Here is a 72,089-nt window from a genome sequence, read left to right on the forward strand (position 1 = left end):
TGATTATTGTTTGGTTTATTTCTCTGTAAACTGTTTCTCTTATACCTTTTATTATTAATACTCTTGTTGTTACTGATTGTTTTCTTATCTCATTGCTCTTTTCAGAAAATTGTTCTTATCTCAACCCATGATATTTTCCTTTTGTGCTTCCAATTATAATGGGAGAGGAAGTTAGTGGTGATGTGGTTTTAGCAGGAGTATTAAATTGGAGAATACCATTCCTAAGCCATGACACCAGGAAAGGGAGTTATATCACTCAGACAATTCCTTTTAGAGTATTTCTTAATTAAAATATTAGAGTGAAAAAATCTCTCATTTTAACCTTTTATATATCATCTTGTACATTATGCTGAAATAAAAGCTCTTTAGCACCGTGCAACTTACATCTAGGTTACTAAATTAGTCACCTAATTTAGATGTTTCTGTGTCTACAAAATATGTTCATTGATTGTATAGGCAGCACATAGTGTTAGGGACTTCTGATGGCCTCCTGAGGACAATCTGGAATGTGAGGCTTTTTGCAGTCATTGAATAGGAAAACGAGACATTTCAGTGGAAAGTTTAATTGCTTGTACACATTTAGTGAGAAACCTAATAAAAATGGCCTGAGGGAATATCTGACTGTGTGTATGTTCTATGAGTCACATCTGATTATACAGTCAGCTAGGGTTTTAGATTTCAGAGCATTTGCAAATAAGGTCTAATACATTTTTTTTCTCCTGCTTGTCAAAACAGTTCCTGGACATATAAGATTTGGACTATAAGTTCCCTTCTACCAGAGGGTGTATTAATTAATTGCTCTTTATTTTACAACAGTTCTTCAAATATTAGACTATGTTATACCTTAGGACAACAATCTTCAGCCTTAAATTCAATCTAAGCTACAAAAGAGAGAGTGTAAATTCAGAGTTTCAGAACTCAAGTAAGCTATGTAGAATGTAGTTGTGTCTAAACAGTAATATTAATCTAGAACTTAGGTGGAAAAAGAAAGTGTATGCACTTTGCAAGCAGTGACAGGCAACATTGGAGGACTGTAGAGATGCTGCTGATGACTGCAGGGAGAAAATTTGTTCAGCCCAACGGTGGCTCTTTAAAATATGCTTCTTATTTGACAGGAGAAGGTTATTTCATTTTTTTATTACCAATTAGGTGGTTTAGTACTATACTTTATGGCTTTATTTATATAAATATTTACTGTCCTTAAGATGAATCGGCATAGTTCAACTTGCAAACTAGGTTAGATAGTTTAGACAGCTAACCTTTTTTCACGAAAAATTGAGTACCCAAGAACTATTTGTAAGAATAATCATTCACAGAGGACACAGTAATTCCTGAGAAGTTTTTTGTAGTTAGTTAGAATTTATGACCTCATGCCAGTGGTTGTACCTAGCTGTAACCTTGCTAAATTTATTTACAATCCATGTGTTCTATCTAGTCTATTTCATCTAACCATTGCTATACTTGAATCTAACATTTTCCTTTAGGAAAGGCTTTAGACTTCAGGGGTGCAATTTTGGTTAATCTGCTTGTGTCTTCTTTGCTATCCTGTTACTCTCTAATACTGTTAATTTTTTCTCTCATCTGCAGCACATTTTAAAGCATGTTTCAAAAATGAAAATTTAAATTAACTACCTCAACTTGAAGATGTTAAAGGTATAAGGATTTAAAGAATGCACTTGCATATCTCAAAACACTGTCAAGGCCACAGAAGGAACTTGCATAAGCTAAATCACTGAAGTGGAAACCTGAGGTAAGCACAAAATGAAGAACTTTGCAACAGAAGGGTGCTACTTCCAGGCCTGGCAAGACAGACCTGGATATCCTCCTAGTTAATGCAGCCAAATAAATATTCCCACTGTGGAACTCTGTGGGAAAGGAAACAACTGCTTATACACATGCCATCACAGGTTGTGGCAATGGCATCTATACTCTGTGGGCACCCAAAACTTGGGCTGTATAAAGGTGATATCTCCAGAAAAAACACTCCAGGACCGTCGCCACTGAGAAGAGCAGGGAGAAGAAGAATCTGCAGGACACTGCAGGATACATGTGGTGGTGGTATCTAGACCCTTCTATCCATACCAGACTATCTTCTGTTTAATCTTTCTCTCTCTGTCTCTCTCTCTCTCTGTCCCGCCCCCCCACCCCCACCCCTGCCTCTTTCCTATTTCTCTCTCTTCTCTCATTACTGTTAAACAAAATCTGCATTATTCACCTCAGCATATGATCTCACCTTATTTTGGGCAGATGCATTTCTTAATAATCATAAGGAAATGCTGAAAAGATTTAAGCTATTGTTTTTCTAGTACATATTAAAGAAATTAAGAAAAGTGATAGAGACCTTTTCTTCAGAAAAAATACAAAAAAATGGAAGGGTGATGTATAACTTTGAGAATAATACTACAATCAGACTTCTACTGGAGAAATAAGCTCCACAAACTTCTTCACAGCTTCACAGCAGTAGGTTCATCCTACTTTCTTTGCACTTTTTATCAAATAGTAATCATAAAGATAGTAAGGAAAAGAGAAATCTCAATGAATATCAAGTAAAGTGCAAAAGCATAAATTTATATACATTAATTTTATGTGTTTATAATTAAAAAAACCTTGACATACTTATCTATTTCATAGAAAAGTTATTTGTTTTGATTCTTTGTTGCGTAATATTTTTAAATAAGATAATATCCTCAAGAACTAGAAAACAACCCCTTATAATGAATAATATTTAAAAAGGAGCACCAGAAAATCCTCACAACCCCATAATAATTTATGCATTATATAAGCTTAGTTATGTAATGTGTCAAGTAAAATTATTGCATTGTGAAATTTGCAGATGCTTTCTTTGACTTCAGATTTTTAAAAAGTGACTTAAAAAAATTTATTCTTTAAGCAGTGATGTGGAGTAAAACTGTATTTTGATGCAATGAAGATTATAAAACAATGTACATGTTGATCAGTGGAGCATCTGACCTGATTTTAACTTGTAATTCTCAATTGCTGTCTTAATTGCTAATTACTCATATACTAAAAGTTAAACATTTATTTTCTATTATTTAGTATTAAAAACAAGATGGATGTTTGAAAATATTCTTGTCTACGTGGAATTATAGGTATTATCTTTACATAATCAGTTAAAATAATTTTTAAAATATTAGAACTCTTCTCATTGAGAATATTAAGGCATTTATCACTATTATGTGACAGTTGTCCTCAGCTGCTTTCTTATTTATCTGCAGGAACCTTTAACAAAAAATTTAATGGTTCTTATAACTAAATGAATTCATCCAAGAAATTATAGGCATTGAAAGTAAGATTCAAGAATCTTATTCATTTCAGTAAAATAACATTTATGCTAAAAGAAGAATAGTTTGCAGTTTATGGGTAGATTTGCTTCCTATATGGAGATATATGCTTAAAAAGGCAATTAAGGAAAAGCTACAGACTTTCAAACAATTTAGTGAAACTAATTTTTTTCTATAAAAATAACTTGGTAATATGGATTCACATAAAATATGATGTAAACAGGACAAATTTTAGAATATATTATTAACAGAAATTGAATACTTTCTCTTAGTAGCCATCTTTGCACCTCTAAATACCTCTGAAGTAAATCTTTAACAATGTAAATTTTAACTCCCTCATTTTTTTTACTGCATTTGAAGAGATATTGTTGGAAATTTTTTGGGAATCATGGTTTTTAAAGACTTTTTTAGTTGATTACTACTGGTAACACTACTGAATAGTATTAATGATTGTTGTTTGAACTAATATTAGTACCCTTCTGTTCCGCCAAATTTTTTTTTACCTCTGCATTCGAGCTGCATCTACACGCCTGGAAGCATTCTAGCTGTCTGGTTTTTGTGCTTTTATGGAGCCTGGCAGCATGATGAGACCCCACAGGGTGCATGTTCCATTGTACTTTTTCTGGAAGGCGTTCCTTGAGTAAGAGTTTCTTGCTATTTTTCTTAGAAACATTAAGCCAAAGCCACATACTGAGTCAAAGTCTGAAGTAACAGCTCTACTTTCTCTGTGCTGATGGATGGTGAGCCTTCCCAGTAGACCAGGCTTTGCAGTTGCTAGGAAAAATGTTGGTTACTCCATATAAAACCATGTCAGGGCCACAAAAGCATGACCTGGGCCAGCACCTGAGTCTATTTTGTGGACTGGTTTAGTTTCAATTTTCCTGCAGAGACTCAGACCCATATTGGAAACAAAGAAATGTATACACACTTAGGAAAAGAGAAAAATTAACACTACTGCCAATTTGCCAATTTCCCTAAATATCTATGATATTTATCTATCTTTTATCTGTTATCTTGTCTTTTTCTCTCCAATACCACAGAATGGAAGGCTCTTACTATAGCATAAATCTAGCATTGCCAAAAGAACAGTCTTATTTGCTTCAAGGCAATTTTCATATTTGAAGAAAGAAAACCTAGACATCCCTTGAGATTGTTTTAAAAATCAAACTTCTGAATGTAGCTTAAATGTTGCTTTAATTATTGAGAATATTGTCCTTTTGTTTTCTAGTAATAAAGTTTATTTAAAACTTTCAAGAACACTTAGTAGAAAAAAAAATTAAGAAGTTGAAAAAAACCTTGTTAGAATGTGGCAGTTTTCTCTTGTATAAGTAAAAGCAGATTTTTTTATGCAGTAACCTCTTCTTATTGTTTTAAGACACTTTCCTTGCCTGGAGTGTTAAGCTTTTCAGAACCATCCACCAGCCAATATCTAATTATAGCAGACTCTTACAAAATACATGCAACAAGAAAATTAGAGGTAGCTGAAACAAGCTTTGAAGAGATTAGCAGTATTTGTAACCATTTTCTCAGACTATGTAGCAAACAAGCAAATGAACATAAAAGACTAAAACATATTTAAACTCAGAACAATTCTCCATAATAAAGCAAAATTAGATTTTTCAGAATTACTTTTGAGGAGCAGATTCATGCTTTCATTTCTGGAATTCTTACATATGCAGTAAATTAAATTCACTATGAATACTGAAATAACTGAAAATTAATGAATGACACAAGGCCTTCAAAATGTATTTTTGGGTATTTTTAGAATTAACAAAATTCCTGAAAATTGATTGATTTTACATATCTTGTTTAGTTGTACAGATACAGTGGTTGCTACTATGCAATAAAAGTGACCTTGAAATTCCTCAGTAATGTTTCCTTCTCTTATAACTTTTGAGGTAAAAAATAAGCCAGGCTCCTTTCCTGAACACTGTAAGTCCATAGGATAATTCAATTAAGGAGGTACTTCAGGAGGTTTCTTGTCCACCCTCCTGTTCAAAGCAGGGGTAGTTCTGAGATAAAATCAAGTTGCTCAGTGTTTTGTCCAGCTGGATCTTGAAAATGATCCAAGCAACTCTCTTGGGAAAACCTGCTGCATTGGCTGACTGCTTTTAAGATGAAATAGAGTTTTCATTCTCTTTCTATTGTCTCTCATCTTCCCACCATGCATTGTGAAGAGCCTGGCCTGGCTCCTTGCTGACCTTTAAAGTTAGGAAATACTAAATTTTCAGAGACATTGTAAGAATATTTTATATTGGCTCTACCTATGATTAAAATTGTGGATTCAATTCTCTGAGTTCCCCATAATTCCCAAGAAGCCTTTAAGTTTCTGACTCAAACTCAGAATATTTTAATCTAATACAAGTGTTTAATTAACTTATTGGAAAATAAAAATAGTTTTCTGAAACTGTTAATGAAATTGTATTAAACATCTTTCATTCATAAAGCCATGGGGTTTTTTTGTCTGTTTGTTTGTTTGTCTTTTTTCTCCAACTTCATATATAAATAATAAATTGAGTTAGAAGAGATCAAAGATCCAGTTTCAATGCCCCCTGCCATGGGCAGGGGTGCCATCCACAATATCAGTGCCTGGTCTTGATATCAATCCTGACTAGTTTAGAAGAAGATTTTGGTTTTAACATAGAAAATGCTATTTTTGGTTTTTTAATAATGAATTTATCTTTTTCGCTTTAGATCAAAAAATAAAGTGTGTATGTAGTGAGTTAAGAATTTTTTTAATATCAAGGATACTTGACATCAAGTATGGTCAAAATCCTATAATTATAATAGGACCAAGAGCTAGTATATAACCTTGCTGGGTTTCTAGTCTCAATCTTCTTACTTAATATATTGACTTGAAAAATATTTAACAATTAAAGCCCTTCATGGATAAGTATTACTTCTTCCTGGTCAATTTCAGTAGTAATGTTAAAAAGACACTGAAAGGGGTCTGCAGGCTTTCATTGTGTCTTGTAGAAAACATATTCAATTGCATTATTAACATATAACAGAATTTAAAGGAATATGTTGGGGCCCTGGGGATCAGGGGGATTGCAACATTTTTAAGGTCCCTTTCAACCCAAGCCTCTCTCTGATTCTATGATGGTTCTACATTAGCACTTATAGCTTTCTTCATTGGATAGATTTACATCTTTTGGAATGACTTACAGCTTAAAAATACCTTATACACAGAGAGTCTCAGTAATTTTCAAGTATTCAAGAGAACCAAGATAATGTGTTGTATTTGGTCTGGCTGGGATGGAGCTCGTTTTCCCTTAGAAGTTCTCACAGTGCTGAGCTTTGCACTGGTAGCAGGAAGGAGGCTGATGACACCCCACTGCTTTGGGTACCATTGACACAGCATCTCAATATTGCCCCCATCAAGGGGTTGGGTATGGGCAAAATCCTGAGAGGGGACACAGCCAGGCCAGCTGACCCAAATTAACCAAAGGGATATTCCACACTATATGATGTCAACTCAGATATTAAATCTACGGGAGGGAGGAAGAATGGGGTGCATTTTTTATTCTACACTGTTTTCTGTCCTGAGCAACCACTATGTGTGCTGAAGCCCTGCTTCCTGGGAAGTGGGCTGAACATCACTCACTGAAGGGAAGTAGAGATTAATTTTTCCCCTTTGCTTATGCAAACTTTCACTTTTTTTTTTTCTCTTTAGTAAGCATCTTTATTGCAACCTACAAGTTGTTTTCTATCTTATTTTCTCTCCCCTGTCTCACTGGGAAGGGAAGTGATGGAGCAGCTTGATGAACACCTGGTGCCCAGACAAGGTCAATCCACTGCACACATATTTTTTCTTTTTCTTTTGAAATAAAAATATGTATACTGGCCACCTTAGCACAGGGGATGCTGCTGTCTTGCCATCTGAACTCCTCCAAAGACAAAAAATAGTAATTGTTTCTTTATAACTTTTCTAAAATCAGTCGGTCATTTTAGAGAGTGAGATGGATCATTCTGTTTAAGTATCAGTGTCAATATGTTGATGTATAAAAGAAAATTATTCCACAAGCATTCCCTTGTTAATTCAGGCAGGTCATTATTTTCCGTTTCTATTTCTGTTACTAGATGAGCTTCTCTGAAGGCTCTGTGGCTGCAGTGAATGTGCTCTGTGAATATCAATGTCTTCTTGATCTTGAAGGTTGTTACTGGGTACAATTATTGTCAGAAATGTTTTACATATATCTCCATGTCAACCATTCTGCTCAAATAGACTCTTATTTCATAGTCATTATCCTTACTTGTATATGTTTTAGTTTTGAAATCATACATCATGTAACTATTTTCTTCGTTTAGTGAATTACAGCACAAACACAAATAACTCAATAAGTAGATAGCAGTATCCTCTTGGCTAATTGTTTTATTTTTATAAGGAGTTTTGTTTTGTTATTTCATACCCATGCACAAAAGGGACATGAAATTCGGATATTTTTCTGGAATTTGTCACACTTAAACAGATATCCATATTTGAAATAATTGTCATAGACTCCCATTATTCTCAAGGAAGAGGAAATAAGCATATCTAGGGAGAAATTCTTCTCATCTGTTACAAATGTCTACATTGGAAGGAGAAGGCTATCATGTTCTTTTAAAGCTATTTTAAATTATTTGAGGGTATGGACTGAGAAGATGTTGTGGTGTAAATGTCTCCAGAGACAGTATCTACACATGGTCAGATGAAAATTGAAAAGTCTGAAAAAGCAGCACAGTGCTGCTGCATTATTTTCTTTGAAGCAAAGCTAAAACTCATTTAGCATAATTGCACTAAAAAAATTGTTTTCCTGCTTTTGATTGTGCAACCTCAAGTTAAAGGGAAAAATGTATAATGTGTAAATGGAATTAAACAGGAATGAAAGAAAGCTTGACACATGAGATTATGTTTGAATGCTCCATAGTGAGACAATGAGTTTTCTTCCTTATACATTCAAGTTGTAGAAAATCACCTATCTGACTCATATTGAGCTCAGAGGGTAAAACTGTACAAATTAATAGGTGTGTGTGACTGCAATAGAAGTTGAAGCCCATTTAAATATACCTTTATCTATGTATAAACTTGTCTCATGTTACCTTTAAGGATCTCCTTTATGGTCACATCTGCTGATAGTCACACTGTAATCTACCATGCTGAGCAGGAGACAATATTCAGGTGAACTGCCTGCTGTGTTTTAAAGGGTTTTGAAGTGTAGACAGGCTTCAATGTTCTGTGACTGACCTAGTCATTAGTATCATATAGCTTGGTAACACATCATGAAACCATATGGACACACAAGGTATTTCCACTGATGTCTCCACATTTAGAGCAGATGAAATGTGCAAATAATTCCATGTAATGTCTCCTAGAAAAGCAGCATAGATTCGTGCAGCTGAGTGCTTTTAGCTGACCACACTACAGGTTTTTGTTAAGACAGGCCAGTATAATTATGAAAGAAGTAGACTATGTCAGGTTACTTTATTGATAGAATCATACCATGCACCAAACTTTAAAAATATATTAATAAGAATTGATTTTATGGGATGATAAGATTTTTATGGGATGAAAACGTTTTGCAGTTTGTTGGGAAAATGAACCATCTGTCTGAAAACAAAGAAAAAGGAAAAAAATCCTACATCAGTACCATAAGCTATTAACAATGATGTGTGAGAGGAAATATGAACAGATACAGGGAGAAGACTGAAATATTTGATCTGTTAGGTATATTAAAAAGTAGTATTTTCACTTCTTCATTAAATTAAAAAAAAAATCTATGTATAATTTCCGTAAAGAAAAATCAGTTATCTCCACACATTGTAAGGAACAAATTAGAGATTATATTAAATGTTGACGTTGGAAAACAGAGCTTTTAAGGAGAATGAAACATTCTTTTGAAACTATTATGAGGTAACTAGGCCATTTAAAGTTGTTAAGGAACCCATCTATCATTCTATTGTGAACTCATAAAAATAATTGGTGGGAGTTATTAAATGAATATGGGTCCATAGACTAAAACAAAGGCCCCAAAATTTTTCTACCTCTCTACAGGCTTATCTCATATATTTGTATACAAATATCCCAACACCTAACATGCATCAACTACTTAAAAAATATAGAAAATGTGTACTTGAGAGAGATGAAGTCTCACTTCTAGTTTGCCAGTGACATTACCTTTTTTTGAAGTCCTTTGTGTTATATATTCCTTTACATGATACTGCTAGTCCAAGTGTGTTTGAACTATGCTCAGTCATATTTCCTATCTGCTTGTATTCTTGAAACAAATGTCCTTAGGACAGGACCTCATGTCACGGTTTAAGCCCAGCTGAAAATTAAACATCACAAAGCCACTTGCTCAGCAACATCTCCTCCCCACTCTCAGTGGAATGGAGAGGAGAATCAGAATAAAACTTGTATGTTGAGATAGGAACAGTATAATAATTGAAAACTGAAAATTAAGTACAATGTAGTAATAATGGTAAATGGTGATGATGATGATGATGATGGTGATAAAAATAATGATAATAAAACAAGCAAGTGATGCATGATGCAATTTCTTGCCACTTGCTGACTGACTCTAGACACCTCTTACTGAACCCAGATCAGTTCCTCTTCCAGGTAACTCCCCGAGAACAAGGCTTGATGTTTCATGGTGTGAAATATCCTTTGGGCAGTTTGATCACCTCTCCCAGCTATGTTCTCTCCCAGTTTCCTTCGTGTAGCTCCTCATTGGCAGAGCATGAGACAAGGAAGGACAGAGTGTCCTTGGCTTAGGAGAAACATGACTTAGCAAAAACCAAGAAATCAATGAGTTTTCAGTACCATTCCCATTCCAAATCCAAAACACAGCCTTGCAACAACTACTGAGGATAAATTATCTCTATCCCAGGTTAAACCAGGACACATGGTAAGAGCAACAAACAAACAAGGGAAACACATCCAAGAGTCTTTTGAGAAACTAATCTGCTAGACTGAAGGTTAAGAAATAAAAGAGGTCAGTTTTGATACAGAACTATCAAATGCTATCAATATTTAGTAAATATGTTTTAAAAATATACAGAAATTATAGAAAGATATTACCTGAAGAAACTGCAAAATGTATGAAAGGAAAGAGGGAACTTGAACCTTTATTTGGATGACATAACTAGGAAAATTTACTATTTTTAGTCAATGACATCCAAATAGATGTCAAATCCAGATAAAAGGTGAAAACAATCATGTAGCTGAATTTCCTTAGGCAAGGTCTTCTAGCTGAGTTATAGTGGATCTGTTTCTGGATTTTACTTAAAGGTATGAGTGTAAAAAATACATATTAATCTTCTAAAATCCCTCACATTTTTCTGAAAGTTCACTTGGGAATCATTAGTTCTCTCTAGAAAAGATGGGGCATATAGCTACCATACATCAGCTGCTAATAAACATAAAAAGATTGAGATGATGTCTGAAACATTGTTTGAACTGTCTTATAGGACTGCTTTTAGCAATGTACGTGTTGCTGTTACTTCCAGCAGGTGGTAATAGCTATTTACCATGTATGGAAGGCTGGTGATATTCCTTTGTTCAAAACATATGTTCGTTTGCTTATGGAACAGAGCTTTCTGTGCTTTAAATGACTGGCCAGAGTAGACAAAGGAGAGAGTGGAATTTGTTCAATACATGAGTACTCCTTTGGCCAAAATTTTTTTTTCTGTTTGAAATGAGGCTAGTATCCTGAATCTTTTCTCGACTTCACTTTTTACCAATTTTACATTTATGGGAGATTTATTCCTATACAATGTTTCACTGTAGGGGTTAAGTAAGCTTAGAGAATAGCCTAATAAAAAAATTACACAGTGTTGCATGAATTATTATACCTTTTGGGGTGAAACTTATTGTGCCTCTTTTCCTGGTTCCATGTCACTATCTAGGAGTGAGGAGATGATTACCTATATTTCCTCTTTCTCCCTCAGTTCAGGATGGACCATTTGTACTTGCTGCTGTGGGCTGAAAACAGAAAATGCCTTCTCTTGATACATTTGCAGGGAGTGAGCAGCCTAGATGTCAGGAACAGAAAATAGCTGTGAAACACAGCTCAAAGAGGTCGGCTATTTTGTGAAAAATGCAGAATGTGAATTTCTTCTTCTTTTACCTTTATAAACAAAAATCTGTCTGTGATAAGATTTTTTAAACTTGTATTTCATACACAGATTGGAATATGCTACCATATTAATGCTCCCATATTTAACATCACAGTATTTTACATATAGTGTATGCAAAATATACATAGATTTACATCCATATTTTAATATTCACTTTGTATTAATTCCACTGTATTTATCTTTTATCTACTTTTGTGCTTCTTTATATTAATATCTTTTAAATGGATTTTTATGGCACATGGTAAGTTTATATGAATGTACTCCATTTTTAACTCCTGATATATAACTGAAAGAATCAGGTTTTTGTAAGTTATCGAAGAGCTCAATTTTGAGTAAATAATTACTGTGGGTAAAAAGCAAGTAAGATATATTTGCTGACAGAAAAATATTTTTTTTGCAGCAGAGGAGACAAATTTGCTAGTCTGGCAACAGAAATTTTTGTAAGAGCACAAACTATATCTGCCTGTGATAAGAAAAATATGTGATGGCTTTCTTTTTTCCCCCACCCTCAGAGATCAATGTCAGAAGATGACACAGGAAGCCTATGAAACTATCCATTTTATATGTCATAAATGCCAAATACTACCTGTCTTTCAAATACTTTTGTGTCTTTCAAATACTAGAGACACAAAATCAGTTATTCTCATGATGCTGGAAAGTCCCATTTAGTGCTGTGGGGGGAAAAAAAAAAAAGAAAAAAGCAGTTTTGAAGAGGGTGATGGGGAGAAAAGGAATTTACACAGCATGTAATACATAGCTTTTATATAAACCCTTCAGCTCACAGAAAAATATGTGGCAGCATAAAGAACAAAAGCAAACCATTTTCCAAATATTGTTGCAGAACATGAATGTAAGTGAAAAAAAATTTAAACAATGCTGAGGTATTTAGGATCTCAGAGCAACTAGAACTACCAACATTTTTTTTTCTACATGATTTCATGACAGATAAAACCCACTTAAATTGGTATGATAAAGGTAATGAATTACTTCCTTATGACAAGAAATTGCATACAAGAATTGGCACTACAATTCATAAAATATAATACTGAACATGATAAAGGTCTGCTCTGATTCCATGTGGTAATGCTTATGCCTGAAACTACTGAAGCCTTGACTGCTTGAAGTTAGTTTAAAATTTGTGTCTTATTTTCTATTGGCAGCAGCTAAATTAAGAATATAGACATAATCAGGAAATACTCTGATAGTCATCATTCTAATTAGGAAGCTGTTTTAAAAAATCCCTAGATAATTTTGAAAAAAAATGTTTTGCTTTTAAAGAAAATTATGTGTGCAACACTGACATTTTTATAACATGAAAACTTCCATTTTAAATATCTCTTGAAATTTTCTCCTCTCCCTATCAAACCCAGACAAAATAAAAATGGTTTCCCCCATCTTTTTAATTAGATGCCTGAACCACCAATGCACTCTGGGCAGAACTGACCAATGACATGATATATGCTGCTAAAATATTAAAACGATGTCTTACGTCTCCTCTGTATATGTATTTCAGGTGCAATTGAAAATACCTTCATTTCATGGGTGATTACTTTTTCCTGACAGCAAATTTATAATTCATTAAATAGAAGAATGTAGCCTGATTGCTCATGCAACATGACAACCTGTAAATGATGAAACATTTACTTTTCCAGTGATTTGGTATTCAAATTCTTTGACAGGCACTTAAAAAAGAAATTAAGAAACAGAAAAAGAACTTTAGTTAGACACTAACAGAAAAACTAGCTGCAAAGATTATTTTAAGTGCAAAACAAACAGATGAAACTGCAGCTGAAGCCTAATCAGACTCTTTAAAGCCTTCTAGATTGAAATTTTCTAATTGCAGGCCCCAAGAAGACCAAGAGACTCCAACTCCCTATAAGTACTCTCCTCTGTTATTCCCTTTGAACTCCTACATTTCCAGCACCACCTTTGGGCTTTAGTCACCTGTGTTTAGGGTGTGTTCTGACATGGTCCAACTGTGCAACTTCACCTTACTTGTTTGTTCAGCCTGTAGGAGCCTCATGGGAGACCTTGTTGTGGTCTTCAACATTCACATGAGGGGAAGGGGAGGGGCAAGTACAAATGTCTTGCTTTTATTTATTGTATTTTTAACCCTTTTCAATATTTGCCTTGTAAATAATTACTGTAATCCTCAAAAAACAAAGTTATGGATAAATACTGATCAGTTAAAAGCAGCTCATTCTAAGAAAAGAAAAAATGCTTCTCTTCCATACCTACTTCAAAATAGTTTTAGTTGTAAGGTTTTCAAACCTCTTAAGTCGGAAAAAATATTATACTTGTTTCTTTCCTGCAAAAAGTCTTTAGTTGAATGAATTGACATTTTCCAAAGAAGATTCATATGCATTCTGATTTTGCTGTAGAAACAGAGAAAAACAGTGTCTTCTTCCAAGGATGGCTTCATGCATAAAGTGAACAATCATGTGCTCTTTCTTCCAGGGTGACACAGCTTGGGGATAAAAGTGTCTTCTGCCACTTCTTGTTGAAGGTGTCTGGCTTCTTAGTGGCATATAATGCCCTCAATTGGACATAATGCCTACAATTAGATAAATTAATGTTGCCTTATATTCTGCTGAATGCCAACAGAATGTCATTTCCACTTACCAGTTGGGAAAGTCAATGGAGGCAATTCAGTAAGGTGCCCTTCTGGTAGAGAAAGAAATCTTTACAATCATGTCAAACAGCTATTCCCCTTTACCCTGTCCCTTTAAAACATTAATCACTTATCTGTCAAGAAGTACAGGAAGGATTAACTACATCTACTGAAAATAAACATGTTTGTTAAACTTGTTTATCATAGATTTGATTAGATCCCCTGATTACTGAGGTTATGCTGCTCCCCTGTTTTCCCCAGGCTCCACTTCACTCCTTCATTTTCATATGCCTCTACTGCCTTCCACCCTTCTCCAGCAGTGCACAGGGCTGGGGAAATGGGGGTCTGAGGTCAGTTCACAACAGCTGCTCTCTGCTATTCCTTACTTCTCACACTTTTCCCCTTTAATATGAGTTGTTCCCATTGCTGTAGTAATTCAGGATACACTTCCTCCTGCAGGAGTTCTCCTTGGGCTGCAGCTGCCTTCAGGACATATCCACTTGTTCCAGTATGGGCTGCAGCACACATACCTTCTTTGTCATGGTGCCTTCCACATGACATGCTTTGCTATGGTCTCTATATGGGTTGAAGGGAAAATCTCCTCAGGTGTCTGGAGCACCTGCTTTTCCCTCTCCTTCTTCCCTGCCCCCAATGTCTGAGGGAGTTTAACAGACTATTTTTTTTTACCACAGCTCCTCAGCATATTTACTCTTAACTATATTTTTCACAGAGGCTGTTTGAGTTGACTTTGGCCGGTGGTTGATCATTTACTGAGCCAAAAACACTTGTGTCCTGCCCTAGGAAACCCTTGGCCTCTTCCCACAGATGTCACTCCTCCTGTCAAAACTTTGACATGTACACCTTATTCTGGAAGAAACTTTATCACATTTGCTGCAGTCAGTTGACTCTCACTACACATTTCTTCCTATTTGTAGTGGTCTTGAAACTTCCTCCATCAGTACTTACATCACTACTGAGCTAGGTTAAATTCAAACTGATTCTGAAACATACTCTCTGTTACAGAATCTTTTTTTTTTTTTTTTTTTCTCAGTTTCTTTCTTGCTAACATATCTGTACATCTATGTTTTGGGGCCTTCTATACCAGCTGCACAAAAGAACATCCCACTGATTCAATACATTGTTTGTTCTTTGTGATGAGTTGAAAAATTAGTTTCCTCATCATTATCATGGTCATAAGGTCTTTTTTCATCATATAACTAATTAATATGTAATCTAACCCCAGATTGCAAATATTCAAGTTATTATTATTTCTATCATTCCACAGAGTACTGTGTTATATTAATAACCTATATAAAGACAAGAAAAGCAAATTCTGAATTTATTTTCTTTGACATTTTCCACAGAATAGAATTTTTTTGCTAGAAAATTTCAGGGAAAAAAAATGCCTTTCATGATTTCAGACTAAGTGACATGAAAGTTTTCTCTTTAGAATTGAACTGCAACAATGGCAAAGTTTTTACCTTTTCTAGATTTCCAGTTCAACGTCTTTCAAGGTGTTCAGGGAAAGATGCATATACCTTTAGTGTGTTTGAAACTGCAACATTTAAGTATTTGGGAACTAAAAGATGAATTTTTCAATTTTAGATTTTTATTTTTTAATTTACATTCTTGATCACATCTCACAGATTATTATTCTACTGTAATTCTCAAAGATGTTATTTTTTACATTAACAGATTTTTAAAAATTCAGCTAAGATATTCTTATTTCTCCAGTCAATGATTTCTGTAAAAGGTAATTTGAAAAATAAAAATAAAATAAAGCATGAATGTAGACTACCTATTTTATTTTAAATTCTAATCAGAGAATATGCTCAAGAATAAACTCCCACTTTGCAATTCATTATTTCCCATAGAGAAAAAAATAACAATACAAAGAGAAGTTCTCAGTGGTTGCCACTGAATAGTCTTTCCCCTCTAAAATTGTTTTATTGTTGCTGTTATTGTTTTTTTTAAAATATATTAGTATTTAAACGTTAAACTCAACAGTTGCATTTTACCTTTTTTTGGACTTACTTGCCTTTTTTTGCCCCATAATAACACTAATTTCTGTGCTGAATCTAATTCTAGTGATATCCCAAAACTATGAATTACACTATTATCAGATTTTCTTTAGTCCCAGATAATGACTGTAATTTCCCAAGGAAGGATAACAGCTTACAATGTTTATACTAGGTATTATAACAAATGCTAGAGAAGAAATTTTAATGCTTCATTAATTTTATGTAAATGATTAGATTAAGCTATTTGTTCTTAAAAAATGCATTTGTGATTTCAATTTTTTATTTGTTTTACTATCCTTATAAACTACTAACACCAAATCTGTTGCTCTAATACATTTTTTCTTAATAGCAGCTCTTTTTTTTTTTTCTTGCTGCATACTGAAGCTTATTGAACTAAGTGGCAAAAATCAGTCTAATAAGAAACTGCAACTTGCTCAAAATGTATAAAATATGTGTTATTCATTTTTAAATTTATTCATAATAGAAAAGGCTGAATGTCAAATATGTCTAAATGTAAATATTCTGTACAAAGAAAGTGGAAATTAGGTTTGGAGACAAGCACTAAAATTACTTGTAATCGTTACTGCAACCATTTCAAAAGACCTTTAAAGGATGAGAAAATTAAGTCAATTAAATACGAGCATTTTTAAGTGCAAATAGATTTATATGGGATAGTGTAAAAATGTTTAGCTATTTTCTATTTGGAATATCCCTTCAGAGACTTTTGTCATTTGAGTGGATTAATGGATTATATCACAACTGAATGGATCATCTGCTGGTGTAATTATGTCGTCCAAATCCAGCACACACCCAAGAAGGGTGTGAATATGTGGCTGAACCCAACTTATAATGCAAAATTACACAAGAAAAAGTTACACAATGAAGGAAATATTTTCCAACAGGGCCATGGCCCTGAGTTGGCTTCAACCCACATCCTCCTTTGTGGTGACTTGGGATGCCCAGGGTAATTGAGTCATAGAAATATTTAGGTTGGAAACGATCTTAAGATCATCAAGTCCAACTGTAAACCCAGCACTGCCGAGTCCACCATTAAACAGTGTCCCTCAGTCTACCCATCTTTTACACCCCCTAGGGCTGGTGACTCAACCATTCCATGGGCAGTCTGTTCCAAGGCTTAACAACCCTTTCAGGGAAAATCATTTTCTTAATGCCTAAACCTAAAACCCTAAGACATAAAACTCATGGCAATTTCTTCTTGTCCTACTGCTTGTTAATTGGGAAATGAGACTGACCCCCACCTCCCCACAACTTCCTTTCAGGTACTGTATTGAAATGTGTTATATGTGCATTGTGGTTTCAGTGGAATCTTTATTACTCTGTTAAATAAGAAATTTTACGTAACATCAACTATGGCTAAAAAAGCAAACTTGGTATTAAATATTACATCCTCCATATACACAATTTCTTAAAGACCATGGTCAGAGAGTATAAGACATTGGCATCTCCTTTCAGTGTTATCAGTGTCTGCCCACTCTATGTTTTTCCTCTCTTCATGTCTGTCATTTTTGTATAAAGTACACTGATTCCATTGTTTTCAGGTGGATAAAGAGTAAAATAATAGAACTCAATTTTTTTCATGCAAACAGCTCACCTGAAAACTGTGAATATGTGAAATATTCCATGTATGCAGCACTGATTCTTTTCATCCCAATAAATCAGTATGCACAAGCCACGAAGAACAGTTTCTGGTTCATGCTTGACAGAAGCTCTGCAATGGTTCTAGGTGGATCAAAGTTATGTTTGAAAATCAGCTGCCATATGTTTTAATTGAATAAATTATTTTATATTCCATTTTTTGTTCAATGTATTTGGGACCATTATAGGAAAAAACACAGTCCCTGGTGTGATTTATAGAAGTATATTGTGTTACTAATGCAAAAATTCATGGCAAATGTCTGTGTGTGTGTTTCTACGTGCATACAATTTTTTCAGGGATAATAAAATGAAACTCTCTATTTCTTATCGGATTATCACCAGCTCAGGTGATAAAGTTTGTTTTTTTAAAAAATTTTTAAGCTAGTTTTCACTGTGACAGAGCTGTAGCGTGAGGATAAACAGACTTGCACTGGACACAAATAAAAGAAAATATTTCAACATGGGAATGTTAGTTAAAATATCTTAAATATATAAGTATATATAACTTCCCTGTCTTAACGATTACCCCAACCTTTTGAAGTTTCCTTAAGAATGGATAGGTGAATCTGCTGCACAATCTCATCAGTCTTCAGAAAATCCTCTCTATATCCTAGTAAGGACTTTGTTCAGATAAATGATCAAGAGCGGAAAAGCAAAACAAACCAAAAATAAACAAAAAATCCAAACCAAAATCCAACCAAATCAGAACATTTATGTGCACATTTGCTCTTTTGTTCTATCACAGCAAGCCTTGAGTACTTTGTTGGAGGTATCTTTTAGTTACTCTACCATCCTTTTTCTTTTCAGCAATACTGCTAGACAATGCAAAGGAGAATTCCAACACATCTTAAGGGGCTGGCAGCCGTTCCACAGGCTAGTCCTTATGATGGCATAGTATATCAGGACAGCTTTCCCTTCCCTAAGATGTTTGATATAATTTCTCTCAAACATGGAAAAAATCTAAAGCAGCAAAACAAATGTACAAGAGAATAAAGTCCGGAACAAATGTACTTAAGATAGCTTTTAGCTGATGAATAAAACCCAACCACCCTCATCAGATGTTCTTTTTCCTTTAGAAACAAGCAAAGAAAATACTAATAATTCATTTTAAAAAATCAAATTTGCACAACAAAAGCACTAGAAACGCATCTCTGTTTTATTACAGAAAAAGAAATTTTGTGGCAGGGGATGAATGCAGGGATTGTTTTGAATGCTGCACTGTCATGACATTAGAGGTGAATAGAGTGCTCTTTTCTAAGTGTTTCTAAGTGTTTGAGTAGTTTGAGTAGCCTTCTAGCTATGCATACCTGATATTACAAGCTTTATGTCTATGATTGATATAGTGATGGAAAACAATATAGAGTCATTTTGTTTGTAAGCATGAGGCACACTTTGCTTGGATAGTAATGGAATTTTCATTCACAAATTATTTGCAAAATGATTCATGGCAAGAAAAGAAAAGCCAGGAAGTTGTTTTATCTTTGTCTACATCTGCTTGAGTCTGCTGAATGATATCCAGAAAATTAAAATTCCTAAAAGTAAGTACAGAGGGAATACACTCTCTGGAAAAGCTCAGGTGTCTGAATGGCTCTGCAACAAATATTCACACTTTGCTATTTTGTTCTGTGTGCCAGAGGCTCCTTGCTTTATCCCACATGAATAACTTTCAGTGTTTTAGTGGTTGGACTGTAATAAGTCTCAGGTTATGGTGCACCTCATTCAACTCTGGATCACTAGAGAGGCTGTATTTATGAGTACTTGTGCCAAAATGGATTTCTCTTGCAGTTCATTTCCCTCTCAGTGAATGAAGGAAGTGAAAAATACTTTTCACTGCAAAGTTTCTGGCCTTGAGATTTAATCTAGGATAAGAGAGTATTGCATATATGAAAATTCTGGTGCAAGCCATTATTTCATTTGAATATGTATTATATATTTCATTACTTGTTTTTGTGATTAAAAATGTTTTGATAGAGATAAAAAACATACTTTCAAATAACTTGCAGTATTTAACTTACTGAGATACTCTTATTTTTTTCTTTTTGTTGCTGTTTCTGGTTATTGTTGTCTTTTATTATATGCTATGTTGTTATTTTTTGTTGTTTTATTTTTAAGACGGTTCCTTTTTTTCTATTTAGCCCCTATTAATGAGTATTTATCAAGCAGATTACACCACAAATAAGACAATTCATTAGTATTTCTGAATTTAAATATTTTAAGAACATTAATAGGCTGCAAAAAGATAAAATGTAAATGTTACTCCTATTTAGCTCTAAATTACACAAGCAATATAAAAGTAATTGAACTGCTATTAATAGACTGTAATGGAAAGTGTACTAAAGCATTATATTAGTGTTTAGCAAGATAATTCTATCAAGTAAATTAGATATTAGCAAAGTTAGTAAAAAACAGTATTTACAGACTGATACCATATCTATTTACTTGCAATTAGTATTACCAATGTTAATTAAAGGCTTAATTATCAGCAATAATGCATACATATGTGCCACTGGGCAGAATCACAAGTTTGAGTAAACAGATAAAGGAATTCTCAATGGAAGAACCTTCTCTGGGATTTCTATTATATATTGTTACATTTTAAGGATCTAAAACTACCAGAACTTTGGGTTCTAAATGATACACTTGGTAGTAAACCATTTTCAGTCAAACTAGTCATAGCCACAAATGTCCTTGTTCTAGGTATTTGCAGGTAGAAGTCTGGCTGCCCCTTTGTACATTATATGCACCTGACTGACACAAAAATAATTGGATATATTCAGACATTCCAAGGATCTTTACCTAGGAATATTTGAAAATGACTAGAGGGTGAAAGACATGCTTTTCACCATGATTTTTTTAAAAGGGAAACATATAAATATAAACAAATAAAAGTGAATCTCCCAAATTTGCTGCAATGACCAGCACTTACAAATGTCAGAATATATTTGCATCTATATATTATTTATAAACACTAATTTGCTTACTGGTTCTTTCATTATATTCTGATGGGGGGAAAAACCCTTTAACTCAGATACTGTGAATGGAATCCCTCTCACATTATAGAAACATCCTATTCTTCTGTTGCAACATCCCCCTCTTCTCTCTATTACACCTTCTTGTATTGTACCATTGCCTTTGTCTTTAAAATTAACTACTTACCCTGCATTTGGGGAAAAAGTTACTCTGTTAATTTTTGTTGGAAAAGTACTTCACAGAAGAAATTTTGCACTGTTAGCATGTTCTAAGGCGTGACCCAAATAAAAATTATTGGGGTAATAAAGCATAAACTGTGCAAGAGCTCTAATTTTACTGAACTTTTCTAAAGCAAATTTACCCATTACAAGAACTTTAGTCCATCATGGGGTTTCTAAGATATAAAATTCTTTCCCTGGCACCAGTGTTACCAACATTCTTCTCCCTAAATTGGTGAAACACATTTTTGATGGATGGACTACTGAATGGATAAAGAGTTGTCTGAATGGCTCTTTCCAAATAGTTACAATGCCCAAGTAGAAACCAGTAATGAGTGTTTTCTCTCAAGGGTCTGCAGAGTTCAATATCTCCTTGGAGATATTATTGCAGCCTTTAAGGAGGGCATGTAAGAAAGGTGGGGAGAGACTTTTTACAAGGAGTGACAAGGGGGAAAGGTTTTAACTCAAAAAGAGTAGGTTTAGATTGGACATGGAGAAGAAACTACTGTGAGCATGGTGAGACACTGGAAGAGGCAGCACAGGGATACCATGGATGCCCTGTACTTAGGAGTGTTCAAGTCAGGCTCAGGGGGATTTGAACAACCTGGTCTATGGGACGGCATCACATTGCATGGAAAGAGGGCTGGACTAGAGGATATTTAAGGGTCCATTCCAATCTAAACCATTCTATGATTCTATGATTTCATGACTATAAAAGGCTAACATACCTAACATTAAAATATTCATTCAATCCATGGATTCAATCCATTGCACATTCCATATGTGGTTTCTTTTCAAATGAAAAGTGTTACATAGCTTCAGTAACTTTTAAGAAAAACAAGAGTAATTAATTATTCAGGCCTACAAACCTTTTAGTTTTGAAGAGAAATGTTTGTCCTAAGTCACAAAATCTGATTTTTTTTTTAGTAGCACGCCCTGTATGTTCAAGTAAGAAAGTTAATTCTTAAAATCAATCTATATATTCAAGGTATTAAAGGTTGTAACTGCACTTCACTGGTATGTCTCTCATTCCTCATTACCAAGAGTAGTAGACTTGTGAATATTGAGACTACCTTTTAATATTAAAAAGAAGGTGTTCAAGATGCAAACGAATTATTGCCTTAATAATATACATGATGACATATAATTTTCTTTCTTTCCAGTTATCAGATATTATGAAATATCATCATGCAGTTCAGTTTTTCAAATATTCTATCTTTATTCTCTTCTTTGAACAAAAAATAAGCTATCATCATACTTGGGATTTAATCCATTCTTTTCAAGAAAAGTCAGTTTTTTGACCCTAGAAGTGTATGTATTAATGATTGTGGCACATATTTCACAGGGCTCATTTAAATTCACTGCACATTTTTTAATGCACATAGAAAAACTTGAGCATATTAATATATGTCTGGAAAATGTGCAGTTTTTCCATAGTTGACTTGAGAGGCTGATTACTTTTGTAACAGTGAAGCCATCTGTGCGTTACAGTTTCATTCCATCATCTACACAGCTATAAGATTTCCTTCAGGCTGACTTATGGTTATACCTTAGAGTAACTCATTGGCTTTTAAATTAAAGTGTGCAGAAGGCTAAGAAACCATCTGAAGGGAAGGCTAAGAAGCTGTCTGAGTTTCTTTCTGTATTTCATCTGACTTTGGATTTGGAGCAACTCAGAATCTATGTATTCGTTAATGAAGCAGGAAAAAAAAGAAAATCTGAGGGGTTCTGTTTATTGATGAAGATTCTGATGTCTCAGATAACTAAAATCACACTGAAGCCAATTGTTTTAGAACTTCAGTAAATGTTTCCTTTCTCAGCCACATAAATTTATGTTTAAATATTTGTTTTAAAACTTTAGAAATTAATAACAATGTGTTCAGATAAATCCGCTCTTTTAATTAATAAAAAAAGTATTAATAAAAAACCCTTTGAAATAATTACCTTTAAAAATATATTTCAGTGAAACAGATACCTGAGTTCATCTTTTATTAATCCAGTTATATTTTCATTAATAACTTTATTAGTGTGCTATTCAGATAAAAGAAGTATTATTAATAGATATCAATAATAGTTAATCCAGACTTAGAATATGAACTGCTCTGGTTTTGCACGTGGTTTCAGTGTCCTTGGGAGGATCTAAAATATCAATAGCATTTTTGCAGTTCCCGTGTTTATCATACACCCTAGCCGCAAATTTTGGGTTTGGCTCTTCCGGCTCTTCCCAGGACTTCCTCCATAGTATCAAAATCACAGCAGCCCAGGAGTGGTGTCATCACTGCTGAGTACAGGGTAAAATGCACTTCTCCCAATGCTGATGATGCTCTGACATCCAGAGGCTCTTGACCTTTGTTACCACATTGGGGCACATTTGCTGCCTTATGATAAAATTTTGATTCACCAGCACTCCTACATCCTGCAAAGTTGCTTCCTACTTAATTGAAAAAGCAGTTTCCAGTTAGCCCACAGATTTCTTCTTTCCCCTGTTAAGGACTCTGCATTCCCTTTTGTTGAACTTCATGAGGTGCTTGTCAGTTCATTCCACTAACCTGCTCGGCTAATACACCAAAATACCATCACAAATTGATTCCATAATGCTCCACTTTTACCCTGACATAACACAAATCCACTTAACTTGAGACACTTACCATGTAGACCTCTACACAGGAACTGGCAGACTGGGCACTCTTCATAACTGGTAGAGAGAAGTACATGTAAATCATCTCATTCAGAAGTGTGCTTGCAGAAAAGGGCTTGTGAGTCAAGTCAAACTGTGTAAGTTTCTGTTCCTTTGCTCTAAAGGTAGACTGGACCATCTAGCAGCAATGCTTGCTGTTGAGTGAGATAAATGCCCAGTTTCTTTCACCTTCAGAATCATTTATATCCTTTAGTTGTTCAGCCCTATCTACATAAAGTGCATCCCTTTGGAGCTCAGTTAATCACTATGACATTCAACACTGCTTTTCAAAGGAAAATGTTTTGGTTGATTCAGAAACTAAGTAACTTAAGTCCTGTGTTCATTACTGCATTTTATGTCCACAAGGCATATAGCTGTTTGCTAAGCATGTCTAAATACACATTAAAAAAGTGTGCATGCTTATCACAAGCATATACCTATGTATGGTCTTTAATATTTTTACAAATGTTCTGGATGCAGAAATTGAATGTACATTAAGTAAGTATGCCAATAATGATTATCAGTTAATGATACTTAACTAGAAGGAGCTGTGGACTCCCTCAAATCTAGAGAGGTCTTACAGAGAGATGTAGATGTCTAGAGAGCTGAATAATCACCAACCATATGAAATCTAAAAAAAATCAAGTGCCAAATTTGCCATCTGGGATGGGATAATCCTGGCTCCATGGGCAAAATGGAGTATGAGAGGATGGAGAGGAGCCTTGCAGAAAGAGTTCTGGGAAGCTGGTTTGATAGCAAGATGAATATAGTTTTGATTTAACTAGTCCTGTGAGGAGCATGAAGTTGGATGTAATGATCTTTATAGGTACCTTCCAACTTTAGATATTCTTTGAATCTTTTCTACATACACACATGGATAAAAGTGTGTATGCACAGAAGATAGACAAAGATAACTGTACATGGTCCAAAGAATATTGGATTTTTATTCCTGGTAGGTTTTGTATGTTTTTTCCCACTATAAGCTAGCTATGGAGTGGCTCTATTTCAATTTACGGTAAAATGGAAAAAGAAAATATTGTCCGACAAAGTGCGAGGCAAATAGGATAATTAGAAACTGTATTTCTAATCCAAAAGGATTGAGAAGTACAGTCTAGGAAAGTTACTATTTTGACTTCATTTATCCAACAGCTCCAATCTCACTGTCCCACATGGTTCACAGACCATTTAGACAATAAAAAAAAAAAATAAAAAAAAATAAAAAAAAAAAAAAAGAACAAAAAAACAACCAAACAGCAACAAAACAAACAAACAAACACCACCAAAAGACTCCAAAAGTAAACAAACACAAATCCCTAAGCTTCTGTAGAGTTCATGTTTTCAGTCTAAGATCACAGTAGGCTTTCCTCGTGGATTCAAAAGTACTATCCATTCTTTAAACCTTGGTTTAGATAATTCGTCAGATTCCATAACACACTTCATTATCACTCTCTCTTCATCACGTTCCTGGAATGACAAACCTCAGCCTAACACTACTAACTTAAATCTCTCTTATCACAATAACAACAAAATGATCAAACTTGACTTTTTAGCTTACAGTTTAGTACTTTCTGCATGACAGAATCTGGAAAATTTTATGCAGCATATGTAGAAGGGGTGAAGACATTACTTGTGTTTCTCAGAGCATTCAAAATTTCTTTGTTGCTATTCATAGGATGATATTAAAAAAACTGTATGGATTTGTCTAATATTTAGAGGACATTTACAAAACAACTGTCTTCATTTGTGATACTATTCAAATCCACAATATACTATAGGCATTCTTCTTATCATATGCCACTAATTCATATATTTTAATGGATTCTTTTTCCCATTTTACCATTTATCATGCCTATAGAGTACAGAAATTGAATGCCTCTCTTGTGGATAATTAACTATGCAGATGAATCTTCTTTTTAGAACTCAACTACTCCATCTATTCTTGAGAATGGGACCATTGTTATTGACACTGTTTTTCTGACAGAGCTTCAAAACACGTTCAGGAAATTCCAGAAGTAATTAAAGAGGATTAAATTCAAAATTGGTTCATGAAATAGAAATAAATAAATGAAATGCAGACAAATCATCAGTGAATTACTGTTCACATTGACACAGGATATATTTGTTAAAATTTCATACAAGTTGCAAGAACAAGCATATGATTTAAGAAAGATGAAAATCAGATGCTCTGTGCAAATTTCATGTCTGTGTTCTTGATACAAATAGCATAATATTGAATTTATTACTCAAATAATCTTTTTAAAGCATTTTGTCAGCATTGCATCCATGACTCTATGCTTTATATAGTGCATATTATTCACATCCTGCTTTAGAAAGAGAAGTTCCTCCTGCTTGTAAACGTAGTGTTACTGTGACAGTGTGCATATGCTTTAGAATTTATTTTCAAACTTTTTGAATAGAGGAATTTAGTCACCACCATTTTACAAAGAAATATTTTAAATAAATTAATAATAAATAAAAATTATGAGAGATTAATATAAAATGTTTTAATTAACCTTGAGTGTCTGTGCAAAAAGTGTTTCAAACTACTTAATTATATGCAGCATCCTATCACCCTTTATTCATTTTACTCCCCAAGCTTCCAAATTTGGATTACCTTTCACACTTCTGCATCCTCAGTACTTCTCTCTACACCTTCTAATTTTTTTTAATTAGTTTTCTCATTGATCAGTACATAAAGCCAGGTTGTGAACAGCATGAAATTAATTCCACCTAATTTTGGCCCTTACTAGTTCAATATCTAATCAGAGTCATAATTAATGAAGAGAGATACACCCGACCAGAGGGAGATTTAAACTGTCTCTCTTAAACATTTCTGTTAAAGAAATGTGAATTATGCAATTATGCTCCAGAAGATCCTTAGACCTTAAAGAGAGCCTGGAGCTTGCTTATATTACCCATAAACATAGTAAACAAGCTGGGAAATCTCTAACTGGGAAAAGTTTCATTGCAAGCATTAAACAGTGTGGGTGCAATTTGGACTACTTTTGAACAGAGTAGACATAGGCAAAGATAAACCCAAAAGCTCACTTAGAGGATTTTTGGAAATTCTGGAAATGCTCAGATTAACTACATTTTAAAGGTGTTCATACTTTTATGTTTACGTGCCCATTGTCTTCCAGGACAATTAAGTAAAATTTCATAGACATTTATCTTGTCCTGTCTGTGTCCATTTCACATTTAATGATTGCAGTTTCATTAATAGGGCACTATTGATTCCTAGCAAATGAAAAACAAACCTTGCCCTTAGTTTTATCTATTGGGGTCACTATTACAGGTCAACTGAATCTTGTAGTACTTTGATTAAAAGCCAGGATTTCAGGAGGAAAATTTGTTTGCTTGTCTTCCAGCATTCCTTAATGAAGAAAACATACTCCATCATACATTTTAGAAAATAAATATGCTACTTATAATGAAGAAAAGTATCTTTGCAAGTTTTACTACCAAAATGTTTTCCCATTTCATACAATTTACTTTAAAAAATGCAAATCACACCAAAATAATTAATATATTATATTTATTTTCATAACAAAACAATTTTTGAAAATATAATTCCATTGAGTGCTTACTACTTTTTCTCCTCTATATAAGAATAAACTACATGAGCTCTAAAAACATAAATGAGATATAAATATCTTCAGTTTCACTTCCTGATTGCATAGAGAAATATGTAAACAAGGGAAAAATAGTGTGAGACAACATGATCTTAACATTTAAAATGTAGGAAACCGCAGGGGAAAATGCAGCTAAATTTCCAAGACACATTAACCAAAATGGGTGAAAAAGGAAGCACTCAATGATAATCAGGAAATACATTGGAAATTACAAGATACAAAAATGAACAACAATCTACTCTTTTATAATAAAAAATTCATGGCAAAAATAAAGTTCTTTGCCTTTAATCTGTTTTAAACATAGGAATAGACTCTGAAAGAAAGAGAAATAATTTGATAGATAGGTAAGGCTTAGTGAGCTATTTTTGACAGTTTTTGGCATAATGAAATCTTTGATTTCCTTTTAAATCAGAATTTTATGTGCTTAAATATTTTGATTCTGACAGTATTAACAATACTTGTTTTATTAAGTACCTATGAAATGAAGTGCCAGACTAATAGTTTGAGTACTTTTATGCATCTCCATTTCTGTTTTGCTATTATTTTGGCATAAAAAAAATCGAGTTATATAAAAGATTCTCCATATTATTGTCTTTGTTTGCATTGAAGCCTAATTAAGGAGAAATCAATTTCCTTTCCATTTTACTTAAGTTGCTACTCACAGCCTCCCAAAAATGAACATAATTTCTAATAGTGTCATGTTCTTCTGCTTCAAGAGTTATGGTTTAACCAAATCCACATAAATCAAAGCTTGTTCAGCTTCGGAATTGAATTTATTTTATAAATAAAGACATAATGAAATTTTGGATTCTACTTGTGGCCCAGCATTTAAACAGTGCTAGAACCCAGGTTTTGGGCTTTGGTTCTCAGTATTTTATGCACAGGATTTTTTGCAATTCAAAGTGCAATGTAAACAAATTGATGTACCGACATGGCTTTTCTTATTCACATTTTGTTGTTGTTTTTTAAAGTGAGAAAAATTAGATTCATAGTTCAGCCACCTTTTTCATTTTGGAAATCAAATATTTACCAGATTCTGGTTTTGTCCACTTGCATTCCACTATTCTTCCTTTTCACTGAATTGAAATATGTAATATGTGCCAAAGAGAAAATAAAAAAAAATCTGTTTACTTGTTTTCCTCCATAGTATTAAAACATCAGAAATATTAAACATGTATATGGAAAAAAGTAACCATTATTCCTCTTGGAAAACCTAATGATTATTTTATAACTCTGTATTTTAAAGAGTCATACTGAAATCACAAAAGTAAAATGAGTGTTTAGCCTGTGCAGGAATAATTGTCAGGATAATAATAATAATATAACTTCATTACATATTTACAATTCATACAGCTATGGGATTTGAACAAGAGTATGTTTTTACAGTAAGAATAAAGAATATTTTCAGCTATTTTTGTAAATATGTTCTCAGAATGTGTTGTAATTCAGTATTTGAGGTATAAGAAATTATATCAAGGTATCCTGTAACCCCCTTCCTGCAAACCCCAGTTCCTGTCTTCCTTTCCGGTCCTGTGACCTTCCCCTGTGTCCTTGTACCCACTGGGGGGTCGGGTATTCCGGCCCCTGTCCCGTCTGTGTCTTCATCCCATTGGCAGCTAGCCAAGGCCACTCCCATTCCCCTCTCCTGATTTCCTGTTCCCCAGAGTAACTCGGTCTCTTTCCGGCCATACCATCGCCCAGGAATAAACTAAGACTGAAAGAGCCTCTTTTGGTATCCTTCTCCATCCATGATGCGATACTTTGTCTGATCTTAAGTAATTAGGAAAAAGACACAGTGTAACCGCATCAGTTTTTCCGTCATTTTAACAGCAGTAAACAGTTTAAATTGTCTCAGCATCCACCTGTTTTGATTAGGGATCCAGAAACATGGGAAACCAGGGGTCCCTATGAGCTAGTAACTTGGGGAAGGGGCTATGCATGTGTGTCAACCCCCTCAGGCCCTCGATGGATTCCCCAAAAGTGGGTTAAACCTTTTGTCCCCAAAACTCCAGCCACAGCAGAAGGAGATGAGAAGCAAGTAACCACTGCTTCGAAAAGAAGACGCCGCAGAGGGAAAGGAAACAAAAACCTCATAAAGGAATACCCTCTGGCAGAAAAAGACTTATAACATGTTTTAAACTGTTTGTTTTTCCTTTTAGAAGAAAGCTACCCTCCAGTTAACCCTGTGTCCTGTTAGCTTTGAACAGTTTGGCAGCTGCGTGGATCATCCCTCAGAAAACATATGCCTGTCCTCTGAAGCAGCAACAGACCCTGTGTCCACCTGCCTGGAATGCCAGGGATTTGAAGGACTTTGCTGCATGAACCTGACTGCAAGAGCTCCTAAATGTCCACGCTGCTCTGCAAGAAACAAAGGACTGGCTTAATGAACTGTTCAAGGGCTGGGGGTTTTCTGGGTGGTGGACTTCCATAGTCAAAACCATTATGTCATTTGTTGTTATTCTTTCCCTTGTAGCGATAGCATTTGGTATCCTACGTCATTTAATATTTAAAGCCATTAATGGTATAATTTCTTCTACCTCAGCAGACAATCATATAGAGATAGCAAATATAAAACAATCTAATTCTCCTGCTTATCACAAATGGTAAGCAAAATCATAAATTCGGACTAAAATTAGTTTAATATCATCCCCCTACTTAAAAAACAAAAAAAACGGGGAGATGTTGTAATTCAGTATTTGAGGTATAAGAAATTATATCAAGGTATCCTGTAACCCCCTTCCTGCAAACCCCAGTTCCTGTCTTCCTTTCCGGTCCTGTGACCTTCCCCTGTGTCCTTGTACCCACTGGGGGGTCGGGTATTCCGGCCCCTGTCCCGTCTGTGTCCTCATCCCATTGGCAGCTAGCCAAGGCCACTCCCATTCCCCTCTCCTGATTTCCTGTTCCCCAGAGTAACTCGGTCTCTTTCCGGCCATACCATCGCCCAGGAATAAACTAAGACTGAAAGAGCCTCTTTTGGTATCCTTCTCCATCCATGATGCGATACTTTGTCTGATCTTAAGTAATTAGGAAAAAGACACAGTGTAACCGCATCAAGAATGCAATAAAAAAAAAATTACTAAACAAAGTTTATCACATTCCTTCTTCTTCTTACCTGGCACTTCTTCATCATAAATTCCTGTTTATCCACACATTTTTGTTTTAGTTACTCCTTTTGCTGAGCATGAATCTCATCTGAAGATCTGAAGAGGCTATGCCTCTATTCAGTTTGTTTTTTTAAAATGGAGAATCTTTTGCTGTTCTAGAATGGAAGATTCTGTTCTTCCTAAAGCCAGCCAGACTCACTCTGCAGCGAAGCACCTGCCCTTGTGCCACAGGGAAGAATATTCACCATGGGCACAGTACCCCTTCCAGCAGAGACCACCAGGCACTGACACCTCAGTGTGTCTTTGCTTGACAAAAAACAAACCCTCTCACTTGGTGTTATGAAGTTAAATATAAAACCAACAAGAAAACAATTTTAAGAGTATTAGTAACTGAGCTTTTCATACTACTTAGACATTTTTTATTATTTCACTGCTATTAATTATGATGAAAAAGTTTTTACTCCATATCAGGGTGTGCTGGTTTCACGTGCTGGGGGGAGGAGTGGATTCGCTTTGGAAAGCGCCACAAGGCCGGGGAACAGGAGGGGCTGTCCCATCTCTGGGGGCTTCCCCTGTGAGCTTCTGGCACCAATCGGAGAGCTGGTTTGGTGATGGGCAGCTCAGGAAACCAATTGAAGGTTATTTTGCTTTCATAAATCACGTTGCTAAGGCTAACTTCTTTTCTTTGGCCTTCCGGCTAGCAGGCCGATAGCAACCCCCCGGGACTCTGGCCCTGGCCTGGTGGCCCCGGCTCAGCTCGGCTCAGCTGTCCATGAGCCAGAAGAGAAGAGGCCTCCAGCTGCCCATGTGGCTTCCTCATGATCTGGATACAATTTTAACTTCTTAATGCCTGGATAAGGTTCTCGATCTCCTGAGCTCCCTGAATGAGAAGAAATAAAGTATGGAGTCCATAGAGGCCAGCGGAATAAAGATAAAGTTCCTGGTGGAAAGAGATTGAAAAGATGCAACTGATAAGTAGCTGAAAACCGTTTTTGTGGGCTAAGGGGATTGAGACTATACTAAAATTCCTTTAAACTGTAAAATACACTTGGGGAGGTTTGGGGTGCTTGAGAAAAAGACTTTTTGCCTTGGGGAAATGGAGCTCTCTCAGTTCTGGAACTGGAATATGAACAGAGACATTTGATAGAGATGGAAATGAAGAGAATTTTGTTTTTCAGCAGCCTGCCTTTAAAAGTGGTACCCCAAGTGTGTAACATAACCCATAGCACAGCTCTGGAAGGACTGTGGAGATGGGAGGAGAGTCATAATCTGCAATTTTTCCCAGGCAGATGTAGATTGTGCAGGTGAAGACACCCCCTAAGCCATAACTAAAAAAGGAACTTTTCTCCCTTAAGTGAACTGAAATTCAAGCCTGCATTGTCTTTACTCCTAAATCTTATCTTTAAAAAGAAATTAAATATATTAAAATTGGCAAAACCCGAGTCACACTGTGACACAAGCCTACCAATATATTTCAGGTAATATATCTTTATGAAAAAAAAAAAAGCTTCATCTATGTGATCTCTCTATAAGGGGCTGCTCTTTGGCGTTTCACTTGCTTTCAATACTCTTTTTCAACTGGCAAGTAGAAGGATGTAATAAGAATATGAAAGTAGTTAAGAAATTGTTGAGTAGTTTTTTCTTTTCTCTTGCATTAAATAAAATTTTCAGGTGTGTGTGGGTGAAACAGTGGTTGGGGGGGCTTTTCTGGTGTTGTTTTCTTCATTGTTGTTTTTTGTTTGGCTTCTTTTTCTCTACTCTTATTCCTTAAATTATTGGAGTTATTGCTTTCTCAGGCTGTTTTTAACATTATCAAAAACGTAGACAAAGAGTTCAAGAAAGGTTGTTTGTTTTGTTTTTTTTTGCCTACAAAAATGACCAACTGTTTGTTTTTCCTGATCTCCTGGAGCAGCACTTTTACTCAGAGAGGGCAAATGTATTGTTTTGACGTGTATGAAACATGCAGCAGTTTTCTAACTGTGCATTGTCCATCCTAGGAGCAGAGCTATGTTGAGAAGCTATTCGGAAGTGCTGAGCATTTTCACTGTGCCTGTTGCAGACCTGCCAGTGCCTGGTTGCTCAGCAGGACTGCACTGGTGCTTAACGAGATGGCTAAAGCCTCAGGAACAGAGCAGCTCACTGAAGCCTTTGTGTGAGCTATATATATTAGCAGAATTGCTGAATTGTTTTTCTGTGAAAAATCAATGCAATAATGCAGAAATCTATTGCCCCATTATTACATACAATGTATAATTAATTATTGGCCTAATAACACGTACAAAATACAATTTTCCATGAGCATATGCACAATGGTATTGATTGTTATAAGAAACAGGAGTGTTCTGGCACTTCCCTCTTCAGCTAAAATGCTTCTCTTATCTATAAACCTAAACATTGACCATTGACAAGTTGGTGCAAGCAACTGAAATTATCTTAAATAATTGAGGATTCAGCTAAGAAAAGTGCTATGATACTTGAACTAGCAAAAAATACTGTGTTCAGGGAAATGTGGATACTTTTTATGCAGATGAAATTGAGATCATTACATCCTTCCCTTTCTCTTGATCATTGCAGATGTGCAAAAACAAACTATATGTATCACAGAGGGGAGCCCAGGGCAGGAACAAGAAAACTGCAGACAGCCTCCCTTCAAAGATGATCTACATGACAGGGTCTGAAGTAAGACGGGGTGTCCAGTGAGAGTCCAAGACCCTGAAGAAAGTTTGCATGGAAAATGTGTGCTGTCTAGGAAGGAAAAAGTGTGTCAGCATGGAAAACCCTCAGAGAAAGGCCTACACTTTCAGTAAAAATTAAGTCCTTTTTATATCATGGAGAAATAAGAGGGCTTAGGGCATCAGCACTTTAAAAAGCCAAAAGATGCATTTCACGTCTATTTTTCACCTGTAAAAGTCCAGGGATGCATGAAGTTTTCTTTCCTTTTAGTGATTTTTGTTTCTCCAGACTGTTTCAAATTTTTCAGATGGTAAGTGGCCATTCTATTTATGTGTAATGGTATCTCAGGATCTATGTGGTTTCTAGACACCGAACTCTACTTTAAAGATGCCAGCTGCATTTTTCAGGGACGTTTCTGGTTGCCAGCTCCTGTTCCCAGGCTCATAGTTCCCTGGCTGACAGGCAATTTCTCTATCAGTATTTTCATCAGACATGTTTTCAGTTCAGTATTTTTCCTCTTCAAACAGGTCATTTTTATGGCTGCTCACATCACTGGGTAGAGCTGAATCCAGTAGAAATTATGTCTGTCTGTTTGTGTGTCTGCTCCTGCTTGTAGATCAGAGTATATCCACACATAAGACAGGACAGGGAGCAGTGATCAGGCACAGGGCTCAGTCCAGGCAGACCAGTGGCTTGTTTATACTAAACCAGCCTTTTTTATGCCCTTTCACACCACACTGGTTCTTCCTATATAAAGGGAAGACCCTTTCTTTTTCTTGCCCTTGTCTCCACACGGTAAAAATAGCCAGAACAGATATATTCTAAGATCTTTACCTGTGTGCTGGTTCTGCATGGAAGGGTGGGGGGCAGAGCAGCTGGGGGGAACAGGAGGGCTGTCCCCCCTCTGGGAGCCTCCCCTGTGGGATGTGGGGACCAGTCGGAGGGCTGATCTGATGGCTGGCATCCCAGGTGGCCAATAAGAGAGTTGTTTCATTTTCATAAATCACATTGGTGGGGGGTGGGCCGCTCTCTTTTGGCTTCCAGCCTCCCTGGAGGTGCGGTGGCTCTGGCTGGGGCTCCAGGCTCAGCCTCAGTCCCGGCACCAGCTCGGCTCCCCTCTCCACGTGGTGTGGCCGAACAGGGGATGGGGCAGCCACCAAAGGATCTCCCTTTCCCCCATCTCATTCTGAGAAGAGAGGCCCCAGATGATCCACATGGCTCAGAGTTTTTCCAGTGACAACCTGGCCCAGCTTCTTCATGTCCTGGATGCAACTTTAGCCCTTTTAATGCCTGGATAAGATTCTCGATCTCCTGAGCTCCCCTGAATGAGAAGAAATGAAGCATGGAGTCTACAGAAGTCAGCAAAATGAAGATAAAGTTCCTGATGGGAAGAGATTGAAAAGATGCTACTGATGAGTAGCTGAAAACCTTTTTTGTGGGGCTATAAGGGGACTATGACTACACTAAAATTCCTTTAAACTGTGAAATATACTTGGGGAGGTTAAGTGCTTGAAAAGAAGACCTTTTTGCTTTGAGGAAATGGGGCTCTCTGTTTTGGGACTGGAAATATGGACAGAGACATTTAATAGAAAAAGAGATGAAGAGAATTTTGTTTTTCAGCAGCCTGCCTTTAAAAGTGGTACCCCAAGTGTGTAACATAACCCATAGCACAGCTCTGGAAGGACTGTGAAAATGGGAGAAAATTCATAATTTGCAGTTATTTCCCAGGCAGGAGCAAATTGTGAAGGTGAAGACACCACCTAAGCCTAAACCAAGAAAGGAACTTTTCTCTGTAGAGTGAACTGAAATCATTATTTAAGTAGATAACTGACTGAAATGTTTCTGTATGTTGTTGCTAAAAAATGGGGAATGAAGGGAGGGGGAGGAGGGAATAATCTAGAAATCTTGTTCTGAATTCTTTTGCTGTTATTAATAAATTTCTTCTTATCCACTTCTAAGTTTTAAGCCTACCTTGTCTCTGCTCCTAAATCCTATCTCTAAAGGAAACTAAATATATTAAAATTGGCAAAGCCAAGTCACACTGTGACAACTGGATCATATATGGTTCTTAAATGGTATCATTTGTGTGGTTACTGTCTCACAGATGGTCTTCCAAAGATAGTCAATGCCTACCTTCCTCGTCTGTAACATTTGGAACAAATCCTCATTAGCCATCTCTGAGATCCACCTATGTTGCAGCAGACCTCTCAGTAGGTCTCAATAAACTCTCATTTAACAACATAAAAAGGGTCCCAGTTTATTCTTCTTTGCAGCTTTGCCATCCTGACTCTGGCTACAGCAAGCTCCTACTGCAGGGTCCAGCTGCATACTCTGACTGTGGCTATTTCCTGCTGGACTGTGACTGCAAGTATTGGTTTGCAGCCTGTGAACACAACTTTCACCCAGCTCAGCTATGACTGCAGGCTCCAACTCCATCAGACCCAGACTGACCCCACAGATCCTCTACACCAGCAACTCTCTTCCATGTTTTGTTCTCCTTTGTGTCCCTCTGAGTCTTCCTCAAGACTCCTCCACCTCTTTAAGGCCTCCTTCATGGTCACCTAACCAGTCTACCCATCCCTTTTATCACACTTATCTTTATTAGTCCCAGCTGTGACCCATTACAGGCAAGGCTATTTCTCTTTGGTAATTAGTACAACTGTGACTTATCAGGGGCAAGGTTGCCTGTAATCTCTTCTTCTACACCTACATGCCCATCTGTCATGGAGACATCTGTAACTTTTTTCAGCTTCTTGCTGCACTATGTACCATGTATCAGCTTTTTTCATGTCAAGTCAAGAAATTTCTCATGAGAGTTTCAGTTAGTTAAACTTCAGGCTGAAGTCTAGCAATTTACCTTCAGGTGTCTACACTGCTGTTCAAAGTAAGGTGATACAAAACCCACTGTACATAAATAAAATATAATAATTCACAATACTCCAGGAATATTCCACAAAATTCACTGGTTTATATATATAAAATAAGTACGGTGTTCAGGACATTCATTCACTCTCTGCTTGACCATAGTTTCCGAATTTTAATTTTCTGTGGTAGAAATATTGAAAGATTTTACAGATAATTTAAGGGTCATTAACAAGTTAAGCGTACTTAGTAGCTCAAAAATCAGTGTTTCATAAAATCAGCTACATTTTTTCAATTTGAGAAATAGAAGAAAGTCTATATTTGGCTCCAGACCAAGAGTCTATATAACTCATCTTGAACCTCACAATGGTTGTGAGCAAATGTTTACAGAAGACTATGAACAGAAAAGGCATTTATGATTCTTTTCATGTTTCCAGCAGTTTTGGGCTCTAAGAATTTTCTAACCCTGGTATGTTTTTTTTTGCCATTTTAGTAGTCTTCAAAAGTTTACTCTTCCAGTCACTGCTGTTTCCCCCTCTGAACCTTTACTGTGGAGAGCATAATGAGCGATACAAGACATGACAGTTCACATCTTAACTTGTCTAAAGGTTTAAACGAGTAAAAGTTTTCTGCAAAGAAGGAGATGATTCCCAGCCACCGTCACTCACTACATACATACAAACAACACAGATACTCTTTGACAGCCCTGCCCAAGGAAAAGCCCCTTATGAGTCCCTGCAAGCTCACCCTCTGACCTGGCAGGTGTCGTGTGGGACTCTGCATTGTTGACTTCTGCATGACAGGGACTTCCATGAATTTGCCACCCTTTTCATGGAGAGACATTACATTCTTTCCTGCTTTCAACCTAGGGGTCTTTTGATGGCCCCTAGCTCTTGCCTATGCCTTTGTACTTTCTTCAAGGTACAACCCTGTACTCAAGTTTTTATAGAAGTCCAGCATATATCCTTCCCCAGACAAGTATAACTTTTAGCATGAAGAGGACTAGGATATTGAGTTTTTTTCTATAAGGCGGCCACAAGATTTTTTTTTTTTTTTTCCTGCTCATTATACCTTTCTTCCTCTCTGGATACTATTTGAGAGAGAAATTAGTTCATCCTATAAAATGTGTGTAAACTATAGATTCTACTTCTTTTTAAATCCTGAAAAATCTCATTCATTGTTGGATAAATCTTATTTTATACTGGATCTTAAAAAACAACTTGATCAGTTAAACCTAGTCTTACAGACACTGAACAAGAACTATCTCATTTACCATCTGATATATAAAGGATTAATTCTTGTTTCTGCCTAGATTTTCTTTATGAGGGTAATGAATGCAAGAAGGGTTTCAACCATCTGCAGTTTTTCCCAGACAAATGTGTTCATCAGATAACAGGTAGTTCCAGAAATCCTTTGATCTCAGCCATTTTTTTATATGCAAACTGACAGAGATGAAATCAGTTATGATTGAAAGATAATTATTCCATATATGAATTGAATATATAGGTTTAGGTATAATTTCACGACATTCCATTAGACCTGCTGTGGTCATTTTCAAAAAGAAGAGGCTGACTTTTGGCTAATTTACTGACATCTTTATTTATTTATTTATTTTTGATTACATGAAGCAAGGAGTGAAGGAGGATGGAATTGTACTGGATTTGTCTTGGATGCCTCTGCACCCACTGCACATTTTTTTTTCTTGAATATGTTGCCTGTTAATTTTTGAATCCATACTGTGACTTCATCTAATTTGATGTAGTAATATATGCTAGAGATTCCTTGGAATACGAAAAAGTATTTCAGTTATCACTTAGAAACAGAAAAGTGTTTACATTCCTATTTCTTTAAGAAAACTGAATTGGAGTTTCCCCCATAAATGGCTTAAAGAGGTAAAGACTCTAATGTGTAGTTGGAAAATACTGAGTTAAAGGTAGTACACATTAACTAGGGTAGATTTATAAATTCCAAAGGCTTGGTGAGTATTTCAACTAAGACTCTGAAATCACCCAACAAAAAATAAACCACTTTAAAATTGGCTAAACTATATTTCACTTGTTCCAGAGAGCTATTTATTTTTCATTTGATTTTTATATACTTGCCTTTTTCAGACTAATGTATTATAGGGTTAGAAGAAAATCTAATATTTATTGCTTTAATATTATTATCATCATCACTTTAAATTTTTTAAAAATCCAGTTTTCGAAGGGAGTTTAATGTACTATGTATCATAGATTTGAAGCAGAATTTTGCCCAAAAATACTATTGAATGAACTTAACAAATGAACTTAGTAGCAAATGAGGAGCTTTGCTAAGATGAAAGTAGCAATTATTCTGACTTGATGTACAGTATTGAAGAAAATCTGCATGTAACCATTTCCAGCTTTCCTCATGATTCAGGTTTTATATGCAACAAATTATTTCCCAACTTCTACATGAAGTAAATGTTATTTGCACTAACTTGAGAATTGTCTGTTCTATTTGTAATTTTTTTGTCATTTGTTGCACGTTTTGTCTCTAAAGATCAGTGTCTCCACTGTCTGCAGAAAACTGGTTGAAGCAACAATGTGAGCAGGGGTGCACACTCTCATATTCATATTCATAACTTCAAAACTCGATTTCTGTAATTTCCTGGATAAAATGACCAAAGTTTCTAAGAAACTGTGTTGGTAAAACATACAGGAGCTTCCCCTTCAATAAAATTAACTTACCTGAATAAGCTGTACCAGCTCATTTTTTCTTTCACAGGTTTATCTTTTCAACTTTGTTTTTCAGGAAAACAAGCCTTCAGATTTTAGGCATCTTTTACTTCAAAATATACATTGAAGATAAAAAGATTTCAATGTTTATATAATTCCTAGTTTTAGGGCCTCACACCTTGAGACAATCAGTGTCACGATGCTTCGGATAATGTGTATTAAATGTAAATTAAATTTTAAAAATAGCTTTAATTTGAAAATAGTTTCTTCCTACTTTTTTTTTTTTTTAAAGGAAATAATGGATGTTGTGTCAAAATTACTTTTTCTATTTTCGTGCAAAAGTTATCTGCTAACAATTTGTTACTTCTGACTGATTAGGTTTTTATATTTTTTCCTGCAAACCTGATATGATATTTCAACCTCATTTTGCTACACTCATATGTCAAAGGACTTATTTATTTGTCAACAAAGGTGATAGGTTTATTTCTGAAGGAAAATTTGCTTTGACAATAATTAAAAAAAAAAAAAAGGAAAGGATTTTAGAACATATCCTATTAGCTCAAAAAGATCCATCAACTAGGAACGTAAATAGATTCTCTGTGTATCTGAAGTAGTAAATTATACTTCACCCAATGAAAAATCAAAAGATTAATTATAATCTTATTAATAGTAAAAAACCCCAAAACAGCAACATTTTTTTTTTCTTTCTCAGCTTAAGCAACACCTTATTTAATTCCAAATTAATTTAAGAACTCTCTATTGGCAGAATAAAAGAGTTATTAAATTCTGGAGGAGAAAAATAAAGGTTAATAAGTGAAAAAAAAAAGTTTCACTTTGCTGTACAATAGTTCTCATGGCTCCAACTATAGTGAAGGAAATTAGAAACTTTAAAAGGCTTTTCTAAAGAACTGACTTTTTTTTTCCAGAGTTTATTTGAGGGAAATGGTAATATATAATCAGCATACTGATTACCAGAAGCTGTACTTATTTTGCTGAATGATCATAACTTTTTCAACTTTGTTGTTTTCAGAACTTAAATGCTTCTCCAGCATATTCTTTAAAGAAGCTTTAAGATGTGTGATTACTGAAGACAAGCCCAAAGTGTACAGCAAACATTTCTTCTTTCTCCTAGAGTATTTTCAACTGCACACTACGAAGCAACCTAGACAATTTTCCTTAGTGCCTGACAGTGAACTTTGCAGAGTTTTGTAAAAGCTAGCAGAGAATATTTCTAACATACTGTAGATAGTGCAAGGAGTTTTATTGAGAAGACCAGGTAGAAGGCTTTTACTAGAATTGTCGTATGTCAGTGAAAGATAAAACTGCCAAGTAATTGTACTTTTCACTGGTTTTAGGCAACAGCTGAGTGGTGGCCTGCCTTTCTATTCCTTTATCAATCCAGAGTAAGATAATTTAAGAACAAGTCAGATTTTCTTTAAAAGCATGTACTTTGAGATCTAGCATCCTTGTCAGTAAGAGGTTCTGTGGATGTGGCCTATAGAGACTTTACTATTAAGAAGTTTTTGTTGTTTTTTACAAGAAACACATTACAGAAAATACCAGATTCCTTTGCTGTTGCCCAAGTCTCCACTCAAGCCCTAAATCATTGAAGAAAACCCAAACCAAAATGAAGACTATAGACTTTCAGCTGCATTTACAATTGACCTCAATGTCCATGCAGTCATTTTTTAAATTAATTGAAAAAAAATTTACTTGAACTGACAGTAAATTCGAAGTATTACAGGCACTAATATTAAAGTGTATTTCACTGGGCTTTTGACATCTTGAAAATAGAGATCTATATTTGAAATTAGTTGTCCCTTTATACAAATGTAGAATTACAAGAGTCTTTAGGAAAATATTGCATAGGCCCCTGTAAATAAGTTAAAAATACTGGGTTTTTTTTCTTCAGAATTGATTATGAACAGAGTTCAGAAAATTTTGGTTTGTAAACTTATTAGGTAAGATAAATATATATATACAAAATCTGTACAGATCTGAGGGTTTATGTTTAGGCTGTTGATTTAATATAACTTTTATGACTCATGCTCACATAATTGAGGATCATAGAGTTCTGTAATTTTAAAAACATCATCAGGGAAGCAAAAGGTGCAGAAATGTTCATGGCAGTTTACAGGTGTTGTTTAGGCACCTAAACATTCTGGGAATTAGTATAGTCAAAGAACACTACTGTGCTCAGTGCTACAAATAGGTGAGGATAGCTACAGGAGGCTCCCAGCTTCCAGCAAACTGCAGAAACCTCTGAGTTCTGTCACTTATTCCTGATGAAATGGTTCTTTGAGCTTTTGTGCCACCCAAACAAAGGAGGGGCAGTGCCCTTTCAGCAGATGCTGCAGAGAGGGTGTTACTGCCAGTCAACAAAAGCAGTGATTTTCACAGAACAGTGCCTGAGGCCTCTTGCTGAGATTGGAGAAGTGGTGTCCATGCTTTCAAGTGTGTGCTGGGGGAAAATCTGCATTGCCAAGTAGCTGCTGCAGGAACTTAGTGGACTGCTCAACACTGAAGATTTTGTGAAGGAGGTTGTCTGGATCTGCCTTACAATACTGCAGCTACAATATCCTAAATTCTCAGCTGTACTGAAGAAGGCATTGGCAGAGTCTGTGCTCTCCCATTCTTGTCTCACTGAGATTATGCCTTCAATATTTTTTTTTTTATTTTAAAACTTATTCTTTTCCTCAGTTAAAAATGGACAAGATGATAAATATTAAAAGCTAGAAAATTAATATGGTCAATTCTAATTAAATCTACTATTGTGTTGTGTAACAAGAAGTGTGTTTGGGGCTTGCTTTCTACAGTGTTCTTAGTCACTTATTTTTTTGTCAATAGGTTACTATATTTCTATATCCTTAAGTGAATCATCTCCCCCAGTTTATATAATAATTTGGCTCTAAAACAAAAGCAGAATATCAGCGCTTTCTTTTCTCTTTTTCCAGAGACTTTTCCGACTGAAAGACCTAATACTTGGTTGTTGATTTTTCCCCCATATTCTGTGTTGGAGGCAGTTAGCATCCTTAACAAGAAGTTTGAGTCCAGAAGCTCAAGTAGCCAAATTTTGAACTGCAGCATGGCAACAAAAAAACTTTCATCGAACCCAGTAATTTGCCTCCCAATGATCATGGCATGATCAGAGGAGAGGCTTTATTTCTTCTTTTCCCCCCCGAACTAGAAAATGGAAATTTCTTGCAAAGCCTCCTTTGTTCTGTGATAAACATAAAATAACACACAAATGTAACATATATAAACAAGTAACACAAGTACCAAAAAAACCCCAAAACAACAAAACCAAGGCAAAACTTCACCTATTAAACTTTTGTCCTATGACATTTCTCACTTCCTCTTGTAATCATGCTGAAGTACACTTTTAGTTATCATTGTTTAATTACAGAATAGGTGTTAATTTTCCAGTTAGAAGCAAATATTTAATTAGATCATTCACTTATTTTTGCTAAAGAACTTTCTCAAGTGTTTTCACTATAAAACTTATGGCTAATGGAGTCGAGGGATACAAAATCATTCTTTTAAATTTTTTTTTCTAAATTCCAGCTTTTATGAGAAATCAGAAACATCATCACATATATCTCCAATCACATGACATCTACTGAGAGTTTGGTAAAAATCTCAAATATCTAGTTATGAAGTTTCTAAGCATAATATGAGTGCACACAATAATGAACACATTAAGATTTCCTTAAGAATTAAAAATGCCTTGGTTTCAGAGCATTCTTCAACAAGAGCCTGCAAACTCTCACCATCACCTGCAGATCCCCGTCATTCAGAAACACAGCTATAGGAAACCAGACTTCACCAGGTTCTTGTGTACATACCATGTGCTGTTAACTGTAGACAGTTCTGGTAACTTCTTTGCAATGAAAGTGATTTATTTTTATCTTCCTGCAAAGCTGATGGTTTCTGGCTACTCACATTTTTATAAGAAAATATGTTTATTTTATTGGTAACATTCAGTCTACCATTTAACACCATATCTAAACAATTATTTTGTCTTTTTGCTAACCAAATAACACCTCTTTCTGGTCACATGTAAATCTTCAAGAATATTCTATTGTCACTGCTGCATTTTTAAGAAAGTATTTATCTTCCTTCCTGTATTAGTATATTTTTGCTTTCACAACCTAACTCTCAAAACCTAGCCTCCAGAAAAAATAAACTTGCCATAATTATTAGCACTTAACATTGTGTACCCAGAAGCACTTTGATTACCAAAGTAGCAATAATATCTCAAATAAAAATATTCCCCCTGCTAAAAGCTTTTGGTTTGTTCAATTCTGTTACCAAACTTGTCAGTCTAATGTCTACCCTAAAATTTGAAAATGTCTCATTTCATTTTTATAGCCTTGAGTTTAAGTCTTACAATATGAAGTGGGTGGCAGGCACCTGCTATATATAATAAATTTTATTTACTTTTATTAAGATTTTGGCAAGGACTGGGAGGCAGATCTTTTTCCAGCTTACTCTTCTGTCAGATATTTGAAAGAAAAAAAGCATAATTTAATTTGTCATGTTTTTCATATCAGATTTATTTATATGTATTAGACTCTCACCTCCGTGAAGCTTCTAACACCCCTGTGGTGTTGTAGATAATAGCTCTGTGTGGAATGATTTCAATATTTGGGCAATATATTATTAGCAACAAAAAAAAGACCCATAGTTCATAATGATGAGTACTACTTTAATTACACTATGTAAGCTATTCGTCCTGAGTGCTGTATCCTGTTTAGTCATCTTGCAACTATTGCTTTATGTTTTTATTCCTCAGAGACTTTGAAGAGATTGTGTCAGCAGTTTGAAGACTGGATAAAGTAAATATTTAATTGCTCAAGGAAACTCAGCTTCCTCCATACTAAGGGTGGAACTCATCTGCCTAGCACCTAGTGTGCTTTAATATTCCCTAAGTTATGCTATTTAACCATGAATTACTCTTCTAGATGAGCATGTCTCTGTATGTCCTTCATCACATTTGACAGCCCTTGTAGCTGTCTCTCATACCTTAAATCATCTTGATGAAGCAGTAACATTGTTTGGAGAACTCAACTGTACCTCAAGGTACACACTATTTGATGGCTATGCTGGATATTTTATTTTTCATGCAGCACCCAGATTCACAACCCGTGTTAGTAGGAAATTAGAAGAATAATTAGATAATATGCCCTTTGGTATTGTCCAACACTGAAAGAACAGATATTAAAAGAAGAAGAATGAATAGAAAGGAAAAAAAAAAAGCCAGTGTCTTAAAGCAGGTCTGTGGTATGTGTTGGTTTAACTCTCTAAAGTAAACATTTCCAGATTATTTTGCCCTTATTATGAGTAGCAGCTTCTTTCTCCGTGAACAGAATAAAACCAAACTCAGAAGTCCTTACAATATTTTTCTGTATAACAATTTGAATTGAAGAATTTGGTTTGCAAGAAAAAGTTGTAGAACATTCCCAGGAAGTCTGGGATAAAACCAGTTATCCTCTCCTACACAGAATATCTGAAACTTCAAGAAGGAAAATAACCTCTAGTCCCTACCAAAGGATGAAGTCAAACCTCTAAGCCAGAGGAACTCTCTGCTAATTTTCAAGTCTTCAGTCTCTGAGTGTGTGTGAAATGAATGATGAAAGTATTGCTGTGACACACCAAAACACAACTATTTGTAAGTAATTGAAACATATGGTTGCATTATAAGAATATATATAATAATTTTTAAATTGACATGCAGGTATCAGAAATGTACATCAAATTTTTTAAACAGATGAGAGCAGCTTGACTCAGAACCTGTTATAATAGTGGCTTGACAACTACTGCTTTGGATGGAGGTTTAACTCTCATTTGGTATTTTTATTTACCCACCAAACATAATTGTCTCAATTCAAAATGAAGGATTTTACTTAAACCAAAATTCTTTATTAGATCACGTTTTAAAATTTTTTCTTTTCTATGTAACTTCAGTGGGATGGGTTATATAGACTCTAAACTGATTTTATTTCTGCTACAAAGGGAAGCTTTAAACACTTTTTAATTTCTTTTGCTTTTAGGACCTCGAGCTCAGAGTTCCACCATTATCACTGGAAATGTTTTAAATTGTAGTATTAGGAAGTAATGAAAGATATACTATATCAACATACAGCTTACCCTTTTAGGTTTCAGTTTCTTCATTTATTTTAATGCAGTAATTTCATTGTTACCAGTAATCTCACACACTTCATCTTAAATGTATTGCTGCTTTCTGTGTCAGCAACAACATTAGTTGTTAGTTTAGTTCAAATTGTCAGGATTTCATTTAAGTGTTACTAGATGATTGAACATCATGTTGAATGTGACTTTGGTATATAAAAGTCATATTGTAGTGTGCAGAAATAGCCTATCAAGTGTTAGGTATCTGTACCTAATCCCTCTTTATATTTCCTGGTATATTATGCTGTACTGTCTTGTAGCTTATTTGTTCCACATTAAAGTCATGGCAATCAATGGAAAGATCTCAAAGCATTCAATGATTATGTGTTTCCATACATACAAGTAATGGAATTTACTGACTCAGAATGCTTGTGAGGAATACTTTTTTTCATATCACTTCATTTTTTGAGAACCTCATGCATTTTGCTGGTTATCCAACAAAATCCAGCTGTTAATTCCTCTGTGAACGTCTTAGTTATGAGATTTTTCAACTGGGAACTTGAAGGCACAATATTGGCTTTTGTGATGGGTTTCCTAGTACAGCTGTGTCTGTGATAAAACAGTGCAAGTTTCCCATACTTGAAATATCACAATGATTCTTAAAAATTTAAAATTCTGCATAATTTATGAAGGCTTCAAAATGAATTGTTTGACAGATGTGAAAGATAGGTTATGTAATCATTCTAGACAGAAAATAAAGGCAAAAATTTAGGAGGCTGGAAAAAAGAAAGAAGAGCAGACCTTTGCTAAAATACTTTGCAAGTTTCTGAAGCATATTTCATGCTGTTATGTGCCTGCATAATTTGTTCTCTTCTGGGGCAGATTTTTGTCTTTACTTTTGTCTTAAATTGGGACAATAAGAACAGGACAGCTATTTACCTTTCTTGGCCTTTCACACTAGGAAAGTGATAGGCATAGGGAAATGACAGAGATATTACTGTGCTTTACACATCACTACCAGCACGATTAATGAACTGAGATTACAGGGTAATGTCCTTCTTGAATCACTGAGATACATTATCGTTATTGTTACTTTCTTTGATGTTGTTTAGCCTCAGTAAAGAGGACTATGAAAATAGGTCAAATAATGTATTATTCAGATGTGTTGTAAAAATGAATGAAATGCAATGAATGTAATTGCAAAATAGTATGTAAAGATTAAGTTTGTATCTTGAACTTGTTTATTTTGTCTTCGTTTTTTTGACTGTAAAAATGCCCCATTTTACACACTTGTTTTTTTTCACAGAAAGAAATTATATTTCACAGTGCGACAAGATACCTAAATAATACCTAAAATAATTTACTACTATCTTAACATGAATAGACAAAACTATTATCAAGAAAAAATAATCAAGTGTTCCAGTGTAACTGTTCATCTAGTTAAATGAGATTTTGATTTTCTAGTACTTATAGCAAAATTGCCACTAAGCATTTAATTTTGTAATGCAACTTTTCCTGATCGAAATAGTTCCTTGAGATTTTCAGTTTGCAATAATGAACAAAAAATAGTTGACAAACACTTTTAATTTATCTTAGTGAAATTTGAACTTCCCATATCTTTTGTTTTTTGCAAAAGAAAACTCTCAGAACAATCCAAATTAATTTTAGCATATGTATAGTTATTATTTTTTTTGATTCTTCCTGCAAACATTGTAGTGGCATACTGAAATGAGTTGCCAAGAAAGAGTCTGTTATTTCTATTCTTGGACACATTCAGAGCTCAGTTGGATAAAGCCAGACCTGATCTAGTTTTGATCTGTCTTTAGAAACAGGTTGGACCCGTTGAGAGCCCTCAGAGGTTCCTTCCAGTCTCCACGATTCTGATTCTTTAAACAACACTGATATTACTGTTGTAGTTTATTGCTCTTGGTGATACTTGACAATTAATTACCGATACTGAAAACAATTTACTAATCACTGATACTTTTACTGATAGTCTCTGGTTTAATAAGAATGCAAAATAATTATGAGAAAGAAATGAAAAGATATGATCAAAAAATAAAATAGGTGAAGCTCAAAGTTAAGCTCACCACAGGTTTACCATTCCTTTCATTCGACATTCCTCTAATATCACACTCTATTTCCATTTTTTGTTTCTCGTATTATTTTGTGATCGCATTATGAAATGAGTGAAATTTTTGAAAGTTTATAACTGTAGCAACATTGTACATGAGTTTCTAATCTGTGTGCTGAAAGAGGCTGGGATTTTTCCAGCTGTTTGTAATGTGATTACATTTGATGTTGCTGACATGAACTTCTGAATAATTCTGTTTTATTGACAACTTTAATTCATTCTTTAACAAAAAAGGAGGAAATCTTTATGTAGATTGCATCTTTGGGGGTATATGCGCAAAGGTATCTTTTTATCACTCTCTTTCATAAGGAGAAGGTAATCCTCAGGAACACTATCTATTGTCATTCATATGAAATGCATGTCATCCATAGCAGACTTGTAAAGCCTATTGATATAACACTGAGCTAAAAACCTGTTTAGAGCTTACTTGCATTGACATGAAAGCCTGAAAGTAGATAGACTGTTTTTTTTCTTGTTAGCAGAATCTTGCCATTATGTAAAACTTCAGAAAAAAAGTTAGTATCGAGCACCATAAAGAAAGCACAGAATAAACTGAGTTAGGAGGCACCCACAAGGATCACCTAGTCAAATCACTAATTTAAAAATATTTCTAAGATGTATTTCTTCTCTAAGGAAGTATTATAGAAGGTTATAGAAGGTTTCAAATTCTGTTCATTTCAAAATTGTTACTTCCTGAGTGAGAGTTTTCACTGAGAAGAAGACTGCCTGCTTTAGAACTGATTTATTTTAGTCCATCCTAATATGGCCACTTGGTTTTACATGAAAAAAATGAGTACAATATCTCTGAACTTTACTGACATTATGGATATAACTTTCTAATAAATATAGCTGCATATGGATTTACCTAAAGTTTGGGAACAAAAGCTAAGCTAGTGTTTCCTTCTATACTTTCAGGTAGTTCTTCCAAGCTCTCCCTTTCCTCTGAATAGATAGAAATCTCCCTTAAATGCAGTACCCACCTATATAGTTCATGCTTTTCATCCCATGTTTGGAAGTTATTTGATTGTGTTACTGGAGAATTCAAACTGTGTTTTACTTAGTATGTAAGCAAACATACTATACATATTGTACTATACATACATAGTATGTAGCATTTAATATATCTAAAGCAGACATGACACAAAATACGTATGCAATATGCATTCTAAATAGTGTGTTCAGTCAGTAAAGTTATGACATCATCATAATTGCATTTCATATTTTGGTCTGGAAATTGACATTTTCTTATTGACTTAGACAAAATATCATTTACCTGGATTCTGTAGGTGAGTTTAGTAGGAACCATGCCTTATTTTTTAATTTATAACATCTGAGATGGTAATATGTGTAAAGAGACTTCTGTAAAATATTACCTTTATTAATATTGTGTCCATAGACACTTTTTGGTACTTTTTACTATTAAGATTAGGTCTATTACTAAATAAATATATATTAAACTTGGGGAAGCTTAATTATAATGCAAACATTTGAAAACCTATTGATTTTAATACCTTCAAATGTTGCATTGCTTTCCATTTGTTTTAGTTATCTGTTATCAAATCTGGTAGATGCACTCCTGACTAAACCTTATATTATTTTATTTCCCCTGGCTGAAGAGAGGAGAGGAGAGGAGAGGAGAGGAGAGGAGAGGAGAGGAGAGGAGAGGAGAGGAGAGGAGAGGAGAGGAGAGGAGAGGAGAGGAGAGGAGAGGAGAGGAGAGGAGAGGAGAGGAGAGGAGAGGAGAGGAGAGGAGAGGAGAGGAGAGGAGAGGAAAAATTCATGTGGTATTTTAATTTTTTAGGTTTTAAGAGAATTTTAGTTAACAATCTGCTTTTAACTGTATAGTATTTATGAAAAAACTATAAGGGGTAATAGCAGGGTGAATTTTTTTCTCACATGTATTCTCAGTAAGGACTTCTCAATGAACATTATAATTATATTAATTGCCTTTCTTTTTAAAGGCAGCTGAATGAAACAGCAGGACCAACTGCATAAACACATTATTTTGCTGGAGTGCACCAAGATTGCACAGTAAACAATGGCTATTTTCTCGTTTTCCTTTTCCTTTTCCTTTTCCTTTTCCTTTTCCTTTTCCTTTTCCTTTTCCTTTTCCTTTTCCTTTTCCTTTTCCTTTTCCTTTTCCTTTTCCTTTTCCTTTTCCTTTTCCTTTTCCTTTTCCTTTTTCCTTTTCTTTTCCTTTTCCTTCTTTCATGCACTCATAATCCACCACTTACTGTGTGGCAATGAATATATTGTGTACAACTGGTTATGATAACACAATAAGCAGCACCCAATGATAACTGTAACATAGAAACTGCTCCTCTGAATTTTACTAATTTTTCAAATAATTCAGTATTGCAATGCTCCAAATAAACAACAGCAGATACTTACAAAGATATAAGAAAAATTATTAGATCACCTGAGGGATCTCTTGATTATGATATTATGAGATCTTCTGCCTCCAAGGAAAGAGTTCTTATAAATCTTCTCACTTAAATGAAGGTTTATGGAGTAAATAACAGAGTGTGTCGTCACTAAAGCTTATATGATATAAACAGATGTTCTCATACCCATGGAAAATTATAAAAATTGCTTGGGTCTCTTTAAGATCTTGACTTTGTTAGGCAGTAATTCCTTATGTACTGAAGAGCACATTTTGTGTCAGACAATTGTATGTTATCCGAATGACTCCATGTCAGTTTTCATAGGAACATCATACCTGAGTTTCTGTCCCAGTTAGAAGAGGCCAAATTTGATTGCTTGCATGGATATCAGACTCTTATACCATCTAAGAAATCCTGAGTTATTTTGCTGTCTGTGTGAATGCTGTTCAAGAAAACCACTAAACTGTAGCACTGTGCGCCCTGTCCTGCTGTTTCTTGAGCACCTCCAGGGATGGTGTCTCTACCACCTCCCTTGGCAGCCCATTCTAATGCTTAAGCATCCCTTCAGTAAAGAAATTCTTCTTGATTTCCAGCCTGAGCCTCCTCTGCTGCAGCTTGGGGCCATTTCCTCTTTCATTAATTTCCTGGGAGAAGAGGCCAAGGTTATGGAGTGGGAACTGGGACTTAACAATCAGATCACATTCAGTCAACACATGCACTATTAGATGCCTATATTGAGGTAACTATATTTAGTTGCACGATTTCATTAACTAGAAATGGAGCTTGAAAATGCATCTCACGTACAGATGCATATTTTCAACAAATTTAGGCATCTGCAAATAAAGAGCTGAATTCTTTCCTCTTTGAAGACAGGATTTATCTGCCTGTTCTGAGGCATTACCAACCATTCAATATGTTCAAGCACATTCTAAATGAGTGATTTACTGTTCTTATTTTTTGAGACAATCTAGTCTTTTTTTGCTATGGCTTCTGAAATAGTGTTCTTCTCAGGCTGATGATACCCTTCTAGTATTCTATATTTTCAATATTATGTGAGGGCACAGAAGGGGGCAGCAGCATCCTTGGGGTCAGGGCACTGCAGGGACCCAAAAGTCAGCCAAGTGCTAGAACTGAATAACATACAAGCATAAAGAGAGGAAAAGGTGTGCAACATGGGAAATTCTCAAAGACAGAGGTTACACTTTTGAATAAAAATTAAATCCTTTTTGTACAAGTGGACTTAGAACAACATCACTTCAAGCAGCCAAAAGATGATGTTTATTTCTATTTTTCACTCATAGCAGATGATGAGATGATGAAGTTTTTATTCTCTCAGACAAAAGTTTATTTCCCCAGACTCTTTTTTGTCTTTTTCCAGACTGTATTTTGCCTTTTCAGATGAAAGGTTGTCATTAGAGTTCTATGTTTTAGCACCTATTGGTGGTTGTCTCTGGTTTCACCAGATTGATAAATACTTCATATTAGTGAAATTCCTCTGTTTCCATCCATTTTAACCAATACCACATTTAAATGGGGCTCTCACAGAGCTTATATGTTTTACCTAAATTTGTGAGATCTAGTTATACAGAGAGTTTAGGAGAATCTTTAGTCAACTTCTCAGATTATTCTTGAATTATTATCTGCAGCATTTCCAATTTCCATTGCAGTCTCATTTCATAATATTTTTGTTGAGTTTGTCTTTAATGATGAGAGAAATCTTTAATTATCTCATTATTCTGGTCACATCATTAGAAACTACCATGGTATTCTGCTTTCTTTTCTATGAACCTCAGTTCATATATTCTCATAACACTCAATGTTTCATATTTAAATCTGGTCATTGAATAAAATAGCAATCTTCCAGAGATCATCAATAAACTTGAACTCAGAAAACAAAACTCTTATTTAATAAAATTTCCATTTAAATTAATATGTTGTCTTTTGTTGTTACACTCTGGAAGTCAAGGATAAAAATACTGTTTATTTCAGTGCTGTTGGAATTTTTATCCAAGTGAAAACATATATAAGGAAAGCAAAACTAAAGAAATACTTTTGGGGATAGTATTTTAGCTGATCTTGGCAGAGTAATTCTATCAACAATAACTTTGTATTAGAAATGAGTTAGAAGACAATAGGAGTTTCCATTCTTTATTAGCATATTTTAAAAATTCCATATTTTCTGAAGTAAATATACCTCAGAAAAATTTCAGTTACCATCATCAATTAGGGGAATTCTATTAAACACATATAGAAAAAAAAATCCCTCTCAATTATTAAAATTGTTAAATCTCATGAATATTATGAAATAAAAAAAAAAAAGTGTGGAAGCACAAATAGGAAATAAAGGTTGAAGAGATGTGTTTTGATATTTTAAGGTACCTCAACTTTGCAGGCCAGCTACTTTAAAACTCCTTACAGGAGTACTGGTGTATTGACATGTTTCTCTCAATCATATTTAATGAATACATAGTTTTTGAACATTATAGCTCACAAAATCCTCTTTACTGGATTCTTATTTTAAAATGTTTAAATGTTTAAATGTTAAAATGTTTAAAATCCACTTTGAAGTAAAACTAAGAACTTTTGAACTATTTGAACAAGGGAAATAATATATCCATGATATATACAGCTAAAGCAGAGATCTGTTGCATCCATGAAGACAGTAACCCACCAAGCAGATGTACTTGGTTTTTATGAAATCAAATATAAGCACAGTAATATGCCACAAGTGTACATGTACTTGTCTCCTCCCTCTTTGTTTTGTCTGACTGTTTAAAATTCCAAATGTCTTGGAGATCTGCGCGTTAAATTACAGAGATCCTGACAGAATTTGATGAAAGTAAAAATGAATCAAACCAATAAAGGACAGATTATGTTACAGAAAAGGGAACCTGAAATCTTTTTACACAATTGAAAAACAGGGCTGATAGAGGTTCCTGGTGAGAAAACTAAAGATGTTTCCCCCCATGAAATGCACTCAGCATCACATGGTGTCTAGCACAGCCAGTGCTATGCAGCCTTCTCTCTTATGTGATAGAAGGGCAGCAGCTGCACTTACTTGCAACTTATCTGGGGAGGTATTTAGGAAAAGATTTTTGCTCTTCTGTACAGATGGATCAAGATTTCACCCTTAGGGGATACCTCTATGACAAAGATATTTCTGAATCCGAAGAACTGATTTGAAGTTAAGATATTCCATAAATCACAGCAAATGTTCTAGAAAACACATTATTTTTTACTCCCCTTTAATAAAGATTGCAAGGGCAGACTTCTCATATGTCAAGTCTTGAGTTTGTCTAAAGTGATATATGCTTTAAGCTGGCTTTCTTCCTGCTTAGCACTGGCATTTAAATGCAATGAGTCACCCCAATTTTCCCAGTACTCCATGTTTGGAAATGAAGTTAGCTCTGAGAAATAAAGATTTATATCATGTAATCTGATTTTGGCTTTCTAATACACAATTTCTGTGATTTTATGCCCAGATTCACCACAGAAACAGAGACATCCAAAAAGCCCTAAAGTCAAACAGAATGTGATAGATATTGCTGAGTCCAAAGTGAGTCCAACCTTGGTTATCATAGAGATGTTAGATGTGATATAGACAGCTCTGGCACAAAGTGCATTCTGTGGGTAAATACAAATTTTGTATATGGGAATACTCAATGCACTTTGGAGAGTTAATTTACTCAGAATTCTGCTATTGGAGTTTCTGAAATGAGAAAGAAAAGACAAGGATTCTTCTTTTGTTCTAAAGGAAAATATCCTTTTGGGGTTGATTAACTTGTTAGATTCATCTTATTAGGAGTCTTTAACAAGAGATTTAAATTGCCATCCTGTATGTTCCAAGACAACACTGAAGCCCTCAAATAGTTCTGTCATTGATTGAAAGAATAAATTTATTTTAGAACTTGACATGCAACATTGAAAATATTTACAAGTTCAAAATTCAAAAATAAATAAGAAACTGAGTTCTTAAATGAGGAAGAAGGTGCTATAAAACTACAGATTTGTACGCCTTTCCTCATCAAACCACTCAGTACTAGGATGAAAACAAAATCCTCTTAACTACACCCTCAGATCTGGTCTTTCAGAATGAAATGATGGAGAGTCTCATAGACTATTGAGGAGGACTCCCACAACATTTGTTGGGTTTTTCTCTGCAGGCAAATTTTATTACTAACTGCAGACACTCACTCCTCCCTTTGCAAGATCATGCTCTCATGCTTTTTACCTAACTTCAAGCCTTCCTTTTTCTTCTTTTTATTTTTTTCTTACTTTGGATCCATCTTCTCTTCCCCTGCTTTTTTTTCCTTCCTCATTGATCTCAATGCATGCTACAAACATACCCAAATCTGGAGTTTCCAACCTTGCTAAGACATTTTTACTCTTATCTGATACTATTGCCACTACTATCTGGGTGCCCTCAATGTTACTAGAAACTATCAAGTTCATACTTACAATGCTTTTTTTACCGTAGAGAATTTTAGAAACAGTGTTCTACTTCAGCCTTGATTCCTCTACCTAGTTCTAATTAAATAGACACATTTTCTTTATTTTTATACTGTCTGCATACCAGAGCAACAATGTGGCATGTTTTCCAGATTCTGTTTTAGTGCTCATACAAAATTCTTACTCTTGAATTAAGTGCTTTCATGTCTCTCTGCAGATGTCTTAGCTAGTTAAGAGTGGTCTACAAAAATACAACAGAAAAATTAGCAGGTTCTGTAGGAATTAATAGATTTAAATAAACATTTTGACTGCATGAAAAATATCCTCATCAGTGTGTTGCTATCATGGTCTGCTTTTTTTACCATCTTTATCTCCTGGGAGCATGAAGATAAATAATTTCTAACTTTTCCAGCACAAATCTTGCTCCATGGAAGTTCAGATTAAGCAGGAAGGGAACACAACTGTTCTCTGTATCTCCTTTTCATTTTCCATATTATATCCAGCCATTTAAAAATCAAGATTGTCTTTTGAGTACGGGCCTCTGCAGGTTAAGGAAGGGATTACACAAGGCCAAGTGATTTCATTAGTTGGCTATTGTGTCCTTGAGAAAATGTGAGCACTATCTTATCAGTAGTTGTCATTAAAAAGTGAGGAATCCTAAAGGATTTCTAAGATCATATAGTGATTGAAGTAGATTTTTAACAGGTTTAACTTTAACCTTCTTTGCCACAAAAATACATTGCTGGCTTTGGCAATGGTGGGTAATTTTTTTTTTCTTCATAGTAGTGTGTATGGGGTTATGTTTTAGATTTACCACCAAAACAGTGTTGGCAGTAGAGGGATCTTTTAGCCATTGTTACACAATGTTTACCCAAAGCCAAGGACTTTTTTGCTTCCAATTTCACTCCCCCAGTGAGGAGGTGGGGGCACACAAGAAGGTGACCCAAACTGATAAAAGGGATATTCCACATCATATGTTATCATGCTCAGCAATAAAAGGTTGGAGGAAGAAGGGAGGGGATGTTCCTGGCATTTGTCTTCCCAAGTAAACATTATACATACTGCAGCCATGTTTTTCTGGATGAACATCTGATTAATAGGAGGCAGCAAATGAATCAATCCACTGCTATTTTGCTTTGTGTGCTTGGCTTTTGCTTTACCCATTGCACTCTCTCAACGCACAAGCTTTCTCATTTTTACCCTCTGGTTTTCTCTCCCCCTATCCTGGTGTGTGGAGCACGAAGCAAGAATCTGTGTCTTGTTTAGCTGCCTACTGGGGCTAACCCACAACACCCATATTCAAGCTGATGCCCATCCAGACTCCTAGGTCCTTTCCTTCAAAGCTTCTTGGTTGATTCCCCAGCATATTCTGGTGCATGAGTCTGTCATTCTTGAAAAGCACATAGTTCCAATTGCTGCTTAAAACTATGTCTTGTACTTTGCCTTAATTAAATTCATATATGTGGTATATCATGGCAGCAACTCCTCATCTTCAGTATTATTTTTAACTCAGATTTTGAATATACCTCTTTTTTTGTTTTGTTTTGTTTTTCTTTACAGTTAACAATTAAGTCTACAGTTGAACTAGAAAAATATTTTTTATATTGTATTGTTTTGTAAAGGGTTTTTTTGAGAATTAAAAAAATAAACAGCCTCATTCTGTACTGTTCAACGACAGACACAGATAAATGCTTTCTGCTTTTAAAATACTTTATTAGTTACTGTTATACAAGATAGCTACTGCAGCCTTATTGATTTATTATGATGTAAAGAGAAAATCCACTGCCTTGGTTCCCACTAAATATGCCAAATTATTTGTTCTTGCACCTTGAAGATAAAAGCAAAATATGGAATTTGAAGTAGTCCATATAACTATGCTTATAATATAAAATGCACTAACCCTACATTTATATATAAATATATATATCTAATTTTTTTTTTTTTTTTTTTTTTTTCCTCATAAAAGCACTGGTAGATTTCTGAGAAAATGTAGTTGCCATGGGAAACAAAAAAAGACAGACTTCTGCTATTTTTTTTTGCCAGAGAGTTGCTGGTGCCTGGAGGTGTGCTGCTTCGGGAAGAGCAACCCTAAGATACTATTGTTTCAACAGCAGAATGACATGTTTTGATCTCAGCATTCATGGGAAGATCCCACCTTTTTACCAGGGGTAGCCTAATTGAAAGTAATGGAATAGATTGTTAATGGATTCTAATTAGGAAATTTTCTTGTACACCTGAAAATAATGACCAGCCTTACCCTGAGGAAGGGAATGTAAAGGAAAAATATAGTGGAGGAAAAAATAAACATTATTGATCACAAATTATGTTGAAAGAATAATAAAAGAATATAAATCATGTCATAAAATTAACATAATTGCGTGTCAATGTACCCTAATGAGCTTAAGAAGGATAATTATTAGGAGTATAACTTAGGAAAATAAGTATTTTAAATCAATTATTCTATTTGGTTAAGAAGCATGTGCTGGAAATAAAGGGAAAAGTGAAAAGCCTGCTACCATAACTGCAACCTTTAATCTTTTTAGAATGTTTTGTACATTTCCTTTTTTTTTTTTTCTGTTTCCAATGTCCTTGAGCTTTGCTTTAGTCTGAATCAGTTCCTAATAAAAGAACATTAGTTCTGTGACAGCTATCAAATCATTCTGTAATACTACAATCCTCTGTTTTTCTTTTGTTAGAATTAAAACTCCAGTGGAAATTTTGCAGTTACAGTATATTTTGCTCTCAGTATTTTCTTTGTCATCAGTTTTAGACTCTTCAGTGCTTCCCAGACTCTCTATGGGAAGAAAGTCAGACAGAGAAATGACAACTAAGGCACATTGAAGTATAGAAATAGTGTGTTGGGTGCAGTTTTCATTATTGTGAAACAGCTTGCTGCAGCTCTGTCTTACTAGGAATGGAAGCTTGTCTGTCAGAGTATTTAAATCATTTGTGCAAATTTGGTGCCTTGAAAGACTGCAGTAACAGATTGTCAATTTTGTGTAAGGTAGAATTTCAAACAGTGCCTTTGATAGTAGCCTTCATAACCCTTTTTCTTCTAAGTGAAGCCGACACTTTATTTTTTTCCTCTTACATTACTTTCTAACGTACTTGCAAACCAGGGAATGAGAAAATTGTATAAATGAGTCCATCAAGTAAGGGAACTCAGTCCTCACTGTTAAAAATTGGTTCACATAAAACCCCTGAAGTTTCTCAATTTTCTTTAGAAAGCAATTTCCAAATAAGAGAAATTTACCTAATGAAATGTAACAGATAAACACTGGAAAAATCAAAGAAATCAATAATTTTGCAGACTGTTTACAGAAACCTTTTTATAGAATCTCACCTTTCTTTTGTCCTTTTGTTTTTCTGTCTTTTGTATTTTCATTTGTTTAATAAAAAGATTATTATTAATATCTCTCATCTGCTATTTGAGAAATTTTCTTCAAACCAGTTGTTAAAATGGTACCAAATAATGTTAAGACACTTCATAAATAAAAATGTATGAAAAATACCTATTTCTAAAATCTAAGGCTAGACTGATGAATTGCACCCTAATTTAAATATAGCTGGAATATGGCTGCCCCAATCTCAGCCCAATACCTCTTTGTGGCTGTAACCCAGCTTTGCCATTGCTCAAATGTGGGTCCAACATTGTTTTGGTGAGATATTCATTTATTTCGTGGAACAGACATTAAAGACCAAGCTACAGGCACACTCAAACTATACTGGGGTGATCATGCATAAGAAGACTAGTTGAGTTAAATTAGAAATGTGAATGGAAAACCAAGTACTGGAATCCTCTGTTAAGAACAACCTTACTCCTTGTACCAAATCCCAAAAGAATTTTTTCAGTTTGCAATTGCCTTTCAGCACAATCTGAATGTAATTTATAACAAAAAATGACCCAGGGCAAGTATTTGAGCTTAAAATCAGAATCCACAGTTCAGCTGCACTTCTGACAGCTCTTTCTTACCCTGCTGCTTCCCTAAAGCCTGATCCAAGGTCAGCATCCTGCACCTTGCCAGCACTGGACAGGAGGATGCACTTGGGTCCATGATGGAAAGTCTCCAGCTTTGTCCCATCCAAAACCAAAGGAAGGAGACCCTGCCTGATTTCAAATATCTAACAGTGCAGTTGTAACATCATGTATAAACAAACACATTAACAGATAAAAAGGGATCTCTTACTGCTCTGTTGCCTACTTCTCTGCTTAAATGAATTTTATTGCTTGGTGGTCTGAAGTGAGATAAATTATTCTTTGTATTTCACCAGTCAGAAGCAATTCTGTAAATGACTAAGCAATTTTAAAGAGAGGAAAAAAAAGCTTAGTATATTTCCATATCCTAAAGACCATTTCAAAGCTTTTCTTTCTTATAAAATATGGATATATTACAAATGAGATGCATATAAAACACAACACAATATACTTTGCATAAAAAGAAGATACAGAAGAAGCTTCCAGAATACATGCAAAAAGATGAAGAAGAAACAGGAAAGATGGTTGAGGTCAAAATAATACTGTTCAATTCAAGAAATACATCCTGCATAGAAGTATCACTCAAATATGTACTAAATACTTCACCTTTTCTCAGAAATACCTAGGGTAGAATGATTGACCAAAAAAAAGAAAAATGTCTGTTATAATAATAAGTAAAAGTCACATCATATATTGCATATCAAGTATAAATTTTGAAGGGATGAAACAATACCATCTGCAGAAGCAACAGGAAAAAATCGAAAAATAGAAGGCACATCTGTCTAAAATTAACGTTTTTGAAAATACATCTTCAATTGGAAAATATTTTAATGAAAAACTAAGTGAAGACCTGATTATTTCTCTTTTGGGATTTTATTATAGGAGTAGGAGAAGGGAAAAAGAACTTTTCCTGATTTTTTACTTTTTTTTCTTTTTTTTTTTTTTTTTCCCATGGTAGAAACATTATCACAAAATTCCTTCTTGCAAACATACTCCAGTTCCCATAATCTCTGTGAAGATTTGAGTGTACAATTAACCCCCATATGAGCTAACAAAATTTCGGAAATCTATAGAAATCTTATTTATAAATTTCTATATCTGCTGAAATTTTCTGCAACTGCTGAGTTTTGCAACTGATCAGATAATATAATAGGCTAAATATGAACCCAGGGCTGTAATATCTGGAAAGCAATTCTCTCTCAGAAAATATTTGTGAAAAATAAACTAAAAAGCTGGGAACTTATTCCAGGACATATTATATACTCATCTTGCTCTTGGTTCTGTCAGAGAAAGACAAAAAACTAGGAGATTTGGATAAAGCAGCAGGCTAATTTTCTGATCTTGGGGGGTTTTTTGGTTGGTTGGTTGTTTTCCTCCAGAGGAAATTGTTCTTCAAAATCCATTCTCTGTTTCATTTATAAATCAGTAGTCAGTGCTAAATTGTAATCTACCTCTTTCTTGGTCCTTTCTCAAAAGCCCTTGTGATTTAAGCCCCACCTCTAAATAAGCCCCACTAAGCCCCTGTCTCTGGCTCACCTCCCTGGTGAGATGGAGAAGGGAATTGGGAGAGTGTAAGTAGAAAAATTTGTCCGTTGAGACAAAGAATTTTTATATCTGAAGCAAAAGCTGTGTACACAGGCAAGGCAAACAAGGAATTCATTCACCACTTCCCATGGATAAGAAAGTTTTCAGACAATCCCAGGAAAGCAGGGCTCCATCATGTGAAATGGTTGTTTGGGAAAACAAACACCATTATTCCAAACATCCTCTCCTTTCCTCCTTCTTCCCCCCAGCTTTTCAGAAGTCATTCCTAACCATAACACACCACCATGTGGTCCGAGATATCCCTTTGGTCACTTGGGGTCAGCTGTCCTGGCTGTGTCTCCTCCATCCTCTTGTCCTGCCCCATCTTCCTTATTATTGCCTGTAGAGGAGAGGTCTTTGAAGCACCCAGAATGGCTCTTGTCAGGTGCCAGAGTACTAAATGCCACCATGCTAAGCTAAGGTCATTCTGATTTCTTACTCATAAATGCAGATCTGGAAGCTAGAAAGAGAAATTGTTTCTGTGGTTGTGGCTGCCTAAGATAATCTTGGCCTTTTATAGATCCACAGCAAAAAAAAGCAAGAAAATGTCACGTTACCTTCTCATGCCAGTTTGCAGGATAGCAGAAAGGGTGTGGTGACAAAGCAGAAAGAATGTGGTGACAAAAACTACCAGAAACCAGAGTAAAGCCCTCCTCACGTTCTTCCTGCCATGCATGCACTCAGAAATGTACTGACCATTAGACAGCAAACAATAAGACATGGGATCTTCCAGATGTTTCCCTTCCACATTTGATGAAAATTTTCTGTGACCAAAACTGTTTAATTTTTACAGGTTTACTTTCTGGTTGAATACAGAATATGACCTCTACCTGTAAATTTTTTCTTGTCTTGACAATAGTATTCAAACTTTCTATACCTACATCTGCAGCATTACGCCTTTTATATGAAAAGTTTTAGACTAGTGTATTTTAGTATAATACTTTAAAGAGCACATTATATTGTACTCAGGGAAAATTCTCAATGAAGAAAAATCCTACCAATGCCAAATATAGAAATAAAAGTTAATAGTAATTCTTACACTGATATTTTTGTATTAACTGAATTAGAAAAGTCAGAAAACTGTTTATCCTGACATTAGATTTTCTGGTGTTTGTGCTACAGTTGTTCTTGAACATTCCTCTGTATTATATTAACCAGAAATTTGAACTGAGAGCCTCACATGATCGAATTGAGACCAATTTTAAATCAGGAAGAGAATAATGAAGACTTTAGTGATATATGGATTATACATTAGCTCATCATTGGTTGTTTTATATATAAACACAAAAGATTCTTTTGGCTTGTGGCATATGGTCTTAGACTTTACTTAGGATCACAAAATTATAAAATAACAAAAATAACAAGTAAATAATAATTTTTAAAGACCCCAAAGTGTAGTAGAGCTACACCTGGATAAAACTACAAAATCACTAATTTATAATACGTTGGAAATTAGAATATATATTGAGCATTTTGTACTTATCCTAATTACTGAAACCACTTTTATGAATTATGATCATTTGTGGGTCTAGATCCTGGCACAATATTTACAGCTTTTTTATTGAGAAAAAAAACCGACAAAATACAACCAAATACTAGTAAGTCAAAATAGGAAAACATGATGTGTTTTTAAAGTATTATAAGCAAAAAAGAAGTTGCCTTTAAAAATACGTGAATATTTTAAAAACCTAGAGATGGCCTCTGAAATTGCAGTATCTTTTGAAGTAAAAATATCTCAAAGTCATTATGTATTTCTAAAGAACAACTGTGCAGCTGCAGAAATGAAGCAATTTGTGTTTCTAAATGAATAAAAATAATGCAAACTACATTTTAAAGACTAAACCAGATTCTGATATAAATAGATTCAATTAGCTTTAATTAAACTTCACCACCACTGAGAGAGAATTACTATGTTCCACTTGAATTCTTATGCTTAACCAGATGCAAACGCTGAGATTAAATGGACTCAAGTATAATAGAGTATAATAGAGTTGAGTAAAAACAGTAAAAGAGCAAAACAAAACACAAACCACGAAAAGACAAAGCAGTTTTTGCTCCTTGAAGTATAGAATTAATTTAGTGATGAAGTTATTAAGAGCACCTTGGTTCAGTCAACAGATATTTATATTAAAAGAAAAATAAAAAAGGAAGAGAAAAAAAAGGAAGAGAAAAAAATGTTATTTCTCTAACAACATGTACACACTGCATGGAAAACATTACTTAAACAAATTCTAGATATGATGGGTTCTTTCACCCTAATTTATTTGAAGAGAAAAATGGAATGGAAATGTATGATAAAGAACATCAGCCTTCATGTTTCAGGTTTTGTTTTGATGAATATTTTTATACAATAATGCATTCTTCCCAATCTGCTTCTCTATACAATAGCTGCCAGCATCAATTTCTTTCTCTTATTTTTTTTTTCAGAAGCTTAACCTTCTGCAATACCTGTTTCAAAAAGACTTTTGAACTGCCAGTAAGTAGAGTCAGGATAGTAAACTCCTGTTTTGGACACCCTTTCAGACTACACCGTGTACTTAAATAAGAATTTGGAATACAGGTAGTATTTTGTTTTTTATCCTGTTCCTCCTCCCCCAAATTCCAAGAAAAAATGCTCTCATAGCTCTCACAGATCTTCCTTCTCTCCATTATTTATGCTGCAAAGTCAGAATCAAGAAGTTTAGATATGGTATTTAAAAAGGTTTGTTAGTATGTGAACACTTGTGATGACAGAAATAGATTGTAAGCCTAATGTCATGCACAGAATAAACCTGTAAATAAGAAAGAGCTGAAAATAAATGAATGGTGTTGGTGGTTCTTGGAGTTTATGTCTTTGTCAGCTCTTAAATTTCTCCCTGTACTGAGAAATATGATAAAATACCAATGTGTGTAGTCATGAAAATCTGCATTCACAAAGTTGTTCAAAGATCTTTAGTCAGTGAATCTAGGTCTAAACAGTTTGCTGTCCCGTAATCATTGATAATAGCATGTTGGTATATTAAAAACAAAAACAAAAACAAACAACCAGATCACCATAAAATCCCAATCAAATTTCAGATCACCCTCACCACAGCCTTAAAGCTCTGAGAATGTCAGCCTATTTCCTGAACTTTTTTCCTGCTTCAGAAAGGATTCTTCTAGCATATCTGGGAAACAACAGAGTGAAATATTATTAAAATATGGAAGTCAATGATTCTTGGAAGAGTTTCTGTTTATCAGTATTAAAGCATTGCTAATCCAAAAGACAAATGCTCTCAGTGTGTGTTAGCCAGATAAGAATTTTGTATAATTAGTGCTCCTAGGATTAACACAGGAGGCCTAGAGGTATGCTATGCACATACACACATATGTGCACAAACTTTCCAAGCAAGCAAACAGAAATCAGCCTGAATCTTTAAAGAGAGAGAGAAAAAAGGCAGTAAAATGAAAGAAAGGAGGAAGATTTAACTTGCTGTAATTAGGCAATTTAAAATAGCTCTTGATTTTGTAATTAAGAATATGTAACTTTACAGGTTAAAAACCCAAGGTCTTTTTTTTTTTTTTTGTCAATGGATATTCCCATTATTTCTGGTATACAAAAATTCTTTGTACATCTAAATTTGTTCATCTTAATAGCTGGAACCTATGCCCATTCTTCACATTCATCCTTGATTCTAAACAGCTGCAGAAACAAAAAGAGTTCAAGGTAGGTCAGTAATAATTAGATCCAACTTTATTTGCATTATTATACTGGACACAAATTGTTATATTTTTCTTCATTAAGTATGCTAAAATATTTATATCTTTCCAGGATAGCTTTGTAGGTTCCCTGAAACATGTTCAACATGTTCTTCATTTCTTCATTTACAAGTTCTTTTGATTTTATCATTTTCTCAGTTACTTTCATTCTTTTGAAAATCAAGAGAATATCTTGAAAGCAAGACTTCTACGATTTTTTGGTGGATTTTTTTTTTGTTTGGGTTTTGTTTTGTTTTGTTCTGTTCTGTTTTTTTGTTGGTTGGTTGATTGGTTGGGAGCTTTTTCTTTGTTTGGGGGGGTTGTGTTGTTTGTTTGGTTTGGTCCTGTGGGTTTGGTGGTGGTGGTGGGGGTTGATTGTTTGCTTTTTTCTTTTATTTGTTTGTTTGTTCTTTTTTTTTTCCCAGAGGATCTTACCTTTAACTTTCCGAGCTCTTAGAAGATATTTCTGGAGATACTCCAAACTTTCTGTACATTTATGAGGTAAATAAAACAACTTTATCCAATTTGTTCTGCTTTAACTAAGAAAACTGAAGTTATAACTTTATTTCCTTTAATTTAAGGACTACAATTTTTTTAAATATATGTGATTTTTGTTAATATATTTGTCCTGTATATATAAAACCTGTATATTTTTCTTTTAGTAGATTAAACCAGATTTTTTTTTAATTGTATAATGTTCTATTCTCTGGAAATAGTTCTTTCAGACATACTTTTATTCAGCTGCCAATAGATTTGAAGGGTAATTTTGCACCTATTTATAGTAAAAATTTCAGAATTTATTTTACTTTATTTATTTGTTAATGAGTAAGCACATACTCATAAAATATTTAAGTAAGACAATAGGATGCCTCCTGCAGGCAGCTATTTATTCCCAACATTTATTTGAAAGCATCTGGTTGAGCAAGTAAAGCTATTTCTTGCATTTCTTGCATTCTGCTTTATTTTCTCATGAAAAACAAAATTTTCCATCTCATTTTCTCTAGAGCTTTGTAGTACTGATAACAGGCCCATCTAATTACTTATATTTCACCTTTCTGCGATTCAAGAATCGTCACTTTTGGAATTGTCTTTGTTACAGATTAATAGAGTTTTTGACGTGAACATTGGTGCTCGAGCTGCAGACAGAGCTTTTTAATGAAGTTCCTTTAGCTGCAGTGGTGCACAGACACTCCTGCTGCCATGGGGACAGCTGTGGCACTCGAGTACCAGAGATAGTTCAAGGTTCTGGATGGTTTTAACACCTTCCCCCACAAATGCCTCATTTGCTGTGACATTGTGACTTGCAGCTATGCCAGGACAGTCTTGTTCCACACATCTATTCTCGTGGGCAGCTCCCAAGGCAAGGGCACTCATTTTGGCTGACACTTCTCCTAAGGATGGCTCTGTGTTGACCATGACCCTAATCACGGGGCAAAGCAAAGCTGGTTTTGCCAGAAGAACAAGGACAAAGACATGGTCTTAGAACTTAGAACTGTGTAACTCTAGTGTCTGGGCTATATTCATGCTCACTGCCAGCATTCCTGAGCCCTTGGCTGAGTTTTCTCTCAAACTGGCTTTGTTATGTCATGATACCTACTGCTCTCCTTATTTGAGATCTACATGGAAACAAGCATCAAATTATTTTGATGATTTTGTACAGCTTGTTTGGCCTTCCTTCCAGCCTTCTTCCATCTACTTTTTCTCTCTCCCTTTTTAAATTTTTTTCTCTCCCATCTGTCCTGTAAACAGCTCTGATTTGAATTATTTAATGTCTAAACTGATAGAATTATCCAACTGGAAAATATATAAACTGTGTAAGATGTTATTAATTACCTCTTTTAAAATTAGTAATAATGGAATATCTTGTTTTAATAGAGCACCTCCTTCAATGAATTTCTACACTATGTAGACCATTAGAAATCTCTAAATTTCAGACTTCTTTCCTCTTTTTTTTTTTTTTTTTTTTTTGGTTACCTTTACTTCAGTGGAGTTACTTAACAGTCTTTGAAGGAGTGTGCAAGAGTCTGTTTGCACATCAACCATGCAAGCATCAAAGACAACTGAGGAAATTAATCTGCTTTCTGTCAACATTCAATCCTGCTCAGCGTAATGCTAACATGTTATTTTCTGCCACAGTTGTATCTGCCACTGGCTCTACCATAGGAGTTTTTAAATAAACAGAGATGAAATAAATATTTGTGGTGACTTGCCTTTAAGTATAATTTCCTTAATACTGCATCCACTGCTGATTAAACTTGTATCAATGAGTTTATAGATATTATGTTCAGACTAAAGCTGGCTTTTTTTGAAAAGAGAAAAGATATTATGGAAGATATTACTGATCTTATTTTTCCCTGTACAGTCTAGGAGATGGTTCAGAAGGTGCAACAGAGAGCAATGATCACCATTGTAATATCGACATACGGGTTGCTCATATATCATTGATCCAGTTAAGTCTTCTAGTTACTTTTCTCTTGCACAGTAGAAAAGAAAGGAATAGAGTATCTTTTCTTCTTTCTTTTCTTTTTTTTTTTTTTTTTTTTTTTAGTACTTAAATGAATTTATTGATGAGAAAAAAAGAAAATTCTGGGACAAGTTGAAGAATCTCTCTACACAATTTCTTAATAATGGCTGAAGTTACAAGACTGTATGTCTCTCTATCAAGTTGCCATTTCCATTTTCTCACTGACATGCTGTGCTGTCAGCAGCATTTGAGTCTCTCATTGAGAAATGTTGCCTTTCTATCTCAACATATAGTTGAAATCCTAAAAAAGGTAACTCAGACCTCACAGTATATGGCTTTTTAAATGAATGCTGCCTCTATTCAAATGCAAATATAATAAAAAATAAGCTTGTCCCTTCTGAGAATAACCAATTTCTGCACTGCAAAGACGCCTTAACAATGAAGTTATTTAAGAAGTGCTAGCAGTTCTCTAAAGGGACTGATTTAAGCATGAAATGACAAAAGGACTGAAGAGCTATAAAAGAAAAAAAGATAAGCCATTTATTTTCTTCAAACTGCTTTACTTGTTCACTGAAGTGAGTGATGAAGCAAAAAGGAAAACACCCAGCAACTTGAAGAAAGATAAAAGTGGCCAAAGGCAAGATCCAACAAGCTTGCCATCTTGCTGAAGAGATTTCTAAAGTAGGAAGAAAAGAGAATAGAGATTACAAACCAGAGTCAAATGTGGAAATGGTGGACATACATGGAAAACCATGTATGATCCATGGCAACAGGAACAAAAGAGACCTCAGAAACAGGGTGGAGCAATGCCTTTGTAAAGCACACATACCAAAATGTGCCCAGCCTTGGAAACAAGTGGGAGGAACCAGAAACCCCATGTTGCTTGACAAGTGCAATGTTGTTGGATGAATTAAGTCTTGGTGGAAAAGGAGTGGTATAATGACCAAATAAAGGTTGTTAGGAGTGACAGGCAGGGAAGGTGGTGGAGAGGGTTTTGTTTTGAGTGTGAAGAAACATCTTGTCTGTAGGAAGCTTCCATATGGGATGGGACAAGAGACTGACTGAAAATCTGAATGTCAGAGAGGAGGACATTTTTCAGCAAGAGTGTGTAATAGGATACCCAAAAAAGATCAGAAAGCGAACAGTGGCTGGGAATGAAAGCATGAAGTATAGGTAATTTTTGTTATACTAACCAGACACATCATTAGCATTCAAAGCTTTGTTCACAAATAGAAAATTAATTAAGGAAACCACAAGTAATTAATAAAAACAAACCTTCCCATCTTCTGAATAAAAATGTTATCTGTGTTAAATAAGGACATTGTTTTAGATGATTTGGAATCCCTGCCTGTCTCTTTATTTATTTACAGTTCTACATATCTCTGTGGTGGTGTCATCACTGTATTGATTAGTTACATATCCCATAAAATAATTTAGTGCATATGATAAGCATATTAATTAAGATTTTTCTTAAAGCCTACACACCAGAATCTGTTAGATAGCAGATTATTTTCTTCCAAAACTTGAGGAAGTAACTAAGAATAATGGCCAAGAGTACATTAAAGATTGAAAATAATAACTTTTTACAAGTAGTATTTAGACTAAATTCTCTTTTTACCAAAATGTTGCCTCTGATAAAAGCAACATTTCTCTATTTAATCATATTAGTGATTAGGTATTGTTATGTGAAAAATAGAAAATATTTATATATAAAAATGAAAAGTCTTCACTATGTATCTTTTATGCAAAGCCAGACAGCAAAAGAGAGTATAAATTCTTTGCTGTAATTACAAATCTAGTAGCTACTGGATAGAAGATCATAATCTCATTAAGGCTGAAGTTAATGGCAATACATTTTCCATACTTCAGAAGGATATGAAAAAATCAGAAAGGGATAAAACTACTTGAGTGATTGATACTCTGTACTTGCTAAATGCTATCACTACAAGATTATTTATCACAATTAGAAGATTAAAAAGGTTGAGAAAGCATGTAGACAACAAAGCAAAAGTCTTCAAATAAAGGGAGAGAATGAGAGCTGGCTACTCTTCAGCACAACACACAGTACAGTCATGGAACTTCAGTAGCATAATTCACCAAGAAAGGGACCCCCACAGGTTACCTAGTTCAACACATACTCCAACCAGATATAATCATGTCAGGCTGCCCATGGTTATGTCCAGATGAGTCTTGAAAACTTCCAAGTGTGGAGATTTCACAGTCTCTCTGGGAAACCTCTTCTGTTTAACCACCTCAAACTAGTTTCCTAACAGCAAATTGCAATTTCCCATAATCTACCTTTTGTCTGTAGCCTCTCATCACATCACTATGATCTTCCAAGAAGATCTGTCTCCTTCTCTGTATATTCCAGTAAGGTAGTTGCAAACAGGTCATGAGCCTTGTCCATAAATGATGTTTTAGGTCAATCTGACATAGAAGTCTAATACAGGAATAAATTAGTGTAATTCCACAGTTTATGGTAGCCTTATAAAGCTGAATATCACACCTGCTCATCGGTTTTGGATTTAAAATCTATATATTTATCTCAATATATGTACTAGCACTACAGAAACACTCCTGGGGAAAGAAGGGAGGTAATATTTATGAGATACGTTATCAGAAAACTAGTGAGGAGATAATGTTATTATCCAAGACTTCAAGTTCTTCTTACTTTTGAAATAATTTTTTTGTGTGTCAGGAAGACATACATTCATACACTACAGAGAGAGTCTGTGATGTAGGGAGAGATTCAGAACAACTTACACATGTGCCTAATTTGTGCTTAAATGTTAGACACCCAGGAACCAACTTAAACAAACTTAGCTCATCTTGGTGGACCTATGAGACGCCCAGGACTGATGCAAGAAACATCAGTACCATAGGCTGAGGTCAGAGTTCCATGCAGTATCTTTGGTGTGTTTTCAGCTGGATAAATCCTCAGTGCAGTAGGGGAGATGCTTTTGAAGGTCTGATGAGAAAACTAGATCTTACAATGTAGAGTTGTGCCATTTCAAGGGTACCTGTATGCCTGTTGTACCTATTAAGAATTTTGACACTTCCTTTTAAAGGGGTTAATGTATTAAAATTTAAGTGCAAACTAATTGATTTAGATAGGATGATTAAAACTTATCCTTCTTGTTACAGTATTTTAGTTAGCTAAGATTAATTCAGACCACTTTAGTGCAGTGGGAGATTGCTCTCATCTTAACCATCTAGAAGTAGATGTCTAGTCAGTCTAAACTAATTGTGCAGACAAATTTTTTTTATCAGTGATGACGTCTTTTAAAGGCAACACAATTTGAGTAGAAGAAATAAATTCTAGGATTAAGTGACTCACACTCTGTATATGGGACTTTCTCTCCACATTATATGGAGAAGGCACAAAAATCAGTTTGAACAAGTCAACTAATTTTCATTTGGCAAGTATATTACATTCTTATAAGGTAAAACTATTTTTTGATTTATTTAATTAATAATTTATTATGCTAGGGAGATCTCATAGAAATTGGCCTCTCAAAGAATTTGGTAAAAAACTTAAGACACTTTTGAATATAAGGAAACTTGAAGCTTTTACAGGAAGTCCACTCATTTTTTTGGTAAAAAAAACCCTAAAACATACATTAAAAGTTACACGCAAATTTTAAGACGATCATAGAAATTTATAATAAATAAGAAAAATATTAATTAGAATTATAGGCAGATTTAAAAAAATACATTAAATGCCTTGTGTTCACATATATCAATTTTGCATATTAATGAGGTACAATGTGAAAATTTTATAACCAAATCAAAACCATAAAGTGCAGCAATGAAAAAACCAGCAAACAAGCTGTATTTAAAATATTTAAGATTTTTTATTGTGATTGAAAAATTATTTGCTTTTACAGCAGTTTTTGGTCTTTTGGGTCACAATTCTTCAAAAAATTGAAATTTTTTCCTCAGTTAGGTGGGAAATCCAACTATTGCTGTTTTTAAAGCTTGAAATAAATTATTTTCTTTTACAGTTCTTCCAGCATGTTATTATCAATAAATGCAACACTATGATGATTTACTTTGATTTGTTTATAGCTTTTCTTGTCAGTTTTATGATGTTGTTTTCAAGAAAAAACTGTATAAGCATTGTGTCTCCTCAAAGAGTTCACATGTGTAAATATCTATGACATCTTGGGATCTAGTTTTCACCATTTTCCTCTTTACAAAGCCTACAAAGTATAGATGGGCTAAGACCCTCTCTTCAGCAAGTAGTAAAAAAATGTTTTCCTCCTACCAATATTTTGAAAACACATTCTCAGGATTAAAGTTCATTTTATAGTAAAATCTCATAGGTTTTAACATGGAAATCTCAGACATCCAGTTGCAGATGACTTGATCTATAAATGCTTCATGTATTACACTCTTTTTCATGAGATGAACATTGTTAAATCATCAGTTTTGTGATTTCTTGATAGGTCTTCAATTTCTGTGGGATCTTTTATTGGACAGCTAATCATAAAGGCTTTTTATAATCTCAGATTAATTCAATAGAAGGATACCTTGACATTTTGTGCTATCTTTCTGATGATTATCAAACTTCTGAATCCACTTGTCTGTTTCTATCCATCACCAGGTAACAGCTTATCCCTCTTTTTCTGTACATTTCCTTTTCAAAATAGGCCCAGAGTCAAACGTTCTGCCTTTCTGTTCTAATAGCATGCTATTCCTGTTTGCATATAGGAGTGATTCCACATTTTAGCATAAACTCTCAGTTCTTTCTTCCTGCTTGCAGTTGTAGTTTTCCTGTTGCTATAAAACCCTTACTTAACTTAATTTGTCAAACCTCTAGCATATAGATGATAATTTGTCTCTGAAGAATTCTTGAGATTCAGTGAAGCCCAAAGTTCTTCTCTGACTTGATCAAGGAACTATATTAAATCAAACATATTCTTTAGTCACATAGAAAGAAATATAGGCATGACAGGGTAAATATATTTTTAACTGAACTAGCTTCCTATTCCCACTGGTATCACATGATTTGGAAAGAATGGAAAATGAGTGAAAGAAAGATTAGGAGAGGCTTCCACAGCAAAAAATCCTATTCCTGAAATTCTAGGCAGACATGAAGGCAAGATAAATTTCATGTTACATTAGGAGTTGTGTTCACGTCCAGGTTACACACACTTTAATTTAGGTATTTGAATGCAATACACTGCATCCTAAATTAGGATTGAAAATTCTAATAGACATGGCTAGGGACCTGCTCAGAGAGAAGCATTTTCAACCATTTGAGAGACCTCTGTAAAACCAAGGCAGATGAAATATGGTCAATGGCAAAGTTGCATCCTATTTACAAATTATTTTCAAATTATTTTTAAATCTAAGGTATCTCATAAGGCACCATCCACCTTGTGAACAGCTAAAGAGAGTTATAGAATGGGCTATAATGGGAAATCAGGAATCTTGAACTAGATACAATTGCCTAATTGCAAGCATAAAGGGGTATTTGAACTGTCAATAATCTGAGCATCCACCTGGGAGTGGCAGACATTACACTGGACATATGGGAGACAATTTTTTCAGGAATTGTAAGGATCAAATCTGATTACCACAGGACAGATTCATGCCTTGTGCTTCATCTTAGCAGGATGGACACTCAAGGCAGGAGAAACAGCACAATCAATCATTGGGCACTGACGCAGTCCCAGGTCAGGTCAATGTTGCATTCTCCTTGCTCCTCTCAAAATTCAGTCTTTGTTGATTCATGTCTTCCTACAACTTTACTTCCTGAAACATAAAACTTACACCTCTGATTATTTTCTCCCCACAAGGTTTAAACTCTTTGAACCATGCATTGGGTCTTCCCATTATGCATTATAGACCAAGTACACCCTGATCCTTAAGCAAAGACAATCACATTAGTGGGTTTGTATTTTCCCATGGGAGGAAAAATCCACATAGCTACAGTACAGCTGAATTTTAAAAAAGTCTAAAAAAAAAAAGAATAAAAGAAATCCATGTGCAGTTGAGGTTTTTGTGAAAGCATGTTTTAGATATTTTCCCCCGAATGTTGAACTTGATGAGTTTGACACTTTCTGACAGATATGAGCATTTTGAGTTTTGAGTCTTATAGAAAACTATGAAGTGTTTCACCTTCTTGTCACCTTTCCATATAAACACCAGAAAAAATGTCAGTATGAGAGAGATGACAGGGTGTAATACACACATAAAAAAGGCAAAGAAAATATGAAACCAGTATTTCTTTTGTCATGTCCTTGTAGCAACCTCTTTCCCCTCTATATCAGGGCATTCTACTTCCTGCTCTGTTTGCCTGCACAAAGATTTTCCCTCCCCATTATCCTTGTCTAATCCCATTATGTTTTCTTTCTATATTTCCTTCTGATTTCCTAGATCAGAAGACTGAACAAAAGAAAAAAAAAAAAAAGCTAAATATTTAAATTAGAAGTAGCTGTTTTTGGCTTCCTTTATAGTTAGTGCAGAGACGTATGCACCTGCAAAAATATTGCAGTTAGTCTTAATGGTCTATTTTAGAACCTTAATTTCTGTTTGAATACAAAAATGGCCTAAAGTGGCTAGTTCTGTTATGAATCTCTAACTTCTTAAGTATAAGTTAGTGTGGAGGAATACTCTCTTAATTTTCTAGCTAGAATAATAAAAAGGCAAAAACAGCTGCAGAGAATAAAAATACAATTAGGTGTCTTTAATTTCC

The sequence above is a fragment of the Oenanthe melanoleuca genome, chromosome 1 (assembly GCF_029582105.1).
Source record: "Oenanthe melanoleuca isolate GR-GAL-2019-014 chromosome 1, OMel1.0, whole genome shotgun sequence".
Classification (NCBI taxonomy): domain Eukaryota; kingdom Metazoa; phylum Chordata; class Aves; order Passeriformes; family Muscicapidae; genus Oenanthe; species Oenanthe melanoleuca.